This window comes from Ambystoma mexicanum, chromosome 1p, assembly GCF_040938575.1.
Source record: "Ambystoma mexicanum isolate Mex_15411 chromosome 1p, UKY_AmexF1_1, whole genome shotgun sequence".
NCBI classification, from domain to species: domain Eukaryota; kingdom Metazoa; phylum Chordata; class Amphibia; order Caudata; family Ambystomatidae; genus Ambystoma; species Ambystoma mexicanum.
The window spans coordinates 1393457258-1393529346 of NC_090921.1; positions in this window are offsets into that span (position 1 = coordinate 1393457258).

A 72089-nucleotide genomic window follows, 5' to 3' on the forward strand; every position below is an offset into this window, starting at 1 on the left:
CATCTGTTCTTATCTGATTCCAAGCCGGTTGGTCCATCCCAGGCCGCTGCATCGATGTGTCATTATTTTGTTTTTAAAAAAAAATGTTTTCCTGTTTTTGCAGTCAGTTCACCTCCACCCGCGCTCTGCAGAGTCTTTGTATGAAAGCCAGCACACTATTACCCTCCTTGGTCCATGTCTCTTGGTTTCTTCATGACAGCTTCTTATGGGTTTCCCTTCCTGCATTTGCCCTCCTCCGTTTCATCGTTTCCCAGCCTCTCGGTTTTCTCGTTTGTTCTCCCCTTGGTGTTGGGTCAACAGTTTCTTCTACATCTGCCTGGAGACCCATTATATTAAGGCCTTCTTCCCACATAGTCGCTCTACGCTGTTTCCCCTCCCATGTGAATAACAGCCCAAATGGGAAGGTCCATTTGTAGCAGATTTGTTTTGCCACTAATCCCTTGACTAGTGGGGCCATCGGTCTTCTCTTTTGCAGCGTGACCATAGCTAAATCCTGATATAATTGAATTTCTTGACCATTCATTCTAATGTGGTCCATTTCTCATGCCCTCTGCAGGATTTGTTCTTTTTGAGGGTATGAAGAGAGCACCACTAGGACATCCCGTGGTCTTTCTCCCGGTGCCCAGATCTCTTCGGTCCCACCCTATGTACTCTGTCCACCCCGATCTTTTCTGCCTCTTGAGCGTCCAGGACATCTCTGAATACTTCCTTCACCGCCATTTTCAGATCTTTATCGAGAACGGATTCCGCCATGTTTTTAATGCGTATATTGGAGCGTCTGGAGCGGTTCTCCAGGTCTTCGCATTGAATTTCCAGCTTATGTATGAGTCTCACCAAGTGTTCTTGTGTTTCGCAGACCTGTTGGGTTTCTTCTTTGACGTTTTGGATCGATCTCTCGATGCTGTCTGTTCTCTCTTCCAATTTAGCCAAATCCACTTTCAAATCTTGTACCGCCTCTTTCATGTCATTTTTTATAGTGGTAAGTTGTTCCTGCACTGTTGTCATGAATTTTTCTTGAAGGTCCTGAAACCAAGTTTGCATGTCCTCTCTTGGGGGTGGCTGTTTGTGGTGAACTGGGGTGGCCCCCTCACCTTGGGGATCTTCCTGGGGCCTTCCTCTTGATTGAGAAGAGTTATCGGTCGACCACATTTGCAGGATATTTGCGTTTTGTTTTGTGGTCTGAGGGGTCTGTAATGTGACGTTGCCTTTCCCTTTACCTCTTGACATGGTATAGAATCTGTCTTGGTGTGTCCTGAGCTCTATAGTGGTATCCTGTAGTCTGGGCATTGTCGGGTTGTTACTCCACCGCTTTGTTTTCTTGTGTTGCAGGTGGGATCTTAACCTGGTGTGGATCTGGGCTCATATGGTCCTATCTTTGCGTGCCCCTATAGGCTTGATTTTATCGGCCTGAACCGAGACTCCCTTTCCCACTGTAGCTTGGGTTGTGTCCCCCTGAAGGTGCGCCTCCTATTCTCCCTTTCCGCTGTTCCAGGATTCCTCTGAATGCACTTTGTAGTGTTGCAGGGGTTCCGCGTAATTATATGCCCCTTTAAGTTAGTGGATTGGTGGTGTAGGCGGTCGGCCGTTGAGGTATATTGGCGGGAAGGGGGGGTAGTCTCCTTATCTCCTATTGTCTTTTTATTGTTCTTCCATGCACCCCCTTGGTGCGGGGCTCTTTCCCCGTGCCTCGGCTGCTTATGGCCACTCGTGGGGAGGGGGGCTCACCCCCCCTCAGTGTTTTCCGGGATGATGTCTTCCCGCCTCCCCTCCCAGTGCGGCCTTCTCTCCGGGGTCCGTGTGGTGGGCGTTTGCCCCCAGGGGTGCCTTCCTCTGGAGGAGTGCACGGAGGTGCGCCGGCGGCCCTCTCGGGGTGTGCGCATCTCTCCCCTCACTTTTCCGCTGTCTCCGGATCCCGCTCCGGCCTTCACTCTCGGCTGGCCCCTCCTCCGTTGTTGTTTGTTGTGCCGTCGGTCGAAGCAGTTTCTCCGTGCCGCTGCTGTCCGAGCCTCTGTCTCCTCGTGGGTTCCCCTCTCGCCTAAAATGCTGGTGAGTGCGGGTACTGTGGCAGGCGGACCCCCGCTGTTGGCTCGGGTTCTCCTTCCGACCGCTTCTGCTCAGGGGCGGTCGCTCCCTCCGGCGGGCGCGAACTGGTTGCCACTTTTAGGGGAGGGGAGGCCCCCCTCCACCCGTGCTTCCGCCGCAAGAATTCCCGTTCCCCGACGTGGAGGGGTGAGGGGGGGCCGCCTGACTCCTCTGTGCCTTTCGCTGGTTTCTGTTTCCTCCGGCGGCCCCTCGGTCCCTCTTGGTGGGGGAGGGGCAGACTGCTCCGCTCCGCTCTGGTCTAGGTGCTCACGGGTACCCGGAGATGCCACCCTCTCACTGGGGGGGGGGCTTAGGCTGTGGGGTGGGCGTTCCGGCTGCTCAGGTCGATCCTGCTGCCGTGTTATGCTTATTGTTCGGCGGCCCGGGCGGAGAGCAGTTTAAACGTGTCTCCTCACCCGGGCGGCCATCTTGGAATCTTCTATGAATTGTTTTAGAGGTGGATGACTGTATGGTGTAGTTGTATTCTTATCTGCTCTATTTTCTCTTTCTTTTCCATAGAGTTGCTTTTTAGTAGGCATTTTGTTGTGTCTGTTGGGTATAGAGAAGGTTTGGGTTGGAAAGTTGTTCAATGTATATGCATGCATGGTGTTTGTGGGTGTGATTGTGAGGTGGTTAATTAGGTGTGGTTGGGAGGTTTGTGAGAGTAAGAGTCTTCAGAGGTGTGATGGTGTTGGGCTAGTGAATAAGGGAGTGGCGGTGTGATGGAATCTGTAGGGACATTGTGCTGTTTTGAAGAACAGAGTGGGTGTTGCAATGGTGGTATGTAGATGGGAATTGGAAGAGTGTGAATGGTGGAATATAACGGCTTAGAGTGAAGGAAATGTTGGTTTGAAAAGAGTAGTCTGGGGTAATATATATAGTGGAACAGTAGTGCTGTAATTACATTCATATATATGGTACATTAATGTACTTACTTTGTTGGATGTGAAGGGCATTCTTTTTCAGTTCTTGTCTTCGGTAATGTGCTTATTTCCTGTAATTGTAAAGGAAAGTTAGTGGGGATATGTGGTAATGGTGAAGTACTTTTAGTAAGCAAGGTTGTTGTTTATGAAGGAAGGAGGAGTGGTTGGGAAAACAGTTAATAAAATTGGTGGACAGTTAAATTTTTTTGCTTTTAGGAGCATTTTCATGAAAGTTAAGAAATCCGTATGTTCATTTATAGAAGCTCTGTAACATTTTGTAAAAGAGAATAAAAGTTGATGGAAAAGATTTGTAGTACACATTTAAATGGCAGTTAGTGTGTGGAAGCATACTTGCCAACATGATGCATTCTAATCTGTAGGTGTTTATATAGTCCTAGATTTTTTGTTTGCATTCTGGTACTTGTAGTTCCACTTTTCCCATTATAAAAGTTGGAGTACAAGTACCAGATTGTAGAGAAAAAATATGGACTGCATGAGCAGCTGAAGATTGGAATGGGTTATGTTAGGAAGCATACATTTACTGTTAATATATTAAACTTACACACAGTGAGTGCCAATTAAAAATTGTGTACAAATCTATTTTATCTGCTTTTACTTTCTTTCATGAAAAATTGGCACAATGCTGCCATAAATGCATATATGCATTTTTTTACTATCTTCAAAATGCTTTCAAAATATTTTGAAAAGCACAGCATTGTATACGTTTGTTTGATATACATGTCATAGTTTCTAATCTTGAAGTTCAGTTGTGTTTTTCTTTGCATTCTGGGACTTGTAGTTTGAGTTTTATGATGGGCGTAGTGGAATTGGAAGTGAGAGAATGCAAAGGAAAAAATAAAGACTTAATAAGCACCTATATATTACAATGGGTGATGTTGGGATGTATGCCTGTGCTGCCAACATATTAAACTGGCAGACACTAAGTGCCACTTAAAAATGGTCTACAGATCTATTTTATCTGTTTTTCCTTTCTTTTATGAAAAAGTGACACAGTGCTGCTGTACATGCACAAATGCATTTTTTTACTTTCATCACAATGCTTGTAAAAAACATTTTGAAACACAGAGCATTCTAATTGTTTGCAGCTTCATGTGAGCAGGTGATGAATGCTGCAATGCATGGCATTTGCTAGAGTGGGTAAAAAAGATAATTTGCTTATTGAGAATTTTATTACAGGGTAAGTAGCAGGAATCCTCTCTATATATATATTTGTGAAAGAGTTGAAGAACATAAGCATACTATGTTTTGTTAGTTGCAGATCTGTTGAATCTGAAAATAGAAATCTTGGACAGTTGCACAGTATTTTTTGATGCAGGTGCCTTTCATTTACAGGACATATGCACTCTCAGAGTTCAAGTGTACAACTGAAGTGTTGAAGTGAGATGACAGGGTTAGGTGGAGAGGTTTTGGATGTGATTGGTGGATGGATGTGTGACTCTTCGAAAGCAGCCAATGAGGGATTGTTGAGAACATGCAAGTGGAAAGGGCAGAAGGGCTGCCCCTGTGCTATGGGGTCCGCAGACACTGTGGTAGTCCGCAGACTGCACTTGCCACATCTGGGTCTTTTGTGGATGCCTGGCATGGAAAGGGGACTGTGGGGATTAGCAAATCAGGTTCACCGAGTGTGGTGTACAAGAAGAGAGGGTAGTAGGAGGTTTTTTTACAGACGTTGTGAGAGCACTGAAAATGGTTATGGCTATGTGTTTGAGAAGGCAAACTGTGTGGATTTTGGGGGACTCTTTAATTCAGTCATTGAAGGTGTATGCTGAAAATCATGGCATCTTTAGAAGTATTGGATTGGCATAAGTGGATGTTTTATGACATGTAGTTTGTGGCTTAAACTGGGCAAGCTTGTTTTGATTCTGTGAGAGTATGGCTCACTTAAATGTCCAGACATTGTAATTGTGCATTGTGGAGGGGACAGTTTGGGGTTTGTGACTCCAGCGTATTTGCAGGTTCCCCTGAAGGATTTCTTTAAAAGCCTAATGGAACTGTTTCCTGCTGCAACAATTTTTTTCCTGAAATAAATCAGAGGCAAATATGAAGATGTGCAAGAAACATGTTCAGTCCACAAATGGAAGAATCAATGTAGCTTGTCAATAAAGCTGTATCTGCTTTTTTATATGCTGCAGGAATGTCATATTTTGAGAATGACAATCTAAGTTCTGATGGTGTGAATTATTTATGTCAAGATGGAGTTCATTTCACAGATGTCGGAAGTGCAATTTTCCTTTACAATGTTGGGAATGCATGGAAAATATTCCTGTAAGAATATTGTTAGGGACTATGTACAGTGTACAGTACTAATGTACATAAAAGAAACAAAAAAGGAAAAAAAAGTGTTTGTTAACAACCCCCCCAAAAAAAGGTTATATTCAGAGCCACCACTAAAGATTAAACAACTTAAATTGTGTTTAATTTTCCCCCACCCCTTTGAGTGGCCATGACATCCGTACACAGCGCAGTAGTCCACAGATAGCACGTGCCACATCTGGGTCTTTTAAGGTTTCCAGGCATGGAAAGGGGACTGCGGGAACTGCTGACAGTCATGGATGTCTGCGGACATCAGGGGATCAGCCAATCAGGTTTTATGGGTGTTGTATACAGGAAGAGATGGTAGCAGGAGTTTTCTTAGTAGGAGTTGTGAGGGGATTGAAAATGGCCATGGAAATGTCTTTCAGCAGGCAGAGTGTTTGGATTCTGGGGGAAACTTGGGTTCATTGATTGAAGGTGTATGCTGAGCATTGTGGAATAGCCAAACATCTTGGATTCTCTGAATGGGAAGTGTTCTGGTATGGAGTACGAGGACTGAAGTTGGTGGACTTGCTCCAAATATGTGCAAATATGGTTGAATGGAAATATCAGGACATTATTATTGTTCATTGTGGAGGGAGCAGTTTGGGGAATGTGACTGGAATTTCATTGAAGTTTGCAATAAAAGAGACATTGGGAAAGTTGAAGGAAATGTTCCCGAATTTGAAAATAATTTTTTCACGCATTGCCCAAAGACAGATGTGCATGCGTTCAAGTTCATTTGGTCCGCAAATGGAAAAAGTGAGGTGCAACATCAATAAAGCTGTGTGTGCTTTTGTGCAAGATGTTGGGATAACATTGTTTGATAATGGGAACATTACATTTTATAGTGTCAACATTTTGCGGAGAGATGGAGCCCATCTAAATGATGTGGGTAATCTGATTTTTGTGGAAAACATTCAAAACGCTTTGAAGCAGTTTTTGCGAAAGTGAGAAGCAATTATTAAATTCAGTAAAATGTTTTATTTGTTCAGTTTGTAAAACCAAAAATGAAAAAAATGTATAAAATCCAAAAACACAAAAAAGGTTATTTTAAGAGCCACCATTTTTTAACGTGAAACAATTCAAAAGATTTTAATTCTTCCAAACCACGCCTGGAATTTTTCAGATGTCGGCAGACTACTGCACTGTCCACGGACTATGCATGCTTCACAGGGGCCCGTGACTTTTTTTCTCACTTCTATTTTTGAACTGTTAAAGGTGGCTCCTAAAGGAACCTTTTGGGTGTTTTTTTTTATTTAGTATATTTTTAGGCTTTTTTTCAGGACAGGCAAGGTAGGGGAGGGAAGGGGTACCAACCACAGGGAGGAAGGGGCAGGTAGAGAGAGGACCATGTTGGGTGGGCCTTAATCAGGTAGTTAGCAGTGTTTCTCATGCTCCTTGACTGCATCATCGGAAGCCCTCCAAAACTGCTCCCTCCCCTACATATCAGTGCTTCACAGTACAAATATAGCACTGTGACTCTCGAAAGGTAAAGGTCAACAGCGTTCTGTATGGCCGGTGAATCTGCCGTTGGGATCTTCTGCCCCAAAGGTGTATCCTTTGTGGTAACAGGAGCAGATGAATATGTTGGAGTGGAGGAAGTCAGCCTACACTTACCTGAGAAAGGTATCGCCTTTCTCAGAGCAGTCAGGTGGGTCGATTTGGTGTGGCACCTCATGGAAGTTGTCCTGTAAGAATACAAGCCAGGTTTCCCGCGACTGAGTACAACTCATTGCATCGAACCTTGCTTACACATGCCTTTGGGACATTTCCAACGCTTGTGAAAAATTGCCACACCAAGGACTCACTCTGAGTACTGGTGACAGGGACTTCCTCATCCTCTTCCTCTTCTTCCTCTTGATCCTCATCTTCTGTTTCACAGTGCCTGTTCTCCTCTCCAGGCCCTCCAGATGATGATGGTGGTAGTGGTGGTGGTGGAGGTGGTTGGGAAGCAGAGAGGTCAGTAGTAGATGTCATTGCAGCAGGTTTTCAAAAATTTGCAGAGCAGGTGTTTCCCAAGTGCTCTCTCCTAGACAGCGAGATTGGGAATGAGGACGAATCGGTGGGTCCCTCCAGAGGAACTGTATGTGGACAGTCCTGGTGTCCGTGGACTACCAAGTCAAAAAAAGGCTTTGAAAATTTGTGATAAGTTGCCAGATCAATGAAGAATGGGATTGGGAGCTGTGGAAGGATAACGTTTCTGCTTGAAACACCCTTGATTGGTTGGGAAAGCACTTTTAAACTGTCCGCGGCCACCCAGTACGTTCATGGCCACCCCATCATGCCACACGGGTGCGGTCACATGATGATGTCCGCGGTCTTGACGGCCGTCTGCAGACACCCATTGGGCGGGAATCGTAGTGTGCACGTGCTGGGTGTCCATAGAACAGGTGCAGTGTCCGCAGACTAATTAAAAGTGCATCATGTAAAACCACACATGTCCAGACATCTCGCCGGTCCGGGTGCGCCTCCATTTTGAGTGCGGACAGCACGGACAGTCGTAGTGTCTGCAGACTCATAATTGTAGTTTGAAAAATAAAATATCACACAACTGTATACAAAATATTTTTAGTATATAAAATATATTTATTCAAGAAAGGGATGGGGTATCGGAATGGGAAACATAAATGGGATAATTATAAATATTTGTACACTAATCATGAGGGGAGGAAGGAAGTGAGGTTTCATCAACGCGTCTTTGATTAAAATGTTCAGAATATGAAAGAGATGATTGCTGGGGACAAGGGGGACATGTGCTAGAAGGACAGAGATAGGGAAAATATTTAATGACATGACTTTTGACATACTGTAAAAGTTCCTAAAATCATTACCTAGTTCATCCGATTTTTTAGACAAGTTCATGATTTGATTATTTACAGTTGGGGATAAGACTTCTCTTAGATATTCATGGGATTGTGTATAATTAAACTGGGGTGTGGTTTCTTTATGAAACCTATGTACTGTAAGAAAAACTGAAATTATTATGTTAATAATGTGTGTACAAATTACATTATTTGTTTACATTTAAATATGTATTGCATACCATAAGAGATGTTATCGTCACTCATTTTTTTCTTTTGGGAATTGCTCCACTAACCACTCAAGTGTGCTTGCCATTTCTGTGAGAAAAAAAAGTGCTTCTGTCTTATAACACATGTTTATATAATGAAAGCTAATAATAGAGAAATAAATACAATGCACTTACTATTTAGTGAGAATTTATTGTCCAATAAGCACCTGGTGTTTCTCAATCTGTATGAAGATTTGTAGTGAGGAAATCATATGAAGTGTACATTTATGGTTTGTGATTGGTGAATTTTATTGTAATGTGTACTAAATATTTAAAAAATAGTATTTTTTAAGTGTTTGTACAAAAAGGTATATTTGCGTGTTGTAAATATTATTTTTCATTTTTTGTACATCTGTTTATTGTTTGATGGGTAGATCTCTTTTGGGTCTCTTCTATGATTGTGAGCCTTCTGAATTCTGTCCAATGTTCGTGGACTACCACACTGTCCACAGACTCCATAGCTGCCACATTGGGTGGGGGGGTATGATATAAGGAACTTGTAGCAGGTTAAAAGTGCACTAGTAAAAACAACTTTGTTAAAGGGACGTTATGTTTAAGTTGCACTAAACAAAAACCCATGAAATGCATCAGGATGTACACAGGGACCAACCTCAAGACAACAGGAAAATGGGTAAACTACATTCAGATGGTACCAGTAATTGTTACATCTCACAAGAATATCGACAAAATCAATATGGAGTTCTCCCGAAATGGCCCAGAGGGCCTAGGCAAAACTCCCCTCACTCTACCTCATGGTGTTTCCAGGATTGAACTCCCTACAAACTATGCAGTTCCTACAAATCTGCCGAACTGTTCCTGGAGGTTTGGTCTGAACCATTGTCACTGGAGCTTCCCCTATCTCTCTCCTACTACTCATTATGGTCATGCGATTACCACGGTACATTCTTAGTCTCCATGGTGTACTCTCTGTCACTGCTACTGGAGAGGGATGTGGAGCTGCTACACCCTGCTCTCCCTGCTCAGCATCTGATTACTATTCACCTTGATCTCCTACTCCTATTATCACTTTGCCTTGCCTGATGCTTCTACAGGCACGGAAGCATACTCAGCCCTACCATAGGATGCAGGCCTGTTCTTCCTGCTCAAATCCTTTACCCAAAGTCCTAATACTAATACTTCTGTCTTAGAGGTCCACATTTACCTTTTTGATAACTGATTTGTCTAACCTAACAAGAGTTTGTCCATGCCTCCACCTTCCTTCCTCTGTGTCCTTTGCCAAACAGCAGTACCTCTTCTTCCGCTAGTCTCAGCACTTCTCCCAATTTTTTCAGGTCCTGTATATATACTTGCATTCACAGCGTACCTCTATCCTAGAGGTAGAAGGCGCAGTCTTGAGCATTTTGCCCTTAGTTTCCCGCAGCCATTCCCTATGATACTTTAAAATCTTCACCTTATAGCCAGGAAGTACCTGAGTCTCCATACTCCTACCCAATTTACCCAAAATCATTTAACAAAAAATAACACTGAAGCCGAACTTGTAGAACAACATTTCCACCCAAAGAACCCCCTTCTGTCCCCTTTCTGGTTTCCTAGTCTTCCCCCAATCACTCACCTTACTCGCTTTCACTGCAATCACCACGCTTAGCTATTTACTTTAATTATACTTCTCACTCTAACACAGAATAAAGCATCTGTATCCAAAAAACGCACACCAGCCAATATCTCGGAGGTATCTCCTTCAGTCGAGCAAGAAGGAGCGCATTGCGCTTCACTACACCACTGTTGCTCTCGCTCTCACTAGTATGGTATTTTCAAGGAAGATACCCTTCACTACTACTTTGACTAACCAAGAGAAGCAAGGTGAGGGCTCCGTCTGCACAGTCAAAACAAAATGAAGGGTGACAAGGGTATACTTCAGGAAGGTATCTACAGGTGGATTTACCATAAGATGCCACCTCACCCCTATGTGAGGGCTCCAGCCAACCAGACAAGCAAACTGCAGGGTATCAGGTCAAACCTCACAGTGGACGTGCTGGTGGGGATACCACCTCACACCTCACACCCCTAAAATAACAAACAAGGTATAAATATATACAAATGACAACACAAAACAGTTCACTCACTCCTTTCGAAGCATTCATCCTTTCAATCTCCGTAATCTCATCTAACTCCACACACACACTCCAATTCTACCATTATCAAACCACTTAAATCAAAAAACGACCATATTTTTCCCCTCTTTCCCCTCTTGCTTTACACTCCAAAAGTGCACTCACATGAACCCAAAGTTATCCAAAGTGGTGTTTCCTTCCTTCAATTTTCCCTGTACAGCTGGACCACGGTACCACACCTCTGGGTAACAGACAGGCCTTTAACAAATATGAAACCCGTAAACATCTCTTATTCACTGTGCATGCGAGACTGGTCCCCACAGAGAGGCGCCCTCAGCTGAGTTCTTCTGTGGACAGGAGACTCCAACATCTCTGAAATCCTGGGTTCCCTTTGCAGTTGCCAAATGTGCAGATAGGCCTTTAATCACCTTAACCCAAAGCAGACCCACCACTTAAGAAGCGAGTGCACATTTGTACATAAAGTAAGTTTATTGTACAATACTCCGAGGGGCTAGATGGCACTGTAGAGTCAAACTAACCCAAGTCCCCCCAAACCACACAAGTGACACATTATATACATTTTTGCAACAGTTTAATAATCCCATATATTTTATTACACGCCACCCCCACATGCGATTGGTCAAGACCTATACCAAAAAAAAGCAGTCTTTCTCCAATTCCCACGTTCTCAATGGGCACATATATCTTACCTACCATCTTCAAATCATGAGTACAATACACCCTCTTTTAGGATTATTTGTCTGTGGTAGGTCATGACATCATCACATAGTTTCACATTCACATACAAACATAATTTATTACAAGTCCCAGCTAGCCTGAGTCCCCATAACGCTTAACGTAATTGCACATTTTTTGCATGTATACTTCAACAACATGAGGAGGGAAAGAATAAACAGGTGCCTTTGAACTGGCGATAACCTTCTCCCCTCCCGACTTACTGTCGTCTCCTGAACCCTCTAAACTAATTGACTACCAATTCAACATGCATGGCCTCTGATCACTTCTTGAGAAAACAATTGAAATCCAGGAAGTATTGATCACTGTGGCCTTGAGCATCACTTCACCCCCAATTTACTGCTGGTCAAAAACAAACGGCTGGATCTCTCAGAACAATAAATAACAAGCTCTGTCCTGCGATATTGCCAAGCCATTAAAACCGTGGGACGCCCTGTTGTCTCACTATCTGCTTACTGTTGTGGATAATTATTACCTTTCCTTCAGCCTTGAGAACACTGCAAAACCAGTTTTCGCCAGCCACTCAGAATTCACCATGCAACCTGACTGCAGAGTTGAACCAATTTATGAAAAGATCACAGTGCATATAGATTTGTAAATGTGCATGTACATATGTCAGTGTGCATGAATGTAGAAAAATCTGTTGTGTCTTCTTTACAGTGGTTTCTTCAAAACAAATGTCCTTCATCGCTCCTAGGCACTTTGTAGCACACCATATCCAGATTGTGTTTATATTTAATGGACGATGTTGACATTTATCTTGCTGCGTGCGGGTAAACCTGAAATGTATCAACTTAAACACAAAGTACCACTCAAAGTAACACATCCCATTCACATTAACTATGGTGGATACATAAAAAATTGCAACATTGCACCAACTTCACAACAACTCCAGTCACAAATATGGTGCACACAACGTGAACCCCTCTTCCTCATTGGGACCTTTCCTGATCACCCCAACAGGGCCTTCCTCCAATATGTCCATAGGCAACCTTTCACAGCAATGGATCACAGCTGTACATCTCGGTTAACAATTTTCAGAAAGGCTACAAGCAATCCCAATATATGTATCTTTAATTATGCCCTGCAGCGATAATGAACGATAGATATATGGAGTTACTGATGTTTACATGCAAAGTTGCAGCCGCTGCATGGACTTGTGAGATGTCCCAGACACACACAAATCCAACAGGGGATCAAGACCAGAGGATTCGCAACATCATAATCCAAATGCAAGTGTTGAAGCTCAAGTACTAGCACTCATGGTACCACCATGCAGTACAGGAGCACACTCACCAACACTGGCACAGCAGCGTCACTGGCAACTTCAGATATGTTTTTGAAAAGACCAAAAAACCAGTAAGAAGATTAGGGCAGGTGGGATAACATTCTTAAGATTGAATATGGCGTTAGCAGGGACATTTATTAGGTACTGTGAAAGGAAGTGAGGCCAAGAGGTAATCAGAGATTTCTTGCAAAAATTGCAAGAATAGTGTATGTTTCTTCAAAGATTTCACATCACGTCGTTTTCCTGAGAAATTATATTTGCATCTTATTCAGAAATGAGTACTCAGTTTTTCATGGAGCCCACACGAAATATCAATGATAACCTGATTCTAATTAACACATTTGACACACAGGAGTTTTAAGCACTCTAGTCTCATTACTTCAAAGTGGTTTCTGGTAGAATCCTCATTAAGGAAATTTCAGAACATAATTTTGTAGCCGTAGCTTTGCTTGTCTGTGCTCATTATATATAATACTTGTTAAAGTCTCTTCGCTGCATATATGACATGATATGAAATCTGAAAATATGGCAGAGGAATTTAACATAGAGAACTCCTGTGTCTTGCATGCAGCATTATCTTTTTTTATTTTATTTTGTAAAACAGCTCATTTTTTTCTATTAAAAATGGGGTAATGATTTTAGCCAAACACATAAAATTACACTCTCATAATCCGGCATTAATATGTAGTTAGCAGTGCATTCACCTCCTGCTACCTCTTTGGTTACAACACAAACATTTTAGATCTTGCAGTAATGTTATGTTATGTTACTTTGCATTTATATAGCTAGCACCTTATGTACCATTGGTATGAGCTCAAGGCACTGGTAGGTTGAACGCCCTCGGGAACAGTAGTTCAAGTCAATAGAGAGAGAGAGAGAGTCATAAGGTGCGTGTGCACCGGATATGTGTGCAGCAGGTGTGGCATTCGTATGATAGCTGCTTCTTAGCGGTAGGTGTGGTGGTTGGGAGATCATGAGTATGTGTTTGTTCTGGCAGGTTGTTATCGAGACCGATTCTGGCTGTGTTAGGCCTGAGGAGAATGCCCAGGCTGGTGGGTGTGTAGCCAGCTGTGTTTAATTAGCATGAAGGGGAGTATGAGGCAGGTGATGGTCTGAGAACAGATATACCGAATGTGTCATAGTATCGCTGTGTTCTAGTTGAGTGGTGGTGTATAGAAGAGAGTAAGCGTGGAGATGTGATATGGTGGTTTACATTAGGTGCTTGTGATCGAGCGCACTCCAACCATTCCATACACTCCAAATGTTCCATGCACTCCAACGATTCCATGCACTCCAACTGTTCCATGCATTCCAACCATTCCATGCACTCAAGCCATTCCATGCACTCTAACCATTTTTGTACAGTGTCCATTCTGTGCCCTCTATCTGTTTCGTGCATTAGCAGTAAGCAAAGAGCAGCTCTGCCTTTCAATATTTCTGCATCAAATAGCCATGGAAGTACGATCTGAGATCACTGCTAATAACTAATAATAAAAACAGTGCATAAGACTGATGGAAAGGTTCGGTTGAGATAACACATTTGAGGTGTAAGAAAATTCAAAGATACTTTCACTACAATTGCTGTGTCGGTTGATGTATATTATCCTGAGAGTGTCTTAGTGGGAGTGGAAAATGTCCAGGATGTGGTTGGTGGCTGGTGGTTGCTGGCTCATCCTAGGATATTGCTCGTTGGTTTGAATGGATCTCTGAGAAGTGATGCAGGGAAGCAGTCATTTGGGTTACTGGTGGTGCAGAGAATTCACCCTCCGGCCACATACAGGGATCCAGATGATGAGTTGAATACTGGCCTAAAGAATTAACGCAGATGACCTATCAGATTGAACCTGGCAGGCAGAGATTGTATTTCTGACTGGCAAAAATGAGGATCCAGCCCTGACAATAATGTTGTTGTCTCCCAGATCAGATGAACGCAGCATCCCTCAGATGCAAGAAACATCCTCATCTGGTCTTCATCACTGAAACCTGTGTACAGTGCTTAATTTGCATAAAAATAAGTGCCAGGGCCCAAATATATTCTAGCAAGTCTTTTACACATTGGGTTGGGCAACTCTCCACCCACTGTTGACACTACTCACAACTGCTCCGTACTGTATCAACATATTTGTGGTTAAAACTGCAACTCCCACCAGTTAATTCAGGAGGATGACGGATCCACTGTGCAATTTCTCCGATATCAATTGACACAACATATTTGTTGTGTCTTGAAATAACCAAAATATTTAAGTGTTTCTTTGAAATCACATCATCGTTGAAATGTTGCTCTGATCTTATTGGTGGCAACTGGAACATGTTAACCATTTAACCCCAGAAAAGAAGAGCACGCAGGCTTTCCTCCTACAATAAATTCTTGGACAAATGCAGGCACAATCATTACTTAACCGATGAACTTGCCTATCAAAAACTGCAGCAAGTATTTCTTATGTAGGTTGTCACTCATGACGGGAACTCCTCTTCAATATTGGCTTTTTCACCAACTGTGTCTCTCTGATGGGGCTGCTGGCTGGTCACTGTCCTATTGTCAACCCACCCTGATGGTTAATACAGAAGAAAATTGACAGCAATTTCATGCAGTCTGAGCAGAGCAGTGTGCAGACATGGCCAGCATCAGTGCCCAGGTTTGTCACTGTCCAACTCATTGTTATTCATGAAAATGCATACATAGCTCTGCTAACCTGAGTCATCGGATTCATGAATAACAATGAGCTAGCCCATGCAGAGCTCTGGCCAGTTCACACTGCAGGGCTCGCAACTAAGTTTCAATGAGCAGGAGCTAAAACCAGTTCCTGGGTGTCAGGCATCACCCAGTAAGAAGGAGCTAGGGCTAGGGAACTAGGAGCGGGTACACAGCGTACTACAAATCTAATTTGTACATGAAATGCACAGTAACACTTTGGTTATTATGTGTAATCCATTATGTTTAAATATGTCCTAGATGTGTCCTAGTTCTTGTTTATTAACATTTTAAAACACTCAAAGTAAATGTCACATATGCTTGTTTGTAAGGCACCACTTGGACTGGTAGTTTCAAGGTAACGTAGGGTAGAGGTAAGAGCTAAATAGCTCCCAACAATTTCAAACCTGTTGTTGTTATATTACTATGACTGACTGACAGTGAAAATAATGAAGTTGTCAAAACACCACAACATAATCATACTGCAATCAGCACAGACTAAAGTGTCAGGGCTGAGCCCCCCCCACAAATTAGCAATACTTTTAAAAGGTAGTACAATTGTTCTATTCTATAATTTAAATAAAATGGGTTCTTAATATAAATAACTTCAATTTAAAATCCATAAGACTTTGTTCCAGACATAACAACCAGCCACTGTGATAACCGTAGATTCTGATAAATATAATTTATTCCAGAATTGATCTTCCCCAATTGATTAAATTTGACCAACACATTTTCCATAACCTTTCACATATAGAGAATGCAATAATGTACACAATATTAATACATGTCGATCAGATTCAGTCTCCTTCTGGCAAAAACGCCATAGTCTGGACTCAACAGCAATGTTCCTCCAAGCACCAACATATTCCAGTATAGGTAGGATGTTCAGGCTTAGATTAGATTATAAATCTCTTAATACCGACAGATGAAAGCTTGGTGATATATGCACAAGGGGCACTGGGTAAAAAGTTTTGGGTTGAATACGAATTGTATCTCTTTTTTTGGACTAATTTAACCAGATTACAGATTCTGTCCCACTCCTTGGCCTTTTGTTTAAGAACACAGTCTCTATTAGGTATATTTAGTAGGGAAACTAATGTCATTCTCAAATTAGTCAAAAGATACAGAGTCAATTGTTCTAGCTCACATAAAAATGTGTTATTACTTTTTCGCCCCATATTCAAACTCATCAGTATACGCATACATTTTCTGTGAGATGTTCTAGAGTTTGCCAATCTGAAAAATAAGGTTGAACGCTGCACCAACCAAGAGAGAACAGAGACCAAATTCCATTCTTAAGGCCTCTACCCAGTCGGAGCTCGGTAAATTCAGTACTGATCGCAGTATTCTAGCTTCTAATCTGTCTAACTACTTAATTCGGTTTCTAGAGATAACTTGCAGACCGTAAAGTATGGCAGGTACCACACTTGTGCAAAATATAATCAGCATGGCTTCCAAATTATTGCCACCTTTTTACACCATGTATCTCTTTATGACAAGCCATTTTTTCCAAATCTTAGAAGTTACCATGTCCCCATAGAACATTTCTGTCGGTTTTGATTTAAGTTTTGACTTAAGTGGGAAACCTAAGTAGATATACTCATCTACTATGTCCAATTCATCCAAACCCATTTTCCAAACAAAAGGTTACCAGCTATGCACATGTTTTTGTAGTGTTAATTATCATGTCATTGGCCTGAGCGTAGTTTGCTAGTGCCTCTAGTGAGTGTTGTAGAACCAGAGGGGGTCTTATCAAATATAACTGTGCCATCTGGGTAACCTAACCATAACAGCAACACCCCAATAATCTAAGGCACAACGTTGCTGGCTTTTTCCAGTCCATTAGACATATCTGAAACATAAAGGTCAAATAATAATGGTGCCAACACGCATCCTTGCTTCGAACCGAAGTTAGTTGGAATGTTGCGTGTTATCTCTCCCTTTTGGGTCAGGTGTACCACTACGGTAGTGCCGGTGTACAGCAATTTTATAAAATATAACAAATGACACTCAATGCCCCAGGCAGTACGTTTTTCTCATAGTCATTGGCGCAAGACCAGATCAAATGCTTTGCTGTAGTCAACAAAGCAGCAGAATAGATTAGAGGTGGCATGACGTCTTGCATCAGCAATACGGTAGATGGTACTTATGTTATCCAAAGTGCTTTGGCCCTTCCTAAAGCTGATTTGAAAAGGCTTTAGCAATTCTTTTTCTTGTACCCACGCACTTAATGTTGGCAGAAGTATAGTGGCAAAGATGTTTGGCTTGTGTCAAGCATTCCCAACAATCTATAATTCGATGGATCATAAAAGTCACCCTTTTTATGCACCGGGATGAGATTGGATTTAAACCAACTGAATAGCGCTTGTAGTACATTTCCCCAAAATTCTGGATTATATTGCATAGTGAAGTTTGCAATACCATCCGGGCCTGTTGCCAAAGAGGATTTGAGTTGCTTGATTCTAATGATGATGTCTTGTATATCAAAATTAGGACTAAAAAACAAGAGGAGGAAATGTATTTCTTCGAGGCAAGTTCATTTTTAGAGGGTTGAAAGTACAGTTCAGTGATATAGTTTGGCCGTTGAGGCTCAACTACTGCGTGTAATTCTATACGGACCTTACATCTAGTTGTTTTCTAAATTTAGCCCAATATATGTCCTGCTATCATTACTCTTTATAACTTCAAACAACCAAAGCCAGATAGCATTATTCAATGTGCCTTTGTGGGATTTCTGCCAATTCGTATGACACGTGGCTAAAAGAGTCAACTGTCCTCTTTCCTTGCCAGGGAAAATATCCTGGCATCACCTAACCCTTGCTCTCACTCTACAATATAGTGTCTTCTTTTTAAGAATAATTGTGTCAAAAATTGCCACTTTGGGCTTAGTGACCTTATTTTAAACATGAGGTTTTGCAGAAGGAATAACCTTTTCTTTCACTATGGTGGCACAAAGTACCACTGAAGCCTAAATGCTAGGGGTTATTGCATTAATTTTAGACGTTAAATGTACAATTGAGTTGGTCAGTGTACCTCGATGGGCTATAGAAGGTGCTTGTTCACTATATGAATCTCTGGTAAATGAATCAGATGATGGTGAGGAAATTAATTTAACAAGGTCAGGTGAGGCAGAAATGCTAGAGATTATTGCATTAATTTTAGACGTTAAATGTACAATTGAGCTGGTCAGTGTACCTGGATGGGCTATAGAAGGTGCTTGTTCACTATATGAATCGCTGGTAAATGAATCCGATGATGGTGAGGAGATTAATTTAACAAGGTTAGGTGAGGCAGATAAATTAAACCCAATGAGATTTTACTGCCCTCCGTTAATTTAAAAGGGTGCTGCGAATTCCCCAAAGAGTCACGTTGTAAACTGATACACATTGATCAGGGAATTATTGTTGATTATTGGCGCTACTTTGGACGTTATACTGGCCTCTGGCATGGTTTTCCAAGTTGGATCTAACACTGTGGGTAATGTCTCCCCTATTAACGTTTGCCATACACGTAAATCATGTAACAATTCCATTGTGGAATGTGGGAAGGTGATTATTCTTACCGGTATTGACAGGTTTGGAATTCACCAAATAACTATCGGCTCTGAATTATGTAGTATTACACAAAGATAAGTTAAAAGTTATGCGGCAACTAAGGAGCATGCCATTGATGCGATTAATATCTAACATTTGTTATTGAAGACCCCAGATTAATCACTAAACAAAAAGCAGCGAAGGCCGGATCAGGTTGCGTGCACGACTTCCCCTGATCACAACATCACAGGAATTGAACTACACATGGCGAATGGACAGCATTATAAATGTATTGATTTTAGGATTGTAATTCAAGTTGTACTGGATCATATGCCACATCTTCTTACCAAACGGGTCAATATGAGTGATAATGTAACACTGAGGATGTATTGTAATAGGACTAACCTGAGTGTACCGACATAATGAAATATAACGCTATGGTGAACCTGCAGGGCAATAGGCTTCTCTGGTCTACTATTAATATTAACAGCTTTAATTGCTCATTGAAAATAGGAGGCCTCACTGAGGGGGAGATTTTAGGGAAATGCCATTGGGAATTGAACAACAAGATGGATACATTTTACCCAAATGGGCTTAGACGATACATTAGCAGTAATAACACAGCTAAGGCAGGGGCTCCTTAGGATATGGGCATAGAAAGCAAGAAGAGTGCAGTGAATCCTGAGTTCTGTCAATTAAAGCGTAGTCGTATTCTGAAACCTGTAATTATTAAGGAAAGAGTCAATACATTGAAAAATCAATATAAGCATTGGCTGAGGGCATATAGGTGCAACCATCCCTCGGCTAGATGGCAGTTTTTTAATGCATGGATCAGAACACCAGATATGAAAGAAAATCTGGTATAGGTTAAGATTGTATAGAGCAGGTCCTGAAGTGAGGAGATCGGTGGCATCTTAGAAGCAGAATGGGTATCCTTCATACAAGAGCGTTATTGGTATCAAGATGAAGTTACCAATGTGCCTGTGGTTATCTCTAATACTAAGTCCTCTGTTTGGCAATATGTATATGAGTCATATTTGTTGGATATTATTGCCAAGATTAGACCGTCGCATGCAGTTGGTCCAGATGGTCTATGCAATGCCGTTCTCAAAAAAGATCCTGTTTTCCAGCAGGGTTCTCGTCTCCAACTGGGATGCTATAGATTGCTTGATATGTTGGATTGTAGCACCAAGGTTTTTGCTAACCTACTCCTGGAAATGTTACATTCTTGAGTTTTGTCACATCATTTACTGCGCAACTATCAGTCAGGATTGAGAAAGGGTTTTAGTACATCATATTACATACGGGTACTTTTGACTCTAATCTCAGACACTTACCGCTGTCCTGGTGCCTCTCTGAATCTTTGTTTTGTTGATTATAGTTTTGCATTCAACAGGGTTATTCGTACTGGATTGTGGAGCAAACTTGAAGAATGGGGAATTGAGCCCTCATTGCTATATTTTATAAAGCTCCCGTATGGTGATACGCAGGTTGAATTCGGTTAGCTCAAGATGGTGCCCTTTCCCAAGCCTATTCTATGAATGTAGGACTTAAGCAGTGTTGCGTGTTAGCACTCCTGCTTTTTAACCTTTATGTTGCTAATCTGGACTTGGCATTACAATCTGTGCGTAATTATCCTCCTCAATATGGCAATCACAAGGTTGTATGCCTTACATATGCAAATGATACAGTTATTATGGACAGGACTGCTACAGGACTCCAGCATTCATTTGAGGCACTTCATAATTACTCTACAATCAATGGCCTGAAAATTAACATCACCAAAACTAAGATCATGACTTTTGGTAAGAAGGCGCACAGCGGTAAATCCATCTCCTGGTACTTGGATCAACAATGTTTAGAACTAGTGCATGGTATAAGGGATTCATGGTGGCAACAGTAAAGACAGACACAAGTGATCACAGTTCAAGGGTGTTTATTATACTGTAAATGCAGGGTGTAAAAACGCCTAAACTAAACCTAAATCTAAGATGGGTGCAAGCATCGACCATCAAATGAAAATAAGGGAATCCTGGTGGCCTTGTGTCAAAATAAAAGGGCATATACTAAGAAAAATCTATTACCAATCCTTACGCTAAATACAAAAGACGTGTGGGATAGGGTTGCGATAAAGAAAGAAGTGTTCACAAATAATGTCAAGGTGGATTTCCTGAACACAGCAGACACTCGAGCTTTCTCAGCACGGGAGAACAGTTCTGTATCCCCTTTTAGGCTCTTCGATGATTAAGTCTCTTTCAAGAAAAGTCTCTTGCCTTTGAGGCCTGATACTCTCAACAAACAAACACAAAGTTCTGCTCCACAAATACTTGTGTACTTTACTGGTCGGAGGAGGCCAGTACAGAGCTGAGTATCGGAGCGTGTCATTACGCAACTCAGAGCTGGTGAGGCTTGATGACCAGACGTTGTAGACGTTGTTGAGTCCTTTCATCTGAAGCTGCGGAGGTTCGGAACTCTGACGGAGAGAGCGCTCACTTTGGCCTTGGAGCCGTGTGGAGCGAGGGCGCGCTTGGAGGAGCGATTATGCGGCGGTGCTGCTGTAGGCGGCTCTCAGGCCGGGCTGTGAGGCCTCTGAGCCCGGTGGCTCCATGACCCCCGAGTGCTGCTGGTGAGGCTGGGACGCCTCTGCGACACACGATAACCGGGGCGAGCGGGCAGACCGCACACGCCTAAGGAGAGAGACCATCTCATGTGAGGAAGGTACGAGTGGAGGCCTGGGGTTCTATAAATAACAAAACTGGTGAATAGCTGACAGCACACCCACCCGTGTCAGCCGTGTCAGCCGACTGCCTCTCCTGCTCCACCATTTAGTGGCTCAGTTACGTGTTGCTATGGAAGCACTAGAGTGAGCCCCTTTAATGCTCAGAATAGAGCTAGCAAATAGTAATTGCCCATCACTGACCTTTTGGCTATTCCAGAGATATTTAGCTGAAGTAGAGCTGAAGTAAGCAGAAGCAAGCTCTTATTGGTGTACTAAGCACCAGCCAGGTGGATTTACATTGGTGGAGCTAAGGAAATATTTGGGACATTGTTTGGGAGACTGTGGGCTAGATGCCTTTGATCCCATCGTTGCGACCCATTGTTTTCCTTACTATCTAATCGGAGATAACTACTTGGGGTGGCTGATGCTTCTCTACACTTTATTCCCCTACTAACACCTAACTTGGGATAGCAACTGGAGCAGTGGTGAGCGGCGGTTGCTACTATACGTATCGATGGAAAGCAAAATTCTAGACCTGACCCAGCCCCTCTGGCGGCAGCTGGGATTGAAATGCCACCGGAAGAGGGCCTTCTAAGAACCGATATAGCCTCCGCAACCCAAGAACACAAGTTGTTAAGGAGAGCGTGGAAGAGACAAGCATGGTAAATAAGCCCAAGATTAAAAAGAAAAATAGGAATCCTGTGGTTGCAGGCCAAGGCACAATGACAGGTTTTTTTTCCACCTAATCCTCCAGTGCATATCAACTTAACAATAATTGAGGAAGGCGAGGTGCCTGAATCAAGAAGCAGCATGCTAATGAGTTCATCTAACTATGAGGATATTGACAATAACTCCTTAGTGGAGCTGTGTTTAAGCATACAAAAGGAGATGTCCTCACAAACTCGTTTGACAGCAGTAAATTGAGGTTTACATCAGGCAGTAAGTTCCATGTGCGTGTCGCCAGGTCTACTTATACTCACAGAGAGCTCTGGGAGATTATCTGCTTCCCCGAATCTTGTGATGACGTTCATGGAGGATGCACCAGATAAAGAAACAGAAGATCTAGACTGCCATGTAAATATGACAAATGAAATTGCCGAGCTTCAGTCCTCAGTAGCGGCACTGCAATTTGCACTCAAGATTCTTTTACAAATGTCTGGACGCATTCTAGCCAATACTAACACTCTGACTGCGACACAAGAGCTTAATGTAAAAGAAAGAGAAGAGACCGAAGCCAACCTTGAGGAAGCAATATATATTGCCAAAGAATACGAGTAACAACCAGACAAAGAGATGAAGATAAGAATTCCTGAAGAGCTGGAGGAACATCTAGATAAAGAGATGGAGACACACCTTGATCACAGCCCGCATGTCTTTTTTTCGCGGAAACAGCGGAGAATGGCAAAGAAAGCCCAAAAGCTTATTAAACGGAATAACCAACCTGTATTGGTAGAAGATTCACCTACTTCCGAGATGCGCGCTAAAAAAGCTAGGAAAAGAGTGGCTAAACCAGGAATAAGAATCTACCAGCTAAGGGTCAATTAACTAGTTGGCTACTTAAAGAACAAGAAATGACGAAAGTGGTGGATGTAGAAGAGGAAGCCTTGGAGATTGTTGATCAGGAAGAAGAAATAGGGGAAATAGAGTCGCCTGAACAACCCGTGAAATTTCCGCACGAGAATGGAAAAGTAATGAGAACAGCATCAAAGTCGGCTGAAGATCGGGAAGATCCTTCAGACAACAGGGTGTGCCTGATAAAGAACTTATACCAAAGTGGTGAAAATAAATGGCTAACACGCTAGGAACTACTAACAAGGCTTAATCATGTCCCTCAACTTCGAGTGTTTACATCTGAAGACTTCCTGTTCGTCGAGCCGTTAAATGGCCCCAATCCCAATGTCTCTGCGCTACACTGTAAATTTTTAGCAACAGCAAAGCTTATTAGAAAATACAAAGAAGATTTGAGAACAGTGGACATCGATATTGATGTGAACTTGAATGAGAGAGACCCGAATGCTGTTCAAGAAAAATATATTATAACAGAAAGTGAAACAAGTAGCACCAAGGACATGGAAGGGAAAGAACTTGAGCTTGCCGATGCACAGCAAGTCCTAAAATGGCTGTTGGAGTCACTACCGGGGATTTTAGCGAACCATTGAGATTTTACTGTTTTTTCTTGGAATTGTCATGGCTTTACGCATTTATTAAGACCTGAGGGATCCACTGCTATACGGGCAAACTATAGTTGTTTTTGCCTACAAGAGACATGGGCAGTTGCCCCCTTGTTATTAGATGGTTTTGTTGTTTATCAAGCCTTTGCAAAAAGGGGCATAAGAGGTCGTCCCTATGGGGGTCTACTTATAGGGGTGGCAAACTCATTGGTATCCAAACGGCTTTATGGGCACTTAGATGATCACCTTATTGCGGTTGAAGTGGAGTTGGGGATAGAGAGTAACCTTGAAAGATTTCTACTCATAAGTCTTTATAACGCTCCGGGTGCTGCATTGAGGGATCAAATACAGGATGCGCTCCATGAGGTAATGACAACCTGGACGTTAAAAGCAGGGAACACAGCGGTAATTGTCTTGGGGGATTTTAATTGCCATATGAAGGGTGAGGGAGGTGTAAGGCAGTATCCCAAATTAAAGGAGAAATGTACTATGACACAAATGCGAAAAAGAGTGTTGAGGGACCGTGTGGGTCTCGCCTGTTTGACTGTTGGGAACTAGAAATGATTAATGGTCGTACGGTTAGCGACTCTCCAGATAAACACACTTGGTCCAATGGTGTTTCGAAGAGCACGTTGGACTATATTTTTATGAGCCCAATACTATTACAACAGGTGATGGATATGGAAGTGATCAACAACAATTGGAGCGATCACGCAATCCTCTGGTGCGTACTCAATATACCTAGGGATACTATTACACAATCCAATATGGGAAAAATTAAGGTAAACAATGCTGGAACACGTATAATCTGGTCAGATAAGAACATAAGACTAGCAACTAAATCCCTAATCCACCTTGACACCCTGAATTCCTTGGACTTCGAGGATATTTCCATTAATGCTATCGAAAATTGGATCTTGGCCTTTTCCGGCACATATGCCACTAGTCCTATGGGAGTATTGTTAAGAACAGAAGGCAACACGCAACCCTTTAATAAAGAAATAAGGGACGCTAAGAGGGATCTTAGATCTGAGCTTCGAAGAACTTAGGCCATGAAATTACCTATGCCACAATATGGTGAACTGACTAAGAAAATAAAAACAGATACAGGATAACTATTAAGAATATTAAAAAGGCTGAGAACATCTGCTCATACCAACGATTGATCCAGACGATTGTGTCCAGACACTCGCATAGCATCTGGGCGCTTTTAAGCGAGACTAAGGCGAAGAGTAAAGGCCAACTAGTCAATCCTATAAGTGCAGCAGTATGGGTAAAATTTTTGGAAACCCCTAATTCAAAAAGACAGGAAGACGAAGGTATGCCAGTAAGATGGACTCCATCGGAGCCTCCTTTTCAGGTATCGCATGAGACGATACTTAGTAAAATAAAAGAGCTGAAAACCTCTAGAGCCCCTGGCCCTAACGGTTTGTCAAATGCCGTAATTAAGAACCATCCTGACTTTTCGGCTAGCCTGTTTACTATTTTGTTTAAGAAGATCTTGGCTCTAGGGAAAATACTTCATACTTGGCAAACAGCGATCTTGATCCCTATTTTCAAAAAGGGAAATTGACTAGACCCTTGCAACTATAGGTTACTGTCTATGCTAGATATTACTGGTAAACTGTTTGCTTCATTACTACTTAGCAAGATCCAGAAGTGGGTAGATGAAGCTAACATTTAATGTAAATTCCAGAGTGGATTCCGACGGGGCTATTCCATCACCCACAATTTGTTAGTTAAGGACATTCTACACACTAGAGCAAGTATTAATGGGCAGCCGCCACTTTATGGATTATACATCGACTTTAAGGCAGCGTTTGACTCTATCCCTAGAGATCGATTATGGGCAAAACTGGAAGCCATGGGCTGCCCTAAATGTCCACTTTATTACCTTAGACTTTTGCACCTAAACATCTCAGTCCGACTTAAATTAGATCAGAAAGGACATCTGACCAATAGGGTGATGCAGAATAGGGGGGTGAAGCAGGGGTGCGTCACGGCACCATTAGTTTATAATCTGTACGTCTATGACATACCAATGGTATTAGCGACTGTGGAAAACTGTCCCCATAAAGTTGGAGAATCCCCTTGTGTGGTCCTAGCCTATGCAGACGACCTGGTTATATTAGACAACACCATAGGCGGACTACGAAGGTCGGCCATGGCATTATGGGAATATGTCAGCAACAACGGCTTGATCATTAATCTAGAGAAAACTAAAGTACTGAGATATACCCATAAAAGAGCCACCCAGATCAATTTTGTGGTGGGCAATACCACCATTCTGTATGCTCCTTCGTACTGTTATCTAGGGGTAGAATTTGAACCACACGGGAATTACAAAACCTGTAGGCAAACACGTATCATCAGAGCTGTCCAAGTCACGGCTCTTATAGCCTATTTCACTTATAAGCAGGGTGGCTTTACGCTGTGGTCAACACGACAATTATATGTTCAAGTGTTCATGCCCATGATTACCTATGGGCTGGAGGCCCTGTTAACCTTCGATTTGACTTGGTTACAAGTCATTGAAGGTAAATTCTGGCGATGGATGTTGGGATTGCCTCCCGGAGTGCTGATGGCTCTTATTTGTTTTGTAAATTTGCTTTTATTAATTTTACAGATACAAGTCATGCAAAGAAAGGATACATTTAAGTACATAATTAACTATCTCGTAATGGAGAAGCAAACCCTTAAAATTCGGCGTATTTAGTGTCTATCCTGCAAACACCTTCTTCATACATAGGATTTGTGCAAAAAAATGACCTTGACCCCCTCCCCTTTCATGCCCCCCTCGCCCCTGGTCAGAACCTGTATTGCAGGTCGAGCAGCGTTCATCGTGTGGCGAGCAGCGTCAGTGTTCAATGCCGAAATTGCGTCGGTTATGAGAGTGTCTGTTGGAGAGCTCAACTCATACGTTGCCTAGGTCAATTCTTGTGCCTCCATCATCGTGGTAGGGGCATTGTTATGAGATAAACCGGTAGGCAAGTATATACTTTTATATTCCATCCATAAGATTTCAGTCTGAGGTAGTTTTCCATGTAGCGATGCTGTTATATGTTCCATTATGCATATATTATTGGAAACATGGATCCATTTATTTTTCGTGGGAGTTGTAGGCGCTTTCCATCTCATTACTAATGTTGCCCTAGCGGCTAATAGCAATTGTGGTGCTAGATCCTTGATCTTGACCCAGTCATCCTCATCTTTCTCGAGGCCAAACAATATGAGGTAGGGAGTAGGTGTTCTGTCGATACCGTTGACTTCTTTGATCCAGCCCAGGACCTCCAACCAGAACACTTGTATTCTGGAACATCCCCACCACATGTGCCAGTAGTCTGCTCTGTTTCCGCATCCTCACCAGCAATCCGGGCTCGTAGTCAGAAACATTTTAGATAATCTGACTGGATCATATTGCCATCTATGTAATAATTTGATTGCATGAAGTTTGTATTGATTTGAAATGGATATCCGTGTGGCTGCCTGGCATATGGTATCCCATAGGTCTGGAGTGAACTGTTCGGAAAAATCTGTTTCCCATATGGTTTTCAATGAGTCCGTGTTCACCCCCTCCCCTCCTATCAGTGTTTTGTACATATCAGAGATTAGGCCTTTCATTACCAGTTCTTGAGTTCAGTATTTTCCCAAAAGGGGTGAGTTTTCTCATTAATTTGAGTTTCCACATGGCTCTTGTCAAAAGCCCTTTTATCTGCAAGCATTGAAAGGTGGATAATGGGCCTATTCCAAGGGCTTCGGTTAGTTCAGGGAGAGAGATGAAGGAGTCTTTCCATTGCAGTTGCCCTACTCTCTCTAATCCAGCCTCATACCATGATTGGAACCGTCCGACTTCTGGAATGTGGTCGTTGATTCCTGGGGACCATAAGTGGCTGAGGGGAGCTGGCCAGGTAGTAAGGTTTTGCATGTTTTTGCCATGTGTCCAGATGTCCCAGATGGTCATTAGTATCGGGTGGTCTTTGAGTTTTCTACAGATTCTTTTTTTAGGTGCCCATAACCATTCAGATACTGTGGCTGGTGTAAAGGAATGGTTGTTAATATTGACCCACTGTGTGTCTGTTTGGTTACGGGGGTGTGGAATCAATACCCTAAATTGGGCGGCTTTGTAATATTTTTGAAAATTGGGAAGCCCAACTCCACCTTTATTTTTTGGGAGCGTTAGGGTCTTGTATGGAATTCTTGCTTTTTTTCCCTTGCCATAGAAATTGGAGCATGGCCCTCAGTAAAAAAGGTTTTTGGAATCCTAATGGGTATCGCTTGAAAAGGATATAGGAACCGGGGCAGGGATATCATGTTAATTGCATTAAGCCGGCCTAGCCAGGATATTGTGAGCTTGTCCCATCTTGTCAAGTCTAACCTAAATTGTTTCAATAGGGGAGGAAAGTTTGCTTCAAATAAGTCACTTAGATTCTTTGTTAATTGTATCCCCAGGTATTGTAGTTGTGAGTGTTCAATATTGAGACCGAATGGGGAGAATCTGATGGTATTCTCGTCTTTTTGACCCTGGAGGGGAAAGAGTGTGAACTTTGTTTTATTTATTTTGAACCCAGAGAGTTTACCATATTCTTCTATCATGCAGAGGGCCCGGGGGATGGAGGCGGAGGGGTTCGTGATGTGGAGGAGGATGTCATCTGCGTAGAGGGCAACTTTGTATTCTGTTGTTCCCAGTCGAATACCTTCTAGTGTAGGGTCTGCCCTCATTGTGATTGCCAGGGGTTCTAAGGAGAGGGCAAAGAGAATCGCTGAGAGGGGGCATCCTTGTCGGGTTCCACGCTGCAGGTTGAACCACCGTGAGTATTCCCCGTTCACGAATATAGGTGCCTTGGGGTCTGTATAAACTGCGTGTATCGCCCTCCTAAATCTAGTGCCCATTCCCACCTTTCGGAGTACCGCCTCAAGGAACCCCTATTCCACTTTATCAAAGGCCTTTTCTGCATCGATGGAAAGGAGGGCGGGTCATTCTCCATGGTCTGGGATGCGTGGATCAGGTGTAAGGTTTTGCGGATTGTGTCTGCCTCTTGTGTACCCAGTATGAACCCAACCTGATCGGAGTGTATAAGTTGAGGGATGAGGGTTTTGAGTCTCACTGCCAAGATTCTGGTGTATATCTTTGCGTCAAGGTTGAGTAGAGAGATGGGGCGGTATGAGGAACATTTCATAGGATCCCTCCCAGCCTTGGGGATAACAGTGATCAATGCCTTGGTAAAAGAGTCTGGGGGTTTCCCTGTGTCCATTATTTCATTGAAGAGGAGTGTTAGGAAGGGGATCAGCGCAGTGATGAAAGTTCTGGGATGGTGGTGTGGGCATGTGAGGGCATGTGATGTGGGGGAGGTATTGCCTTTAATTTCTAATACTCTTCGCTCCGCTCTTTGTTCTCGCAGCCTGGCAGCGAGAAGTGTGTCGGCCTTCTCGTAGAATTTTTGTTTTAAACATCTTAGTTTACGCACGACCTGTTCATGCTCCAGTAGTTTCAGTTTGTTTCTTTTCTCTCTGGCTTCGTTCATCTTCTGAGGATCCACTTCTTCGCCTATTTTGGGTGTGCGTTCTAATTGGAAAATTTCAGTTTGAAGCCTTTGTTCAATAAGATTACGTTCTCTCTTCTTTGATGAGCCTTCCCTTATCAAGATCCCTCTCCAGGTGGCCTTCCCGGCCTCCCACACTGTTTGTTTGGGTACCTCTCCATTGTCGTTTGTTTTGAAGAATTCAGAGATTTCTGTCTCCATTTCAGTTCTGAAAACAACATCCCTCCAGAGGCTCTCGTTGCAGCGCCATTTCCCACTATTTTTAGGTTGGTCTGCCCACTGAATGTCTGTGAGGACCATGTCATGGTCGGACCAAGTGATCGGGGTTATCTTTGCCTGTGATGTCACTTCAGAGAGCTCTCTGGAGAGATACATGTAATCTATGCGGGTGTATGTATTATGGGGAGAAGAATAGAAAGTGTAACCTTGTTCTTCCGGATGAAGAGCTCTCCATGCATCTACCATTTTATACAGTTCCATCATATGAGCTAGCTCAGTCGGTTCAGGTCTATTCTGATGAGTCGTGGTAGGGTTCCCAGGATTTCGGTCTGTGGCCAGATTCGCCCATTGATTAAAATCCCCCCCAAGATGATGTTTCCGGTGGCTTCAAGTAGTATCTTAGGGATTGTTCTGGAGAGAAATCTAGACTGGCCTGTGTTTGGGGTGTACAAGGTGGCAATTGTGACGTTCAGATTACCTAGTTGTCCATTTAATAACATTGCTCATCCTTCAACGTCTGACTATGCCTTGGTCATCACAAAATCTATGCCTTTTCTAATGAGGATTCTCACCCCTCCCTTTCTGAGTGGGCCAGCGCCCCAGAATTCAGTTCCCACTCGTTTCCCAAGAATCCGACGTTCATCTCCTTTTATGTATTTTGTTTCCTGGAGTAGAAGAATATCTAATCCATTTCTACGAAATCCTCTGGCTACAAGGGACCGTTTCGTCGGTGAGTTGAGTCCTTTAACATTGAGTGTTCCAACTCTTAAGGAGACTGGTTCCCTTACGCTAATGTTTGTAGCCATAGTTCTTTCTCGCTGGGAGTTGTCTCTTTGTATACACTCGGCGATGCTCTATGCTCACGAGCTGCACGCTGATTTGGCTGTTGTGGTTCATTATGTTTGCTGCTCTGACCTTCTTTGTTTCCTTAACTTTTCCCTCCCGCTCCTCCCTCTCCTTCCTCCTTCCTAATTGATGGCGTCCGGTCGAGCCCGGTCGGTTGTCCCAGGTCGACATTGGACCACTTCCGGGGGTCGTTACTTCACGCCCCTTGACCAAAATAAGTCATCGTAGTCCACAGTGAGCCCCCTGGTCGTTCCCCCCTAATTATCGTCATTAGAGTTCAGGGAATGTGTGTGCGTTCGTGCATCCATATCACACCATTTATATACTTCGATTGGAATTGTCTTACCGGTATCATCTGGTGTCAGTTGTCCGTTTCTGGGGAGAGATTGCCCCTCCTGAATTTTCGCGACCCCTTCACTCTCCTTCTCCAGGGGCCTTGGAGTCGCCATTCTCTTCCTTCCTTATTTGTCTCTTCTTGACTAGCCTCTTCTCCTTGTGTTCCTAAGAGGTCAGATATGCACGATTTTATCTCATTCTCCGATCACAGTCCGAAACTGGTCCCGTCGTATTGGATAGTGAGAGAGAAGGGATAACCCTAACTGTATTGAACGTTCTTTTCCTTGAGCATCTTCGTTAGAGGTCCGCACATTTTTCTGAGGGCTAGGGTCAGGGAGGAGAGATCTTGGTAAATGGAGATTTGTGCTCCGCATAGCGTAATCGTCTCGCTCATTCTGGCTTTCTCAAGAATTCTAGCTTTGTCCCTGAATCGGTGAAATCGGGCGAGGACTGAGCGTGGTCCACCCACTGGACCTCCTGCTCTATGAATTAGTTTGGTTACCGGTTCATCCACCTCATCATCCGTTGTCAAAAGTTTAATGATGTTGTGAAGCGTCTCCTTAAGGTATGCTTCCGTTTCCCCCTCTCTCTCAGGAATACCAAAAATGTGTATATTATTCCTCCTTTCTCTGTTTTCCAAATCATTGAGTTTAAGTTTAATATCGTATTCACGTCGTTCCAGTTCCGTCATTCTTTGGTCGAGTTGTCCTTCCAGTGTGTCAGTGGAGGCCTGATTGTTTTCAACTCCCTCGAGTCTGTCCTCCATGCTATCAAGCCGCTGAGTGATCCTATCTATTTTGCCACCTATATTTGTTCCCAGGTTCTTAATCTCCCCCAGTAGAGCAGCTATGTCTCCTTTCGAAGATGCAGCCAGGTCGTCTCCTGTAGTGGCGCAGTTTGCCATCTTGGCGCCAGCGGTTGTAAGCAAGGTGCGGGTGTAGGCGAAGTGAGCCAGTTTGTGCTTAGTACTTATACAGATCACCGATGGTGGGCCTGGGTAGAAGCAGCTTGCGCTGTGATAATCCATGTCTCACTCGCTCTAGGTGGATGATGATGGCCTATTCCCTTGAGTTGCGCTGCGGGTAGTTTGCGGACGGGGCGGCATAAGTTCTTGTGTGGGCCTGGGGTGTTGCCGTGGGCAGACGGGGAGTCGTGCTGGGTAGTCGGCTCTGAGGGGTGGTAGGCACTGTCCCCTGTCGATTCCGATTATGAATTCCGTCTCTGGTGGGGTTCGTGGACCTTTTTGGGCCTAGACAACTCCGCCGTTGGGTTCAGCCGAGAAGTCGCAGATCTGTAAGGGCTCCACTCGGCGGTTTTCCCCAATGTCACTCCGTCACAATTTGGTATGTTCGCAATCTGCAGTTCACTCCTTCGTGCAGCACCTATTCGCGCTCACCGGGTCTGTTGGCTGATCTCACGTCCTCGTGTGAGGGTGTTTCACTCCAGGAGCCGAACACACACCTTCCGGGCTTTCTAACGGTGAGACACACGCAGTTAGTTTCGATTTCCACGTGCCTCGGAGGCCCCGATTTTATCTTGCGTTTTCATGGGCTATGGAGGGCCGATTTACATCGGGATTTTTCTTCGGGGTGGGGGGAACGTTCACACGGCAAAATCCTGTATTTGTTCAGCGGGGGTTTCCAAAAGACGGGGGCTCATTCTATCTTCCGGGGTGCTGGTTACAGAGCTCACAGAGAGAGCATGCTGATCTCTGCGCCCCCTGGTGGCCGTCTCTCGCCGATGGCTCTTATAAGATTAGAATTAGGACTCCCCTCCTTAAAAGCAGTGGTGTTAAAAAAGCGTGCTGTGTTCTTCCTAAGAATGATGAGTGCTACCTCCAATTCCCTACTAATTGCAGTCCATCAGGAATTAAATAAAAGCTATATCATTGGTAAATTATTTGAACCCATGATGAAATTCTTAGCGGAGATAGGTTGGAACCACAGAGGAGCCATTTTTTCAAAGCCTGTTATTAATGCTCTTGGAAAGAGAATTGCCCTGTGGGATTGGCTTGAGAATTTTGCCCATTTAAGTTGATTGAAGAGTTACCAATTTGTCCGAAATAGAAACTATACTTATATGCAACCACAGACCTATTTGAATCTTTGCCCAGCTAAAAGACTTAGACGATTCATCATTCTTCTTAGAATGGAACAGTTACCAACCATGATGAATTTGGGAAGTAGATTTAAGATCCCTACTGAGGATCGTTTTTGTCGCCTCTACAAACAAATGGACAAATTGGAGACAGCTAGACATTTACTAACTGACTGCCAAGAAATGGTTAATACTTTTCATTTGTTACTTGGTAAATATGTCCATAACCTGGAAACCTTGAAAGATCTGTCCTTCTGGTGTTATTGTACAAACTCACGGAATATGAGCCTATTAATGGCCCTTTATAATGTATGGCTAAAGGTGGAACTTAAGGTAGAAATGCTAAACGAGGTACTGAAAAGAAGGAGTTAAACCTGGCTACTGAAAAGAAGGAGACTTATTTGATTAGTTTAGGGGAAGTGAGCTGGAATTGTGATGATGTGTGAGCTGCTTTGTGTATATAGGCAGATGGCAGAGTGTGAAGCTAAACGGCCACTTAGTAGATGTAGGATATTATTCTTTTGTTTAAGTATTATTTGAATTACTGATTTATTGTATTTGTTTTAAGTATTATGTGAACTATTGTCTTATTATATTTGCTTATGTAATTGTAAAATATATTGAATAACCTTTTTTATCTCTTTGTATAATATGTGTAATGTTTGAGTTTTCTCAGACTAAATCACATTAAATAAATAAATAAATAAATAAATAAATAAATAAATAAATAAATAAATAAATACTTTGAGGGATGGCTTCACCCCTCTGTCCCCCTCTTATTGGTGCAGACCTCTCACAAGTTGCTTTCAACAAAGCAACCAAACAGTTCCTTTCTCAATGAACTTTTGACTGATGACTTTTCATCCCTGGGTTTCCCTCAGCCGGGCTGGGACCCCAAATAACAAGTAGGACAGATCACTCCACCTTGTCTTCCAATACTTCTTACATTCACAAATCTCAATGTCTTTTTAAACATTTCTTTGGTCTTCGCCCCTTTGGTCGGTTTCCCTCTACAGAGTTCACTCTCGCCAACTTTTACCACACAGTTGACTATGGGACTTTAGACGTCGTCCCTTCTTGTTAGAATCTCTCTGACGGGTTCACTCTTGCCAACCTTCAGGAAATACAGTGCATGCACTCATTTCCTCAAGCAGGATTCATTTCCATTAACTCTGCAATCATCTGTTTATCAAAGAATTTCAACAGCACAGAGGATTTTACAAGAGCCCTCTATGGCCAATTTTACCTCGTCTTGCCTTTTCCCCAAGGCCTTATGGTTACGGTAGTATTCTACCATCAGGTAATCACCCAGAGTTTCCTGCATGAGCACCCGCGTGGTGCTGTACTCCTCTGTTGTTGGTTTTCCTCTTCACAGTTCAACAATAGCATATTTTGTCTTTCAAAGTTCAGATTATCTGCTGGCTACTTTAGTTTCACACAGTTCAGTTTCTTATCGATACTCTCCCCGACTCACCGGCTGTGATTAACTGCTTTGCTTTCTTCTCCTTCGAGTCAAGGTTGGTACCACAGAGACCTGCGTCTCTCCATGGTTTGCTTATCAGTAGAGGAGGGTCTCATGTACCATAGACACCTGCTGCAACACATGCTGGCTATTGTTCGCAATCTTAGGTTCCCATCTGCCGAAGTTTCACGGGCCTTGGTCAGAAAGGGCAAGGTTGCTTCTCTCCTTTTCACCCCCTTGGTATGCACCGTCTTTTGCCTCCTTTTGAACTGCCATGCTGAGTTAAATCTCATGTTGTGCAGTCTGCCTTGCTCTTCCTGTGCTCGTGTGCTCCACCTTTTATCCCGGTGGCAAAGGGTTGTCATGTGTGTGTGATTCCGGTCAATTGCTTGACTTTGCCTGACCCTTGTATTTGGACATGCCAGGTAAATGGCTCTGGTGTTAGTCCGTTGTCTTTCATGTTGTGTGAAAGTGTTCGAGTGGGAAAAGGGGGGGGGCGGCAGTGTTTTGGAATACACTACATGGTAGAATGGTGAAAAGGTTTTGAAAGAAGGGGGATACCGTGTCTCACCCATCAGTGTCCCACTCTCACTCCCCAAGCACCCCCCATCCAGGTGATCTTCCCTCACTGGTCCACCCCCAGGAACTGGATCCAATAGCGATAGTCCATGTCATGGCCATCTGGATGACTGATCCCCAGGGACTAGCTAGGGAGACACCTTCAGGTTTCTCACATACCCTTCCTCCATGCAATGTAGCTACATTTGTTTCACGGGGAAACCAGGAAACAAAATCTACATTTCCCTTGTCTTTTCCTTTCCGTTGTTCCACAGTGAAACAATAGGGTTGTAGGTCTAGAAACCATCGCATGACCCTAGGGTTGGAGTCTTTGCCTTAGCTAATCCAAACTAGGGGTGAATGGTCAGTAACGAGCGTGAACTTTCATCCCAATAGGTAATACCTAAAATGGATAATGGCCCACTTGATGGCGGGGGCCTCCAGTTCCAACAGAGAGTAATTTTTTTCATGTGGGAACAGGTTGCGGCTCGTGAATAATATGGGATGTTCTAATCCATCGCAAGCCTGGGACAGGATGGCTCCTAACCCTGTAAGCGAGACATATGTCTGTAGGGCAAACTCTTTAGAGAAGTCGACTGCCTTTAGGATTGGGTTCTGACACAGCGTCTGCTTCAAGGTGTTTTAACATATCTCGTCTTCGTCATTCCAATGAAGTTCCTGAGGTTCGGCATTCTTAAGTTTATTGGTCAGCCGGGCCGTTTTGGCTGAAAAGTTGGGGATAAACCTTTGGTAGTAGCCTCTTAACCTGAGAAAAGCTCTAAGATCTCTTTTGGTCTTGGAGTTGGTGTATTTAAGATGAATTTTACAATCTCATGTTGTGGTTGTACATTCCCATTCCCTATGAAGAAGCCAAGATATCTTATGACTGACTGGGCCAAACTGCACTTAGCAGGATTAACAGTAAAACCAGCGTTTCTGAGGACTTTCATGCTGGAATAAAGATGGAAGAGATGGTCCTCCCAAGTCTTAGTATAAGTGACAATATCGTCAATATAAGCTCCACCGAAATCAGAATAGGGTTGGAGGATTCGATCAATGAGGCGTTGGAAAGTGGCTGGCACACTGTGTAGACCGAAAGTTAGGACTTTAAATTGGAATAGTCCCAGCAGCCTTGAAAACACAGTCTTTTCCTTATCGGGTCCGTACACGGGAACTTGCCAGTACCCATTGGTTAAATCTTGGGTAGATAAAAAGGTGGCTGCTCTGAGTTTATCAATTAGGTTGTCGATGCATGGCATGGGATAGGCATCAAAGTCTGATATAGCATTAACTTGATGGAAGTCAATACAGAATCTCCAGGAACAGTCAGGTTTAGAGATTAGCAAGATAGGAGAGGACCATGGACTTGAGCATGGCTCATTGATGTTAGCTTGCAACATTTTGTTGACTTCCTCGATCACTATCTGCTTACGGGCTTCTGGGGGTCGATGTGGTTTTAAGTGTACTACTTTACCTTTAGGTGTTCTGATATAGTGGTAGGTACCCTTTACTCTTATTGGTTTTTCTGAGACTACATTGGGAGATTACATTTTTACATCCTTTATGTCTTGTGGGTGTTGAGTAGATAGCTCTGAAGGAATTAAATCAAAGTTATCTATGTCTTCGGAAACCAGACAGGCTAGTACTTTGGCATGGGTGGCTGACAGGTTCTCTTTCCACTCTTTCAAGAGATTTACGTGATATAATTAGATTTTCTGTTTTCTATCTGGTTGGGCTACCCTATAAGTGCAGGTTCACGTTCTTTCTACTATTTCATAACGTCTATGCCATTTGGGTTGGTAAGAGGACCAGTACTTTCTGTCCTATGGAGAATGATCTTAAATTCACTTTCTTGTCATAAGTGGCCTTTTGTTGGCTTTGAGCTTTTTCCATATTAGTACAAACTAAGTCTCGGACCAAATTAATATGTTCTGCATTCGGGTGGCAGTTTGCGAGATGGGGATAGGGGCCTCCTCTCGTTCTTCCAAGGTTTCCCAGAGCATGTGCAGGACATCTCTCGGCTCTCTTACATAGAGCAATTCAAAGGGAGAGAAACCTGTGAAAGCTTGGGGGATTTTCTTCACTGCAAATAGTGCCCATGGGATCATTCAGGTCGCAGTCTTTCCTATCCTTGTCTACCAGTTTACTGAGAATTGTATTGAATCTTTCTATCAGGACGTTGGTTTGGGGATGGTACACAGACGTTCGTAGGGTGGTAATGTGGAGTAGCTCTTTGACTTCGGCAATATGCTTACTCATGAAATTCAAGCCCTGGTCCATTAGTATTTCCTTGGGAAAACCGACCCTGGAAAAACACAGTAGAAGATGTTTGAGGATCTGCTAGGTGGCATTATTTTGCATTGGGAATGCTTTGGGATAGCGGGTTGCATAATCCACGATCACAAGGACATATTTATTGCCTAATCGGGAGGTTTCAAGCTGTCCAATTATGTCCATACCAATTCATGAAAAGGGATTTTTATAATCTGCAAGGGATTCAGACGGGTAGATGATGGGATATGCGTACTGGCCTTTTGATATATTTTTCATGTCTGTAAAGATTTTTACATCAGTGTGGAAACCTGGCCAGTAAAGTTTTCCCCCCAATATGCACCTGGGTTTTAGATTGTCCTAAATGCCTCCTGGTAAAATGGGATTGCGCGATTTGCAGTAAAATGTTTAGGTGGCTTTTGTGTATTACCAATTGTGTTTTTACCATTTCCTCTGGTGAGGTTTCTTTTCTGTAAAGCAATCCTTGTTCTAGAAGGAAAAAGGGGCTCCCCTTCTCTAAGCCCTCTTCTTACAGAATAGCCTGTAAAAATGCTTCAGGAAGGACTGGATCATTTCGCTGGGCGAAGGATAGGTCTGGATAGATGGTGGGTTCTTTTCGATTCTTTTCTTCAATGCTACTTAATTAATCAGCTTCCCCAAAGCCTAAGTTACTGCTTTGTGTTTTATCTGGTTCATTTTCTTTGAACTGAGGAAATAGAGCTCTTTCCAAAATCCCCCGGGCAATTTAATCTCTGCGATGTACCTCAAAAGGGATCTTGCCATGGTTTTGTAAGAAAACCTTCACATCTCCCTTAAGGTCGGGATCAATAACGTCTGCCAAGACGTCTATCCCGAACTTCCATGCTAGGCCAGATTTTGTGGCCAATCGGATATAATACCCCAGAGGGGGTATGAAAACCAAGTCTGTAGGAACCATTCTTCTTTTCGTAGGGAGAATGGTAGCTTCCCTGCTGCTACAGATATCAAAGTTTCTGAAATTTTAGGGTTTTCAATAAGTTTCAATTGAGTCACATCCCACTGTGACACCCCATGTAGGGACTCATGGTGGCAACGGTAAAGACAGACACAAGTGATCACAGTTCAAGGGTGTTTATTAAACTGTAAATGCAGGGTGGAAAAAACGCCTAAACTAAACCTAAATCTAAATCTAAGATGGGAGCAAGTGTCGACAATCACATGAAAATAATGCAGTCCTAGTGGCGTTGTGCCAAAATAAAAAGGCCTATTCTAAGAAAAACCTATTGCCAGTCCTTACGCTAAATACAAAAGAAGTGTGGGATAGGGTTTCAATAAAGAGTGTTCACAAAGAATAAGTGTGCATGTGATTGCCAGGTTTCTCCATTCCCCATGTTTTGAGCACGGGACAAGGTGGATTTCCTGAGCACAGCACACACTCGAGCTTTGTCAGCACGAGATAACAGTTCTGTATCAGCTATCAGGCTCTTTGATGGATAAGTCTCTTTCGATCAATGTCTCTTGCCTTCGAGGCCTGATACTCTCAACAAACAAACACAAAGTTCTGCTCCACCAATACTTTGGGTGATGGCTTCACCCCTTGGTCCCCCTCTTCCGGGCGCAGACCTCTCACAAGTTGCTTTCAACAATACAACCAAACAGTTCCTTTCTCAATTAACTTTTGGGTGATGACTTTTCACCCCTGGGTCTCCCTCGGGCAGGCTGGGACCCCAAATCACAAGAGGGACAGTTCACTTCTCCTTGTCTTCCAATACTTCTGGCATTCACAAATCTCAATATTTTTTAAAATAATTCTTCAGGCTTTGCACCTTTGGTCGGCTTCCCTCTACCAGGTTCACTCTCACCAACTTTTACCATACAGTCCACTATGGGGCTTTAGACGTTGTCCCTTCTCGTTACAATCCCTCTGACGGGTTCACTCTTGCCAACCTTCACGAAATACAGTGCATGCACTCATTTCCTCAAGCGGGATTCATTTCTCTTAACTGTTCAATCATCTGTTGGTCAAAGAATTTCAACGATACAGAGTATTTTATAAGACCCCTGTATGACCACTTTGACCTCTTCTCGCCTTTTTCCCATGGGCTTCTGGTTACAGTAGTTTTCTACCATCGGGTAGTCGCCCACAGTTTCCTTCATGAGCACCCAAGTGGTGCTGTACTCTTCTGTTGTTAGTTTTACTCCTCACAGTTCAACAATAGTATTTTTGTGTTTCAAAGTTCAGATTAGATGCTGGCTTTTCATTTAACACAGTTTGGTTTCTTATCAATTCTCTCCTCGACTCACTGGCTGTGATGAACTGCTTTGCTTTCTTCTCCTTCGAGTCAAGGTTGGTACCACAGAGACCTGCATCTCTCCCTGGCTTGCTTATCAGCAGAGGAGGGTCTCATATACTGTAGACACCTTCTGCAACACATGCTGGCTATTGTTCATGGTCTTAGGTTCCCATATGCAGAGGTTTCATGGGCCTTGGTCGGGAAGGGCAAGGTCGCTTCTCTCCTTGTCACCCCCTCGGTATGCGCAGTCTTTCACCTACTTTTGAACTGCCATGCTGAGTTAGCTCCCACGTGGTGCGGTCTGCCTTGCTCTTCCTCTGGTCCTGTGCTCATCCTTTTATTCCTGTGGGGAAGGGAAAGGCCGTCTGGTGTGTGTGATTGTGGTCAGTTGTCTGACTTTGCCTGACCCTTGTATTGGGACATGTTAGGGAAACGGCTCTGGTGTTAGTCTGTTGTCTTTCATGTTGTGCGAAAGTGTTCGTGTGGGAAAGGGCGTGTCAGTGTTTTGGAATATCCTATATGGTAAAATGGGGAAAAGGTGTTGAAAGAAGGGGATACCGCATCTTACCCGTTGGTGTCCCACTCCCACTCCCCAAGGACCCACCATCTAGGTGATCCTCCCTCACTGGTCCACCCCCAGGAGCTGGATCCAATAGTAATGGCTGTGTCAGGCAACCTGGATGACAGATCCCCAGGGACTCGCGAGGGAGACACCTTCAGTTTTCTCACAATAGTTACAAGTATCTAGGCATCTATATTCAAGCTTCTGCATCTTTTACTTATCTGCTAGAGTCAATTACCACAAAAATATGGGGACAAAGGCTGGCGATAGGAAAGGTTATTAACAACAGTGGTTGCCAGTCCATTGAAGCCCTTGTAATTGCATATAAGGTGTCTATAGTGCCAGGGATTATGTATACCCTAGAAGTATTTCCTAGTGAAGCCGTATTGTGGTTGCCTAAATTAGAAGCCAGAATCTTGAGATTATTGTTGCGTTTACCCTGTTCAGTCCCAGTGGAGGCATTGCGGCTGGAAATGGGACTACAATCGCTAATAGCCTGATGGATAATTGCCATTTCTAAGTTCTGGCTAAATATATAGTATAATGGGAGTATGAAAGAATCATTGCTGCACAGTACAGTGTATATGCCATAGAGACCTGGAATTGATGGCAAGGAAACTTTCCTGCAATAGTGAACCTGAGGTGCCATTATTCCTGAGTAAACTGGGCATTAAAACACGTGAACAGGACCGTGTGATCTCTTTGGCTAAATTGGCAGAAAAGAGAATATACGCTGTCTAAGCACAACAGGGGTTGTTTAGTGACGGCCCACGAACATATCCAGTTACCCTTCCACTCCCTGCATTAATACGGTTTATTCTTTATGTTATACTTCCTGTGTTAGCTAACACGGAGCATGGAAGAGCGCACGTGCCGGATCTGTGGGCACAGGGTGGAAGCTGCAGGTCATGTGCTGACGGACTGTTCTGTCCTCCTCAGGCCCCAATATGAAAAAGGGTCTGCTAAATTTGTAGCATATGGGTCAGATCAGTTCTGGAGTGCTTGCTATGAGGCCGTGCTTGTGTCATTTCTGCTGCTGCATACCACATTTGGCGTAAGGTATGCATTATTTAAGTGAGATAAGCACATATACTTTGTTTTATATATATCGGAGGTGATTCCATGGGATTAAAAAGCTATTTTAAATGGACATATATTTATGATATATGAAAAATCGAAGTTAATACGGGTGATATTGGGTGTTATGATTCTGTATTATTGATTATATGCTTCGCTGTTTCAAAAAGGTACACTTTTTTCTTGAATTATTGCAATAAGATGTATTTTAAAATTGTGTTGCAATTAGAGTGAAAGGTTGACAGACATGGGCCACCATGTTTGTCTAGACAGTCTTGCTCTGCAGGCGGGAATAAACAGAAATAGTTCCTCTTCACAAAAAAGACAGCCTGAAAGAAACTCATTGCTTTATAATATTCCAATGAACCCAGATGTCAACAAGTTCACCAGACAGTGCTGGCGCGCTCTCAATGGAGGTATATTGTAAAAGGGAAATCTACACGGTTATGAAATCTCAATGAGGGTTGACGTATGAATGCATCATCAGTAGAACTCCTCTACATGCGGCTGAGCTTGAATTGTCAAACTATTGCAGTTGCTCTAACCGAGGAGTGGCGCAGTGAAGTTCCTGTGGCTTTTCAATCCCTCTCTCTGTTCTAGCATTAAGGTAGTGTTTACTCAAAACATGTAGCACTGTAAATCCTGCACGTGCCTCACATTAATTGCTGACATGAATTGGGCTACTTGGACCCCAGAACTACAGGGGCGGTCCCTGTTCAATTGAAAAGCGCCTGATTCGATGTGTCTGAGCAGGGGTTCTAACTCGGTACATATCACGTTGGAACTGTCCGCCACGTTTAATATCCTTGGCAATGGTACGTTTGTGCCCACAGATCTAGTGGTGACTGGGGAACCCGTGTTGAATGGAAATCCTGGCCTCCTGCAGGGCAGTACACAGAAGGTGTGCATAGAACCCAAAATCTCTTTGGTGGGATCTGACTCCTATGGGGCCACTTTGTGATATCAGGTGTAGGTGTGGTAAGCGATTGATCACTTGGTCTCCTCCCATGGTCCACGCCACAGCACTGGGGAGTAGCGTCAGGGAGTCGTCACATGGGTTCCACTTTCTTTCCTTCCTTACTGGCCCTCTAAATAGTAGTCTGAATCCAGTAGCAGATCCAAGCACTGTGGTCCGTGGAACTCATGCATCAATATGGAGAAGTGGTGGTTCATCCATATGAGTTTTAGTGCACGTGCATGAGGCAGAAGGTTTCAAAGCTGTGCCACAAAGTGCCCAATGATGGAAGAATTAATTACACCTGATGCTTCATCACATAACCATTTCCAAAACAGAAACAATCACTAAGTCCACCTGCAGGTTATAGACAAAGGCTCGACACAGAGGGAGGAAATGAGGCCTATACAAACCCAGGCAGAGATACCAAGGGTGTGGGTGTCCAGAGAAGTGGATCACAAGAGAAGTTGCAGGGAAAATAGACCAGGAAGGAAGAGAGAATACAGAAACGTCTGAAGGAGAACACCAAGAGAGAGGAGAGAGAAATCAACATAGTATGGACGTGGCTAATAAGGTGGACGAAAGAGAGAGATTCAAAACACCTGGTGGAAGGATAGAGGAGATTGATAAAGAGGAGAAGCGGCTAGTTGGAGAAGTAGAAAAGGTGTAAGAGGATGGTGGGATGTTCCCTTGAGGTGCATGACCAGCGACAGTGAGATTATTAGACAATGATAATCTAGAGTTTGTCTTGGAGAAATAGGAGGAACACTAATGGAGGATCAGCGAGGAGGTTATCTGCCAGTAATTATTATGAATATTATTATGTATTCTTGGAATGGAACGTGCAGCTCTCCCGTAGGCCTCAGTGCGCACAGAAAAGAAAACAGGGAAAAACAAGACAGAACGAGGTGCCAGGCAAGTGAAACAAATCAAAATGAAATTATATCTCACAGTAAGCCAGCGGGTTGGAATGCAGACTTAGAGAGAGGTTCTCAGAAACAAGTGAGCATCAGTTTGGGATGCCAGTGAGATGGGTGTGGGCAGTAGGATCCGTCCCTTGGCTCAGTGAAGTCTAATAGGACCTGGTCAGGCATCTGGAGACTTTCCTAGCCTAACTCACATCTGGGAGACACTGTGGACCTATCTGTAAGAAAGCTTAGAACTTCAACAGGAATGTTTACCACAACAGATATGCATCAGTCTAGCCAGGGCCCGCAGGCAGTGGCCATCTGGAACCAAAGGAGTCTCTTGCATTTATTGTTTAATAATTCAAATTGCTTGTAGCACAAACCTAGCTGTGGAGCGCTTTACAACAGGAGGGTGCCAGGGTTGGTTTGGCATTTTATACAGTAGCACAGACATCTTGGTGGCGTTCAGATGGATTTTTTCATTCGGCACATATTGTTGAAAGAGCCACGTTTTTTGTGTTTTGCATAACTGGAAGATGGTAGGGGAATGTTGAGCCTCTGATAGATTTCAGTTTAGGGCAAGGCAGGAGAAGGACTTTTTGTGGGTCATCTCTTTAGGGGCTACTTTGGACTTCAACCTTTGATAGATTTGCTATGTGAGAGCATCCCGTGGTGTGGAGTTCTGCTGCCAAGTTTGCTGGTGTTCTGTTCGAGACTGTTTTGAATATGTTCCTGGCAGGGAGGGGGAGTCACTGGAGTTTGTGAAGTGTTGGAGAGATAAAGTCAACTTTGTGGCTGCTACTTGTAATGAGGAGCGATGCGGCCTGGTGGGATGCCATAAAGGCCAGGTGCTGAACTGGAAGACCGGTAAGGATGGCCCTTCTAACCGTCGATATATGAGATAACGAGGGCTTGGACAACCATGTGGAAGTCATGTGGTGAGATGAAAGGTTTGATTTTCTAGAATGTGGAGATCTGTAGAAACACAGTTTGCCCCTTTTTGGCTATGTGGTTTTAGAAGGAAAGGCTGTAGTTAACAATGAAGGCAGGGATTTAGCTAAGTTTGACAGCTGAGGAGTGAATCCTAGTAGGAACCTTCTGTCTATGCATCGTTGCACCAGTTGTTGTTTGGTGAGGGGGCCCTGAGGATAAATTCAGACTTAGTGGGGTTTGGTTTGAGGTAGGCATTTCATATGTTGGGTTGTAGCCAGACATTCACAGACGTGATTGATGTCGTGGGGGTCACTGAACCTAAAGTACTGCTGTGTGTCATCAGCATAATGATGGTGTCATTTTCGACAGTTCACAAGGATTCCATATCTAGATTGAAAGCGTTTGGGGATGATGGAAACTTGGGGGACCCCACATGTTACTGGGAGTCGGTTGGATCTGAATTAGCCCATCTAAACAGTCTGGTGTCTACAGGATAGCTAGAATTCAAGCCATTTTCCAATGTTCTGGAGAAGCCCATATGGTCGGCGAGGAAGTAGAGGAGTGTTAGGTGGTCAACTGTGTCAAAGGCTAAGAGAATTAGGAGCAATGAGTCAGCTGTGTCGATGATTGGCAGTGCATCGTCCACCACTTGGATGTTTGCAGTGTGGGTGCTGCATATGGGGTGAAAGCTGGACTAGTAAACACAGAGGATGAAGTTGATTGATGCTGGTTAATTTTGGCCAGTAGTTGGGTCATAACTTCTTTCTTAATAAGCTTGCAGATGAACTGGAGGATCATGATGAATCTGTAGCTGGCTAGGCTCTCTAGGTCAAGCAAGGCTTTTTTGAGAATAAGCCACATGAGCCCTGATCTCAACAAATCTAGAAATCTACCTTTTCTGAGGTAGGCGTTCGCAATACTAAGAAGTATATTGATCACTGGGCCACTGACTTGTTTAATGAGGGAGGCCAGGAGGAATTCATCTTTGTAAGAGATAGATTTAAAGTAATCAAGTGTACTTGAAAGATAGCGATGGACAATCTGATTCTGAGCATCAATGAGAACTCTGAACTTATCCATTTTGTTAATGAAGAAGATATTGATGCTGTCACATTTCTCTTGTGAAGCTTGCACCTCAGGGGCAGTTGTGGGTTTGGCACAGTGCTTCACTACTTTGAATAAGGCTTTGCTCCTGTTAGAGGCTGCCACATTGGTCGAGTAAACCAACTTAGCTTTGGATATTATGTGTATGTGTCTGTGTTGGGTACGCAAGGGTTTGAGGGGTGAGAGATCCTCTAGGCTCTGAATTGTGTTGCACTGTTTTTCAAGAGATATAATCAAGCATTTGTAGGTAGATCTCTCCATTGTCTACCAGGTGCAGGTGGTTTGATTCAGGAGTGAATAGACTTCAGGGGCATTTGGACATCAACTAGTTATTTGCGGAAGAGGTTGTCACAGGTTTCCCCCTTTCTCACCTGTTTTCGTTGTCTGATGACTTCTTTAGGAGGAGTCTTCTTTCGTATGGTTCGGTCTTATACAAGCCCGCTCGGCTGTCCTCGGCTTCCAGTGTTCATTCAGCTTCGATGTCCGGGATCAAGGGAAAACTCCAGGAAATTCAGAAAAGGATATGGAGCACGTGGAGGCGGTGCAGGGATTCTGGGAAGGGCTGGATAAGAAGGAGGGAAGGTGGATTGGAAGAAGAAGTTCCAGGAACCAGGAAACAACAGAATAATACAAGGGAGAGTACGGAGCCCACGTCCGGTCACAGCTAACAGCAGTGTTGAGACGCGCGGGGCCGCGGGGGTGTGGCCTCTTTATAGAGTACGCTGCGTAGAACGTGAAGACTGGTGAGCAGCGTTCTGAGCTTGCAGCCATGTTGGTAGTATTATGGAGTGTAATCCCCGACGTGTCAGGGACCAGGAGGCCCCGAAAGGGCGAATTCGATGGTTCATGACAGCATGCCTCCTCCCAAAACCCGTCCCGCCGGGTTTGTCCAGGTGTATGAGATGGAACCTTCTGAGTAACCTGGGGGTATTTAAATTTGAGATAGGTTCCCAAGTGCGTTCACTGGGGGGATATCCTTTCCATTCCACCAGGTACTGGAGTTGGCCATGTCTATATCTGGAATCACAAATTCTGGAGACCTCATACTCCAGTTGGTCATTGACGAGCACTGGGTTAGGCCGGAGGTTATTTCCAGAGGTCTGGACGTATGGCTTTATTAAGGATGTATGAAAGACTGGGTGGATTTTCTTCCAGGAGTCTGGTAATTTGAGTCGAAAGGCCACTGGGTTGATGATTTCCTTTATGGGGAAAGGCCCATAATACCGGGGAGGCAATTTATTTGGTCGTAGATGCCGTGGCAGTAGCTGCGAGGATAGCCATACTTTATCCCTTATTGTGTAGGAAGGGCTCGGTCTTCCTTTGGAGTCCGCATACAGCTTGATCTGGGTCCTGGCCTTCTCTAATTGTTCTTTGGCCTCTCTTTGTACATTAATGAGAGTTTCAATCCAGGAGTCGACTGTGGGAACTGGTGTAGGATGTGGAAGGACAGAAGGTAGAACCGAAGGGTGGAATCCTTGGCTACAGAAAAAAGGGCTGGTCTTAACGGCCGAGTGATCCGAATTATTATAAGCGAATTCAGCCACTGGTATTAATAGAGACCAATCGTCCTGGACCTTGGTAGTGAAGCAACGGAGATATTGTTCCAAGGTTTGGTTAACACGCTCGGTAGCTCCGTTGGTTTGCGGATGATAACCTGAGGAAAGGGCACGTTGAATTCCTAGTATCCGGCAAAGGTGTTTCCAGAACTGAGAAATGTATTGAGTCCCTCTGTACGATATGATCTTGGAAGGGAGTCCATGTAGTCGGAATATGTGTTCCAGGAAAATTCCAGCAAGTTCTGACGAGGATGGCAGTTTATACAGGGGTGTAAAATGAGCCATATGAGTGAACAAGTCAATGGTGACCATGATATTTGTGTATCCCCTGGAAAGTGGCAATTCCACAATGAAGTCTGTAGCTATGAATTCCGAAGGCCTTGTTGGTAGTGGAAGTTGCTGTAGCAGACCCGCCGGTCTTTTGTTGTTGTGTTTGTTTTGATTACAGACAGAGCATGCCTGAACGTACTGTTGTACGTCAGCTTTCATTCCGGGCCACCAAAATTGCCTTTGTATTAGTCGAAGGGTATTGGTAATACCACGATGTCCGGAGTAAAGGGTATCGTGACAGAGGTTTATTATCCTTTGTTGTAGTTTTTGTGTTGGAATGACCAAGGCGTTATCTTCGAACAAGTATCCATGTTTAGTCTTCAAATTCCACTGGTTCTTGCTCGAGATGTCTTTCCAGAGCTCAGAGGATTGAGTTTGCATGCAAACTTCATCTAGGAGACTGATTGCCGGAGCTACAAATATTGTATGGGGAAACATCTTAGGAAATGTTCGGTCTTCAGGGGGTTCATAGTCAGGACGCCGAGACAGGGCGTCAGCGATTATATTTTGTGTTCCAGGAACATGGTGAATCTGGAACTGGTATTGGGCAAAGAAGAAGGCCCAACGGGCCTGACGGCTGTTCCTGCATTCCAGGGCCTGTAATACATGGAGATTTCGATGGTCCGTGCAAACCTGAACAGGATGTTTAGCTCCTAGAAGTAAATGATGCTACTCGGTGAAGGCTTGGCGGATGGCTAGCAGTTCCTTTTCTAAAACCGAGTAATGAGTTTCACTGGGGGTCAATGTCCCTGAAAGATAGGCAATAGGATGTTCCAGTCCGTCATCGAGTTCCTCTTTCGAAACTGCTCCGATGGCATAATTAGAGGCGTCTGTTTCCACTAGCAAGGCTCAATTTATATCAGGTTGAGCCAGGATGGGGGCTTCTGTAAACTCTGTGTCAAGCATTGGAAGGCCTTCTCCTGGACTGATGTCCAATGAAAGGGAGTATCTTTCTTCAACAAGGCAATAATCGGTTGAACAATCTCAGAGAAGGATGGTATGAACTTCCGATAGAAATTAGCTAGGCCCAGGAAAGACTGGATCTGTTTTAGGTGGTCGGAGTTGGCCAGGATAGTATGGCCTTAACCTTGGATTGATCCATTCCTATGCCGTCTGGGCTAAGGACAAATCCTAGATAGTGAACACTTGAAACATGAAAAAGGCACATCTCGGGTTTTGCTAGGAGCTTGTGTTCACGAAGCCGTTGTAATACTGCCTTTACATGTCCTTCATGCTTGAGAGGATCCTTAGAGAATATCAAAATATCGTCCAGGTAGACGATGACGAAAAGAAACAGCATATCCGAAAACACCCCGATCCATAAAGCGTTGGAAGATCGCCGGAGCATTAGCGAGTCCAAAGGGCATGACCAAGTATTCATAATGACCAATGGGAGTTCTGAAGGCTGTCTTCCATTCGTCTCCTTCCCTAATACGGATCAGATGGTAGGCACCCCTGAGATCCAATTTGGTGAATATTATGGCTCCTCTTACGACTTCCAGGATATCTGAGATCAAGGGTAATGGATAACGATCTTTAAGGGTGCACTGATTTAGACCTCGATAATCAAGACAAGGTCTGGCTGGAGACTTGGATGGGCGTATGGTGCCGTTTTCTAGGTTAGTATCTAGGTATTCAGGAAGGGCCTTTTTCTCGGGTTCAGACAGAATAAACATCCTTCCAGGGAATCACAGCTGAAGGTTTGGTTTGAATAGCACAGTCTTGCGGCCTATGGGGTGGTAAGGCTTGGACAATAGCAGAAGAGAACACATCGACATATTCCTGGTAGGCTTTAGGAACCTGGACGATGTTGGAGACCGTAAGAGGACCTTGCTGGGTTGTTGAACGTTCTTCGGATGGTGTCGGAGAAAGATCCAGGAGTAGACAATGAGACATGCAAAATTCGGATACTAGGAACAGGGAACCTGCTGTCCAATTGATGGATGGATTGTGTTTTTGTAGCCAGGACATTCCCAATACCATTGGGTAATGGGCAGATTTTATGATGTCAAACTTTATCTTCTCTCGGTGATGGTTTATTGCAAGCTCAATTTCCTTGGTGTGAAGGGTTATAGGTCCAGAAGAGAAGGGTCTCCCATCAATTGCTATTATGGGTTGCAAGGTGTTCCGGGATTCGTAGGGAATACGATGTTTAAGGACCCATTCTTGATCTATGAATATTCCCATGGCCCCACAGTCCACTAATGCCAGAATGGGGTAGGTTTCCTTCTTGGATGGTGATAGAAAGGCCTGTAAAATTACCAGAGAGTTTTGTCCAGGAGAGTTCAAGGATGGTGTAGATGTGGAGCCTACATCTCTCTCCCGCAACTGAGCTCCATCTAGGATCGCGAGCTTGCGTTTCCCGAATGCAGCAGAGGTGCTATTGGACATTCTCTGACTAAATGCTTGTCCGAGGCACCGTACATGCATAAGCCATTATGTATCCTTCGCAACCTTTCTTGGGGGGATATGGGTCCACGGAAAGCCCCTAGTTGCATGGGTTCAGGTTCGTTTGTAGTAACAGAAGTATCTTCGGATTTCGAGGAGGTCTCTAAGGGGTTCTTCTGGAGGTTTGACTTGGTCTTCCTTTTCTCTGCCTTCCTTTCCTGGATGTGAAAATCAATCTGTAGAGCAAGATCCATAAGTGCCTGGTAAGAACTTGGACGTGCCACCCTGGCGAATTCATCCTTGATATCTTCCTTTAGCCCTCTTCGAAAGAGAGTGAAGCAAGCTTCAGGAGGCCAACCCGCTTCTTTAGCCAGTTGCTTGAATCGAGTCACATAAGTGAGAATGTCCTGAGAGCCTTGCTGGAAATCAAGTAAACGTTCTTGAGCACCAAAGACCTGTTCTGGGTGGTCAAACATGGTTTTAAGTGCTTGAATGAATCCGTCATAATCATCCAAGAGGGCATCTCCGGAATTAACTAATGGTGTGGCCCAGGCTAACGCATTCCCGGAAAGGTGTGAAATAATAAAGCCCTCTTTAGCCTTGGGGGTGGAGAAATAATAATGTTTAAAGGAAAAGTGGACCAAACAAGAATCCAGGAATCCACAGAGGGTTTTTGCAGAGCCATAACATATCTCAACAATGCCGCCCAATAGCACACTGTCTTTTGTGGCAGAGTCACGGGATAGCACCAATTGCTTTAACGCGGCGTTCTCAGCTTTCAGGTTCTGCACTTCAGTCGTTAGTTCCTGCATGCCGCGCATAAGATCCTGGATGGCCGCCTCCATGTCTGTATCGACTTCGGTCAGGTGGCATCTCAATCTGTCACAGGTTTCCCCCTTTCTCACCTGTTTTCGTTGTCTGATGACTTCTTTAGGAGGAGTCTTCTTTCGTATGGTTCGGGTCTTATACAAGCCCGCTCGGCCGTCCTCGGCTTCCAGTGTTCGTTCAGCTTCGATGTCCGGGATCAAGGGAAAACTCCAGGAAATTCAGAAAAAGGATATGGAGCACGCAGAGGCGGTGTAGGGATTCCGGGAAGGGCTGGATAAGAAGGAGGGAAGGTAGATTGGAAGAAGGGGTTCCAGGAACGAGGAAACAACAGAATAATACAAGGGAGAGTACGGCGCACACGTCCGGTCACAGCTAACAGCAGCGTTGAGACACACAGGGCCGCGGGGGTGTGGCCTCTTTATAGAGTACGCTGCGTAGAACGTGAAGACTGGTGAGCAGCCTTCTGAGCTTGCAGCCATGTTGGTAGTATTAAGGAGTGTAATCCCCGACGTGTCAGGGACCAGGAGGCCCAGAAAGGGCGAGTTTGATGGTTCATGACAGTGGTTAAACATATCCAGATGAGCTGAGGCATATTCCCTGTGGTGGGAAATGTTGTAAAGGGTACCGTTAGTGTGTAGCGCGAAAGTCAGCAGCGGTGCTCAATTACATGACGTTTAGCTGGCCTTTGTGGGGCAACTTTTTGTTTGATATGAGGAGAAGGATAGCAGCGTGGTCGATGCAGTCGAGGGGAAGTGGGTTTGAGCGTGACAGGAAGAGGGAGATGGTGAAGACGATACAGTTGAGCCTCAAGGGAGTGAGAGGCACTGGAGATCGACCCAGAGATACTTTAGGGGAAAACTTTCAGAAGCAAGAAGACGTTTTCTTTACCATGGGTACATAGCCCAAATAAAACCGTTTTGGAGCAGATTCATGATTTGCGTCATCTTTGGAGTTCACTAAGCTTTGTGACAGGTCTCACCTGGTGTAGTCCTCTGACCATTTAGGCTCAATGTGCATGTCAGGCTGATGGGCCGTCCTATCGGAGACATGGCCTGCAGTGCAACCACGTGGGCATCTCCCATAAAATATGCTTGATTGAAGACCCTTTATTGATTAATCAAATTGGCTTAGGTTGAACCAGGCTTAAAAACAACGTATACAAATCTAGAAGACTTCCACAGACGATCTTACAAACTTTCACATAAACTAATGGTGTAATGTAGTGAACTCTTAGTTATTACGTGTTAGAGAGAAAAAAAGCTGAGGAAAATAGACTACTTCACACTAAGCCTCTCAAGCATTTGCGATTAGCCATGCAGTTAAAATGAATGGGCATTACTGTGGCCAGATGATTAGTAAACAATTGTTCATGTTTAAAAATAAATGAAACATTTCACATCAACAAAACGTATTGTAAACTGGAAGAGACATCACACACCAACTCTTGAGAACACCCGCCAAAGTGGGGGGATTTCTCATGTGATAATGTCTACCTTGCCATAGAAAAGCAACATTTGTTTGCATGAAAACATAAAATGGGAAAATAGATTTAAATGTAAGAATGTAATTGCTATTAAAATAATGTGATCAGTCACTCATATGTCTGTGAATGCTTTGGCTCATCTGCCAACTTTTTGCAGTTTTTTTCTGATCCAGAAAACTGTAACCTCTATTTAAGGATACGGTCGTGGTTGCACAACAGCAACATAAGGCTCCACAAAAAGTACTCGATACATTAGTGTTTGCTATCCCAAACGGCCTTAACGAAAGAGAAACACCTCTAATCTCGTTTCCTTGTTCATTTGTAAATTCTGTGTCAAGAAGGTACCAATATCGGTGTACACCTTAACTGTCACAGTAAAGCACATTTAGTGCTTTAAAATGGAAATTAAGCCTCGTCTGCTTATTGCCATGAGTAAAGATGGCATCGTAGGTGTCTGTAAGCGCCCATGGGATCAGTGGCATCTTCACTGAAAATCACCTGGGCGCTGCTCATCCATTGTTTTGACAATGGCTGCCAGGGTTGCCTGTGGACCTATTGGACCCAGGCCACTGTTTATAACGTCACATCCATCAGCGGAAATGACAGATGAGATATTGAGTGCGTGACAGAATATCGTTGATGGAAGACATGTAAGATTTCTTTTAACACAAATCTATCACTCACCTGCAGATTTTTTGACATTTCGTGAGTACGACGACACGACTTCCATTGTCAGATCATAAACAAAATGGCTGGAGGAAATACTGCGCTTCTGCTATGCCTGCAACCCCTAGAGAGAGACTCTTGTCAGATGATGTGTGTATCTACTGATTGATGATGGGTCCATTCTAAAGCTGAAGGCGCATTCATATCTGATAGTTCAACAGGCGGGACCTTCTTTTTCACATTGCTCAGACCACGTCCCTCTCCTGGAACCTACTTTGTGCAGTTTGTTCTTTCCGCTTTCAGTTCTATCTGAGGGTTTCATATTAAACGGAACACTTCGGATTATTCTGCCTGAATGTGTAATCAATCGCCTGGATGCCTTTTCTTTCTCGCTCTCTACTATCCATGGTCAGAGAATGCGGTACTCCCACCACTGCACTGTAATTACTTTCACAACACATGTGGTGATCCTTTACTTTCTGTTTGTTTTTTTGTGGGCCATGGTTTGTACTGGTGAGAGAGAACCTTCACTACCCTCACCTCTCCCTAGAGACGTCTGTTCTCAAAAATGCCTGGGGTAGCGGAAGTGACATTACGGGCCTGATGATATTGCAAGAAGTGGTATTTTATTACTTTTGACCCCCATCCCCTCAAATGAAGGGATGTCGCATGCCCATTGATGCTGAAGGTATCACCGGAAGTGGTACTGAAAAAAGCACAATATTGATAAAATAACAAATAATTATCAAAGCAGACACAAATATATGTAAGTTACCAACCATATATACCCTAGGGTACTGCCTTGATTTGTCTTGAACAGCCATCTTATAGCAGCTCAAGCGTCACATGACAGGTGTAGTCATCAAATAAAATGTCCAATCTGCCGTGATCAAGTACGTCCAACACATAGCAAGATCAACCTCAAGCACACAAGTATTGTTATTGTATGAAAAGCCTCATATGAGAAGTATATTGGCATCCTTTTGTAGGTCATCATATGAACCAGAATATCATATATATTGGTATATTTGTTTCGTTTTCATGTGAACTCATACATAGATCGTAATAAATGAATAGATGGTGCTAGCTGAAATGTTAATTAAACGATAAAACACAATAATGCCTGATAAATGCATCACATCAAATATTACTTTAAACCTGTTTTGAGAAGAGCTGAAGCCTTTGACCTGGTCAACCACAAAATCCTTTGCCATCACTTCACAGCATTTGCCAACTTCTCCTCCGAAGCCACAGCTTGGATTGCCTCCTTTCTAGAGGGGAGATTTAAGAGAGTATTCACCAACAATGCCTGTGCCCCGGAGCACCAATCCCCTGCGGAGTAGCACAAGGCTCCTGCATATCCCCAAACCTCTACAATATCTTCAGTGGACCCCTCTTCAACATTCTTGATTCCCCTGGCATAGCCTATATCAAATATGCCGATGACACACAAATACTCCTCCCCCTGTATGGCAACTGTGAAGATGACGTCAATACTCTTGACGCTGCCTCCACAACCAGCCAGGCCTGGATGGCCACCAACCACCTCTGCCTCAACTGGGTCAAAACTGAACTCTTGCTGGTAGGGCCCCCTAAAACACTTAAGAAACTCAGCTCGCTATACACAGCATTCAAAATGGCAGACAGCCTAATACCCATCTCCACCTCAGTGAAGACATTACGCGTCCACATTGACCCCTCTCTCTCACTGATACGCCATGTTAACGTTATCGCTTTGTCTGCCATCTACACAATCAAATTGATTAATGCCTACAGACCCTTTTAACCCAGGACAGTTGCCTGGCTATAGCGCGGATAGTCATTGGCTCCAGGCTTGACTACTGCATTGTCCTATTTACAGGCAGCTCCTTCCTAAACATACAAAAGCTCCAAACTATCCAGAATAATGCCCTCTGAGCAGTGCTCAGCATCCGCAAACGGGATAACATCTCCCCCGCTAGAAGAGCAGTACACTGGCTGTCCATCTGCGAGAGAATCACCTTCAAAACCCTGTCCATCACCGATAGGTGCTTGTCCAACACAGCAGCACCCTACCGCCCCAATCTCCAAAGCGCACTGTTCAAGACCCACTAGACCCCCTACGCACATTGACTCTGTCCACCTAAAGTGAAACGCATTGAAGCCAGAGGTTCTAGTTTCCCAGCCATCGCTGCCAAACAGTGGCACTCCCTTCAACCCTCCTTCAGAACAGAGCCCTCCTACTGGGTCTTCCGGAGAGCCCTCAAAACATGGCTGTTTGCCTTGATCGGAACCCTCTCTCGAAATGTATCTTGATACTTCTTTGTGTGTTCCCAGAGCCTCCTGACTAGTAACTGGTTGTAACAGCACCAAGATGCCTAAGGGTCGCAGGGCGCTTTATAAATGAAATAATAAACAAATATATAAATCATAAACATATAACCTGCCAATCAATATAGCCAGCTAGGACCTCAACCTTTTCTGAATCACAGATACCTCGTGATGGCCTGTAATGCAATCCAATGTAAATCGGATGTTTCTCACCTTTAGCATTTATGGGGTTAAGATGGTGATTGTGGTAATATTTCTAATAGAACACATTTTAATTGACAAATAAACATGCAAAAAGGGCACAAACTGGAACTTTGTAGGAGCATCATGTGTTAGCAGAAGAGCACTGCAACAAAAAGGATTACTTTTGAATATGGGAAAATAAAAGATTCTGTTTGAGATTACATGTACAAGGATGATCCAGTATCCTTTAGGTGTAGGTCCCCCAGTCCTTATATTTACTTTGAATTCTAGGTCGTGTATTTACATAGTTTGTGCCATTGTTGCATGTTTATTTAAAATTGATGATTTGTAATTTATTTATAATTGAAACTACACAACTACAAAGGCCAGAATGCAAAGAAATAAACTGAAACGGATATGCCACTCTTGCTCATGTCTAAGTACTTGAGAGGTCTGGTAAAACCAATTAACGTGAAGAATTTTGTGTAAAAATAAAGGGCAGCTCACAGAGCCTTAAACCTTAAAAACGTCTCCAATCTTTGACAAACAAGACAATATCCTATGTATGGACACAACATTGTGAAATTTTCCCTAAGCCCCACAATATCCTCTAAACTAAACGTTTGCGATATATATATATATATATATATATATATATATATATATATATATATATATATTTGTGAAAGTGTGCAAGTGTGTTTGTATGTTCGGGGTTGGCTCCAGCCCCATAACTGTAGAAAGGCTGATATTTTGCCCCACGGTCGGCATATATGTCTGGGGTGTACTGGCTATAGTGGAATTTGACCAACCGCACCCATTTGCACTGCACATGGCGGGGTCCGGCATGTGCTATAAGTATAGGCATTTTCAGGAGAATGCCGATTTTGCGATTGTTGGCTCCAGCCCCACAACAATTGGTGTGCTTAAATTTTGGCCCGAGGTTGGCTGGGGTGTACTGGTGATGTTTAAATCCGACCTACCTCACCCATTCACCGTGCACAGGGTGGGGTCTGACCCTGTGCTATCAGTATAGGCGATTTTATGACTTTTCCAATAATAGGAAGTTAAGACACAAGGGGCCTCATTACGACCCTGGCGGTATGGGGTTAACAGCCCTGGTAGAGTTGCGGCGCTGTTAACCCTATACTGCCTCATTATGAGGTCCGCTTGTGGGACCAGCACAGGGTGCCTGGTTTTACCAGACGTCCTTAGCGGGTCCCGCGAGCGACCCAGCATGCTAACAACGGGCCTGTCATTAACGGGTCTGTTGTTAGCATGTTCCCCATTCCCATTGAGCCCTATAGGGGCTCAATGGGAATGGGGATGTACCAGGTCCGAGTTCCTTGAATGGGGAATTACCGTGCCCTCCTAGGTTGGAATGGCCCGGTATTTCCCCATTCAGGGAACCTGGACCCCAGTTTGGGGGTAGCCATGCCCTTATTAAGGGCATGGCTACCTCCAAACTCGTAAGGAGGCCCAAGGTCTGCATATTAATCTGGTGTGTACTGGCGATAGTGAAATTCGACCAACTCCACCCATTCGCCCTGCACAGGGATGGAGTGGGGTTTAGTCCTAAACTATCAGTATAGGTGATTTTGGTGAGATTGCCAATATTGCGATTTTTCAAAAATAGGAAGTTATGACACAATAAAACATACACAAGGCAATAGCAGGCCCCCCCATGCATGTCAGCAACAGACCTGTGCAATGCCGGCTGGTACTGGTAGTGTTTTCCAAAGAAGACATTCATCTATGAATGCAATATCCTTTCACATGTGTGCGCAAGTGCACTAACTTCCCTGAGGCTGATAATTCCATATGACAGACACATATGAACTAACACATTCTCCTCCAGCACATTACTGAATCCGCACCATCTTCCCATCTCAGCCTTGTGTAGCAATGTAAAAAAATATAATTCTGCAAAGCAGCTGCAACCCCTTGAAATCCCCAACATCCCTCCATACCTCCCTCCTCTTGATCCAGTCCTTTTTAATCTGAAGTCAATCCCAAGTCTAACAAGAAGAGTCCCTTTTGCTATGGCCAAAATTAATACTTCACTATTCCTTTAATGAGGGATCCAAATAACATTTTGAGGTGGGAATATTTTACTCCTTCTTTTTTGTCCTTAGTATTAAAATGAATGAAACTAATTTTAGGGAGTAAAAAAAGTAATGTTCATACCTGATGTAGGCATTTTAGGTCACTCAAACTATTATTAAATTCTACAGTGGATAGTAATTAATGGAAGTTAAATGATGATTTTAGACCTGGAGGTCCCCTTTGAGATCTGGCAATAATAATGGCATAGATCCCTCCTGTGGCAATGCTCTGCTGGTACCAGCAGGAATGTCAATTCTGCAAAATGCCAAAGGTAGCAGAAGTGACATTGGGTGCCTGGTGACCTTTGTAGATGAATGTAGAGCATGGCGCGTTGGGAGAATGATGCTATGAAGCTGGTCATTCTAATTAGTAACAGTTGGCTGAGGAAGGGCCCTCAGCTGGTTGTGTTGGGGGCTGTAAGGACCTGTCTTCATGACAATAAAAATTGTCACATAAAGCGTTACCGTGTCTTGGTGACTTTATTTCAGTTGTTAACCAGCTTTAACTTTTCCCTACTACATATACTATAAACACATACTCAAAGTTCCAAATATTCCATGTAAGTCGAGGCTGTAACCAACATAATAGAACGACAATGAATGACATCAGGAGTTGTGAATGTACCCTTAATATACATCAGAGAGTGTACAACATAGCCTTAATGTTAAGATGTCCTCCGAATTACAAACCGTAAACGATGTGGACTTCTATGTGTTAACATATTTTGGGCTCCTTGTAACATAACAAAAATGTAGATTTCTTATCTTTTGTGCGAGTGGCAAAAATCTCAGGCCCTGGCGTATCACCCAGCCCTGATGAATTCCAGCTGAACGCTGGTAAAATCACATGATTTAAAGTAGTGTACTGTTCATGAAAGTAAAGGAGTACAAACTCTCTGGTTATCCATTCACCTGCGTGCATCGACATCATCTCTAAGCACTGCTCATCACAAATATCACCAGTTCCACATCATCATGTTTCACAACATATAGCTACTAATCCACATTTACATGTGTTGGGTATACAAAGTTACACATGATCTTAACATTCTATGGAATTCTATGGACTTAAAAATATTTGTAACAAAGTTACATTAAACTACTGAGCATGTTGTACTTAATGCCACATTAAAGGCATACTGGCTTGTTTTCATACAGTCAGCGAAGGCTGGCCCCTCAAAAAAGGCCATCAACTAAGAATACTGTCCCGAGCCTGCCGGAGCCGGGACGAACGTGATTAACGCTCTAAACCTCCACACCCACTATATTCTTTTACAGTTGCTCCCCCATTACAACCCTTGTTGTGCTGCCTTTGCCTCACTGGCTTCCCTGGTCCCACAGCCATAATCCACTCTTGCTGTGTGTTTACTCCAGCGACTACAGTGGCCACGGCCTACCACAGCCACTCTCTCCGGAAAACCCCAATCACTTTCTCCTGTTTCGCCGTGAGTTGTGTCTCCGCCCCTAACCAGTATTAAAGACTTAACGGGCTCCACGACTGCTGATGCACCTACTGACTACTTGCCTTCGTCCAGCTCTAAGGTACTTCATGCTTGTGCTCATACCGCCCCGTTAAGGCCCTACAAGCTCATCATGGCGGGCTTGCTGCCGCAGCCACCTACTTCCCGATCACACAAATGTCATGATTCCTGCTCCACAGTAGCTATTTACCCCTTACTTAAGTAATGCCTCCTGGCCTAGCAAAGCCTGTGCTACTATTTTTATGTTTGTTTGATTAGTGTTTCTAGTGCCTACTGTTCCATGCTCTATTTGTCTATCAATCTGTTCACTGTTATGGCGATTAACTAATGACCCACCTAGATCCTTTACACAGCCATTCAAAGTTTTCGCTATTCCAGTCCACCCTTACCTGCCTGCCCATAGCAGTTCCCGAGCTGTCTACTAATCATAGTATCTCTGCTACCAATACAATCTGTATACTGTCTTAGCCTAGCCTTAACTGCCTACTGCCGCTGCTGTGTGCATTGCGCCTCATGTTTTCCTTGCCACTGCTTAATTGTTTATTGCTATAGTCTGGCCTTTTTTTGCACATTGCTATCTCTGCCACTGTTTAACTGTTTATTGCTATTGTCTAGCCTTCGTTTGCCCTTTACTGCATTGCTGCCACAGCACTAATTGTACGGGGCCAGTCCTACACATTTCCTCATTGCTACAGTTCAGCATCCTGCCCTCTCTTGTATTCTTTGCTCTGTTTTTAACTATAGGCCGTCCTCCATATGTCTGCTTATTGCCTTAATTAAGCAGAGTGTAATTTACGTACACCCTCACTGCTCACTCACGGAATTTGGATCTTCACCTAAACTGCTCCCTCCACCAGACCTTGCCTGAGATGGCCACCTCTCTCCCTAATTCAAATGATATTCCCCCTACCCCTTTCATACCTTCCTTCTCCTGCCCAATATAAAATGCACCTACTGTGCATGCTATACCCGCAACCAGCCTTTCAGTCTACCTTGCTCATAGACCTCACATATTGAGATCCCGCACGAAACCCCTAAAACACCCAATTTGCCCCAGGGCAATGGTTCTGAGAAACCTCATGCTGGGCACTCGCTCACCATGCCACCATGCATCTATGCGCTCAGATGCCAAACTCCGCCTGCCCACTACCTCTGCCAAAGTGTTGACCAAAATACATCCCTTGGGGCCCTTACCAATCCTTAACAACATCTGAGGTCTTTCCCTCTCTCCCCTTGAACCACTCGACCACGCTCTGTCCCTTGGGAGTTCCTCCCCCTCCTCCTACTGCACCCACAGTTACCCCTCTAACTAAAAACAGCACCTTTCTCCCCCCTCTCAAATGCACCCTCATAAACAATAAACACACGCTCTCTCCCCACACATGCCACTGAGATCCACGACTTTCTCACCAATCTGGACCTTGACATCCTAGCCATCACAGAGTCTTGGCTTCATGAAGCAGCAGAGCCTGGTATCACATTAGCTCTCCCACCCAGCTACACCATTCACTGACAAGATAGACAGCACATGAAAAGGGGTGGAGTAGCTATTATAATCAAAGAAGCTCTAGCCATCAGAATAATCAATCCCCTATTGGAAGGCAACGCCGATACCATCTCTGCCAAACTATCCATCTCCCCCAACTGCACAATTACTATGCATATGTCTACTGGCCCACAGACCCGGGTTCAGACTTTCAGAATAACTTACTCCTTCTCCTAGGAGATAACCTTAAGACTTCCACTAAAACCATTCTACTTGGTGACCTTAACTTGGGCCTCAATGACCCCAAAGACAAAGCGGTCAAAGCACTCGCAAAAGAACTCAAGAACATGGGTTTTGTGCAAAGAATCACCAACCCCACACATTGCAAAGGTCGTACCCTAGACTTGGTGGCTGACCACAATGCTCTGTTAACGCCAGTTCCAACACCCCATGCCTTGGACTGACCACCACCTTATTCAATTTACCATTCCTAGAGCCACTGCTACTAAAACATTTACTGCTTCACCACCAGCATTGTCTAGAAGTCCACGAAAACTCTCCAAAGATAACGTCCTACCTTTTCTTGAAGCAATTGCATTCAAGCCTCCATTCGCCATTGACCCTGGCCTGCTAGCAGATCAGTACAATGACACTTTCAAAATTGCAATTGATGCCATCGCCTCACTAGAACCCAAAAAAGCTAAAAAAGCTATACAGGCTAATTTCTGGTACAAAGCAGAACTTCAGACCTTACGCGCCCTCAAACGCAATGCGTTGATAAAATGGCAAACCAATCCTTGTGACACTTCTAGTGAAGAATTCAAAAATCTGTTGCCCCAAAATAAAAAAAGCCATTATCCAAGCTAAGGCCAACTCCTTCAACACTAGAATAACTAATGCCAAGTCCCACTCCAAGGAAATGTTCGGCATATTCAGAGACTTAGTCACTCCTACTACGAGCGCTGATGACATCGTTAAAGATGAAGCCTGGTGTTCAAGTATTCAAACAGCCATGCTCATCAAAATAGACCTTCTGCAGAACAAAATCTGAGCTCACCACACAGCCCTGCCGAAGCACGACCCACCCCTCTCGCCCACCAACAACACCACTCTCCAAGACAAGTGCCTATGAAGTCCTAGAACTCCTCAAACACTTAAAACCATCCATCTTCGAAGGTGACATCAGTCCAGCCGATATCATTAAAGATTATGCTGACTCCCATGCCCTCTTTCTGATAGCATTCATTAAAGCCTCATTCACATCAGGCCTCGTCCGGCCTTGTCGCAAAGAAGTATGGGTACACCCTCTTCTAAAAAAAAATATCTCTAGACCCGACCTCCCCGAACAACAACCACACTATTACCACGGTCCAGTTTCTCTGACAAAATCTCGACAAGGCAGCATACAATCAAATCCAGCATTTCCTCAAGTCCAACCGCATCCTGGGCAAGAGGCAGTCAGGCTTCCGCCAAGATCATGGTAAGGAATCTGCGCTTCTCAAACTCAAAAATCAAATAACAGAAATCATGGACGAAGACAAACCAGCACTTCTCCTCCTCTTGGATCTTTCTGCTGCGTTTGATCTTGTGGACCACAACATCCTCAGTAGATATCTTACCAGTGCAGCCCAATTCTCCCCAGAAGCCACCACTTGGATCACCTCTTTCCTGGAAGGGAGAGCCATGCAGGTCTTCTCCAAACAGGCATGCACAGCACCAACCACCATCCACTGTAGAGTCTCTCAGGGCTCCTGCAAGGCACCAACCCTGTACAATCTATTTACTAAACCGCTCTTCGATAATTCTGATACCCTCAGCATAGCTTAAACTAACTATGCCGACGACACTCAGGTCCTCATTCCTCTCTCGGGCATCTATGACCAAGATGCCAAGTCTCTCCACAAGATATATGCCACCATTCAAGCATGGATGGCAGTAAATGGGCTCTGTTTTAAAGGAAACAAAACAGAGATTCTCATAGTCTGCCCTAAAGAAATTCTCAGCAAACTTAGTAAACAATATAGCAACTTCAACATTGATAATACAATTATCTCAGAGTCATCCTCAGTAAAGACTCTAGGTGTCTACTTGGACTCTACACTCTGTATGTCACGCCAGGTGAGCGCGATCGCCTGCCCTGTCTCATACTACCAAACTAATAAATGCAGTCAAAAGCTGCCTGTCCACGCAGAATTGCCTTTCAATAGCTAGAGCCACCATTAGGTCCAAACTCGACTATTGTAATGTCCTTCTAGCTGGCACTCCGGCAACAATTTTGAACAGACTTCAAGTCATTCAAAACAATGCCCTCAGAGCCGCATTAAACATCCCTAAAAAAGATCACATTTCACACGCCAGGCGCGCGGCCCACTGGTCAAAGAACAAATTACCTTCAAGACGCCAGCCCTCACTCACAAGTGTCTGTCACTCACAGCCCCCCTACCTGTCTGAGAAAATTGTCAGAGCCACCTCCTCCAGACCTAAGAGAGTTTGTTACACAAACCAGCTGTACATCCCCTCAATAAAAGGGGTCAAAGCAGGTGGCACCAGCTTCCCTCACATTTCTCCGAAACTATGGATCGCCTTATCAAACACCCTCAGGGCTGAAACCTCACACATGTCCTTCCGTATAACTCTAAAAACCTTGCTCTTTAACTAATCCCCTCCCTCCCACACCCAACTTCCACCTCTATTTTTCTTCACTGATTCTCCCCATCCAACCTTGTTACAACATCGGCACCTATGAGTCCCCCTCCCCTTTCGTTACACCTGTGTCAATAACATTGTGTTACCTTACTGTTAGCAGGTTCACTGTAACCATGAACCTCAGTCAAGTTGTCTCTGTGTATCTCCCCTGCTCCCTTCCCACTGTGTTTCTAATGTAACTAAGTAAGCCTGCTTGTAACAGCGCCATGATGCCCTTGGGCTGCTTGTGCACTATATACATGTATACACATGTAACAAACAAACAAATAAATAAATAAATACCTGCACTCTACCAAGTTTCTTTTCGACTACAACACATGGGTGTAAACTCTCAAACTGAAGTGCTTGTATGGTCCCAATTTCTTTTCCTTGATGATGGTCAATTGTTTTAATGATGAACACTACACAACATCTGAACAAGTCCATGAAGGGCATAAATTGTAGAAAATATCCAATTTTCGTCAAACCATTATAGAAAACAGCATACATTCCAATCATTGTTCATGCCAACAAGAAATATTATTTGTAGCTTATGGATCCAAAAAGCTTCTTTTTGCAGAAGTCTTTTTTCTCTGTCACCACTACATTGATATTCGGTTATGACATTAATGATCTGGAATTTGAGTTGTGGCATTTGATGGTTATTTTAAGTAAAGTGTCTAGCTAATTGTGATTTGGAGTTCCTGTTATGTATGTCTCTTTTGTGTTCACCTATTCATTCTTTAGTCGATCTGATGAGTTTCATTTTTTCAAATGGGCATTGCAATACACAGTAAATTTAGTGATGCATGTTGTACATTGTTTTAATGCGAGTTTCTGTCCTGTTAATGGATGATATAATGCGTCTCTTGGAATTACTTTGCTGCAAGACAAATAAAAGTACTGGTTTTGGATCTCCGTAAATAGGTTTATTTAAGGTCCTCATCACGAGTTTGGTGGTATCCCAGCAGTAATACTGCCAGGATACCGCCCAACGCTAATAGCGCTACCGCAACTCGGTCTGGTGCAATTTGCGCCAGATCACGAGTTGCGGGGGGGTAAATCCAGGGTGCTATTACCGCTGGCAGTAATAGCGCTGGCAGTAGTAGTGATGAAAACGGCAGAAAACAGCCCAAAAATTGTACTTTTTACCTTCAGCAAAAAGCTGGAGGTAAAAATGCCATTTTCGAGCCAAATCGTGATTTGGCGAGCACTTAAATGTGGCAGTAATACTGTTACCGCTGCATTTAAGGGCTGAGGCCAAAATCGTGATGAGCCCCTCTTTTGTATGTGATTTTCGGAAAGGTTTTCATCATTTCTTCAAATTGGGTTCAGTGAATAGTATTGGCCAATGTGTTTTTATTAATTTGATGACCTTTTTGGCCACTGGGCCAAAGGTAATGGTGAAAACAAATTCCGGTGTAGGAGTCTCAACTCTCTTGCATGGTAATAAATCATGTAATGATTTGTTTAGAGCTTTTACATGTGCTTGCTCTAATACTGGCTCGCTCTATGCTTGAGATGATTATTTTAATGTAATCAATACCAATTTCATTTGGAATTCTTCAACATCAGAACAAATTCGCCAAGCCCTTAGAAATTGAGTGTTGTAACCTTCTTAATAGAATTTTAGGATGAAATTAACCCCATTTCAGAAAACAGTTTATAAAGTTCTGTTTATCATGCACTTTAAGCACAAATGTCTTGCCTGAAATACTTACTGTGATGTCCTTTATAACATTGCTGTAAGTAGATGGCCCTAGTGGGACTCATTACATGTTTGGCAGTATTTCAGTAAATCCACCAAAATACCACCAAAAAGATTTACCATTACTTCCACTTGGTCCTGTAGAATTTACTGTGGGATTACAAGTGGTGGTAGATGCTGTAAATCCCCATGTGTTCGAGTTTGTAGGACTCCATGGGGATTTCAGCAGAATTACAGCTGGCCGTAATTCTGGCGAATTTGCTGATTTCTGGCAGTAAAGTGGAGAATTTCTTCCCAGTTTACCACTGTTCTTTACAGCACCATTATATGTGTAATAAGGCCCACTGGTTATGGTAGAATGTATTAAGTCCACATATATTACTGCAAACTTTCTTCACTAGCTGCCCTTAACACGAAAACCACTAAAGTTGTCCCCCAACCCATGGTTCACAGGGTTGGGGGCAACTTTAGGTTTAAGTTAAGCTCAGTGTTTCTGGTCAGACTCACAAAGGAAGGATCTGGTGGGAATTTTTAAGGCTCATTGAATAGAACAAGATAGACTTTCTGTAAACCAGCACATGTTGTCCTACGATGGGGTTTGAGAAATATATTTAAAGAGTTTTTGTGACTAATACTCAAAAGGAAAGGTCATGTATTCCTTTATTGCTATAAAATATTTCTCAGTATATTTATTTCTGATGTATACAGATTTTCAATACAATTTTCAATGCAGGGATACCCATGAATTTCATGCTTACATCAGATTGCTCTATTGCAAAAGAATGACAAGAAAACTGATGTCGGACTGAAATGGTCATGCTTGGATGCCACTCAAGAAACAAATGGATCTTCCGACTCCTTTGCAAAAATTAGTAACGCTTATTTACTGGTCACTTACAGCCCACCCCTGCCAGTAACATGACCAGAAAGGGAAATAATGGACATGCCATACAATTCTGGTCTGGCAGAGGTTACTTTGACCCTTTCTGCACTGATGCGAAGGAAGTAGAAGAAACACTGCAGAAATTAACCTAATTTAATTATTTAATAATTACCAAAATGATACAAAGGACAATTCTCATTCATTCCATCAGGTGCTACATTTGATCAATTATGAATCCAACATGTCTCTCCTTTTGATATGAACTTCTTCTTGTGTATGCTTCATCACTGTTCCAAAATTTGAAATTGTACTTGTGGGAGTGTATCTCTCAATTCATTCAAATGATTGTCAACTCTGGAGTTGATGTTGAAAGTGCTACTTCCACTTTTGTGTTCAATTGTGTGCCTTTAGTAGTTCCTACCACATATTTCTAACCAGCAGCATTTTTTAAGTTAAATACTGTAGAGTACTTGTCATTGACATTTGTAATATCAGTCGATGCAATTAACCTTTTGCCACAAATGAGATCCATTGCATTATCAAGTGACCTCTTGTTGATTACCTTTTTCCCTATCATCAATATGCCAAAAAGAAACTAACTGCACTTCTCTACTCTCCCCCCTATAGTGATATTAGATGACAAATGTGCTGCCCACGTAAAAGGTTTTCTAGTGTTGAGTACATGGTGAAATATGGGGATATGTAAATTCTCACCTACACTTCAGTTGGTTGTACATGGACATTGGATTGTGAATTGGATACTACAGGAGCCTTCAAATGAGGAATAGGTCTTTAGACCAATGCTTGTTTGAATTGTGTTTTTAATTATTACAGAACTACAGAATTAACATTAATGCACTTCTTAGATAAGATGTGCACTATACAGCGGCGTGGCTGGTGACCAAAAAAGATGGCCGCCTAATTGGTGTGCTCGCTAACAGAGCATTTTATATATGTGCTTACCGGGAACAACACTCACTTATTGCTGTGAATCCTGTTGCGGGTGTCTTGCTGAATGCTCCGGTCCCCTTCCCACTCTGAAACACGCACTCTTTCTCTGTTGCTTGGGTGTAGCAGGTGCCGTGGGACCTGGATGTTCTTCATTAACAATGCACCTGTTGAGCGCTCACACGACCATTGCTTCAGACATTTTGGTGGTCAACCCATCGTTGGCGATGGGCAGAGGTGTCTGTGTGGCTTGACCACGGTGCTCTATTTGATTGGCCCATGCAGTTTCTTCCTCTTGCCGCATACTGGAAAATCAAATGCACCACCTCCTCTGATTTAATGAAGCTGCATCATGCTTAACATGAGAACACAGCTTCTGGTTGTGCTGCAGGCCTCTCTTGCCTGACACTGTTAGGCTGAAGATGGTGATACATTATTTAAGCAACCTTTTTTGCTTTAACTCCTTACCGTGCACACATGTACAAGTCTTCTCTTCAAGAACAAAAGCCTCTCATAATAGATAATTACGATTTCTAACCTGAAGAGCACTAATGGCCATTCAAAATTCAGCCATTGCTTCTGGAGAATTATGTCATGATGCTTACCCCTGGGCATCAGGACCAAGCCCATCAGCTCCGGGAGCAGGCATCCAGACACTTATTAAAACCTCAACAGCCCCGGCTGGGGGCTGTTTGGGTTCAGTCCTGGCGCCTTGGGCGCCAGGCTCATCATAGGAATCAGTCCTGGCGCCCTAGGCGCCAGGCTCATAGACTTTACTTACCTGATGCAGACCATGCTGCAAGTGAGTCCAAGCCAACGTGAGGCCTGGATGGGACTATTTTATTACAGGGACTATTTTTTACTCGGGCGTGGTTCTGGGGAACTTCTTATCTGGAACTACTTTGGAGGCTATTTAAACCACCCCCGAACAGCAGCACACGCTTCGCGTTATTCTGCATCCAGCAGCGTAACGCTCACCGTGCCTGCAGCCAGCATCCAGTCTTCTGTCACGCCCGCCTCGAATCTGGAGCTCCTAAAAACAAGAGGAAAGAAAAGGAGAAGGTTAGAAAATGAACTATTTTCGAATTCCTCACCTGATTCCAGATCCATCTCGCCTCCGGACCTGGAAAGAACATCATTTCAGTATGCGTCACATCTCCAGCTGTAACGCCGCGCCATACTCACCAGTCCTCGCAGCATCTTCCGATTCGGCGCTGCCTCCATCATTTCTTCGCCGAACTCCAGCACCTGGGGGACAAAAGAAAACAACAAGGTGAGCCGAGAGAACCAACAAATATAACTCTTATCACCATAGACTTACCTGATTTACCACCAGAGGAATTATTCTATAACTCTCCACATCTTCATGTGCCGCACCTGCAAAGAGAGAGAAAAGAACACGTTAAACACGTGCAAGATTTACCGGACAGCGTTGGGTAATACAGACTCTTACCTGAGCGCCACCAGCTCCCACGAGAGCATCTTCTCACAAACTCAGCTGCAAGTCAAGGAAGGAAGGGGGGAACAAGAGTGAACATCGGACATATTGAACTCTATGAACTTGATACTTACTGGTCCTAGACAGGAACCTCAGAGTCAATACTCTTCGGAACTCTCCCACGCCTTCAAACCAGTGAAGTAACTGGTATCAACGCGCCCCTGCAATCCATGCAGGATGGAGAGCTCATCTTTCAAGAGTATAAGGTGAGATTGCTGAAAGGGCACTTCGGAGTGATAAGTGGGGAGGACTGTGGTGGGTGCCATCACTTGAATCCACGGGAGGCTGAATCCATCTCTCCACTTGCAGGAGAATACTTCTACAGGTCAAGTACACAAGATTCGGAGGGCCAGTCCAGTCAGTCATCTCTGCACTACGCATCACATTGGTGGAGACCGCAGCCGTCCGGGTCCGACCGACGCCCCTGTGGGAGCCAGGTGAGCATAACAACTTATCCTCCATCAATAAATGCATGACCAAAAATACAAGAACTCTCTTCCATCCAGTCATCCATCTCTGTCTTAGATTCAATGTTCTTGGGGATCCAGGATGATTTTTCCTCATTTGAAAATTACATGAAAACGATGAGCTCCAGCTTGACAAAAGTGGAGGAGCATGTTTCATTCACAGAAGACAGAGTGGAAGGTTTAGAACAAATGCACAATACAATCCATCATTTAGAAGTAGAAGTAGCCAATCTCGAAGACAGAAACAGGAGGGATAATATAAGAATCTCTGGTGTGCCAGAAATCATTGAACTAAATGACCCCATTAAATTCTGTACTGAATGGCTTTACTAAAATTTCAAATATGACCTTTTCACCTCCTTTCAACGTGCTCACAGGATTAGACCTCAATTTACCTTGCATTGCAACCCACCTAGGCCCCTCATTGCTTGCTTATTATACCAACAAGCTTGACAGATTCTTCTTACTGCAAAGAACATCTCATGTTGGAGCTTTCAAGGAAACACGTTATTTATCTCCTCAGACTTTTCCAAAGCTATGCAGGACCGAAGAAAAAGATTTTTAGATTTAAGGCCGGCACTTAAAATATTGGATATTAAATACGTTTTTGCTGGAGCCTGCAAGAATGTTTATAACTCTGCCAGGTGGCATTACCAAAGAATACTTGAACCCTGAAGACTCCCTACTTCGATCCATAAAGTAATTAGAATTGTCTTATTTTAACAATCCTAGTTAAGACCCTTTTAAATCCCTTCTTGCAAAACGCATTTAATTTGATAAATATAATGCAAACAAAGCTTGCTCTTATTTACTGAGATCTAAAGCTAGATTCTATGCTGGATCCAATAAATCGGGCAAATGAGTAGCTGCATATCTCAAAAGGAAAAAATAAAGAAAATATTATAACCTCTATTGTCAAGCAACAAAATGTCAGAGACTCACACTCGCAGTAAATTAACAATGCTTTTCTTGAATTTTACTCCCAACTTTATTTGGCAGATTAAACTATTCTTAATGACAATATTCTTAAGTATCTTCTCTCTAATAAAAAGATCAGTGAACATCCAATAGATGTTTCATTCTTGGATAACCCTATCTTGTGGCAAGAAATACAGAAAACCATCTTCTTGAGGCTCGGAGTATGCTTTCTTTTCAACTTTACTGATCTTCAGCAAAGAACATCACCAATAAAACATGTAACACAAAACTAGTAAAAACTACCAGAACCATGTTTTTAGAGTCTTTGTAGTTCATTTCTTATTGGTCCCCAAACTGAACATGTGATATCTTTAACCAATCAACAAGTCCTTAATGCTTAAAACCTCCTGTCCTCTTTCCATTCCTCCTCTTTCTTTGCTGCTCGGCAGCAATTTAAGTGCCTTTTTATTCTTTCTTACTATTGTGAGAGTGTTTGTGTAGAGAGTGTTTATATTTACATTATCACACGCACGCAAACATGCGTGCGCGTTTCATACAAGGTGGAGCATATCCGCATTAGTGTCCTTCGGTTCTTGGCAGTTGCGGCCGCGACGGGTGTGGTGCTCCGGCGACCGCAACTCCACAGACCCGACACAGAGGGCACTGCGTCCACGGAAGAGAGAGTGCGACAGGGCCGCGTAGTTCTGGCGCTCTCTCTCTCCCTTTCTATTTCATTGCTGAAATGTTACGGAGAGAGTGATACGCGCATTTTCAAGCAGCAGCTTTCTTATCAAATTGAAAGATCTATAATTATATAAATTTCGTTCCGCTTCAGAACGCAACGTTCGATCAGAGCGCAGCGTTCTGTCAGGAACACGACAGCACCCCTGCAGGCCATTCTAAGGTACCGCACCATAATACAGGCACAGTCCCAAGTAAAACCTGACAATTGAAATATATATTTATATATAATTACAAACCAGGTGATCAATACAAATATATATATACCTATTTATATATATTTATTATCTCTCTTTACAGAGGGAATACAAGAAAGATCTTAAACCCTGGTGTATATATATACATATACTATTGAATTCTCCAGTGTTTTTGTGTAAACATGAGCTCCTCCAGTGATGAGGGGAAGGCTAGTGTTAGCCTAAAGAGGAGCCATACGGAGATGACTCAGGTCCTCCAAAAAGCCCTGGGGGCCTTGCTGGGACATGGACCACAGCAGATAGCTCCGATGGAGGGCTGGCTCAAGTTCTCACAGGGCCTGGAGGAAATCAAAGGGCTTAAGGCAAAGGAAAAATTGATAGGGGGCAGAAAAGCTGCCCGCAGGGCAGAGGAAGCCCACCCCCCCCCCTTGGCACACCACCAAAAGAGAAGGGTGGCAAAAGGAGAAGGATAAGAGGAAAAGCGGGGCCTAGCAGGGGACAGGAAAGATCCTCAGATACCTCAGATGAGGGTGAGGACGACTGGGAGGAGGAATACTCAGAAGAGGAAGAAGTACTGTCTATATCCTCTTCTGAGGAAGAAGGCCACAAAGCGCCTAAGAAAAAGAAAAAGAGGAGACAGAGGAGGGTGGTGCAGGTGACGATGACTTCGATCCGGAGGCACTAATTCACCCTAGATCCTCAGAATAGGAGCCGCCGAAAAGAATAGCGGCCTATCTAAAGAAGCGCTTCAGAGCGCCACTAGCCAAAGAGGCTAGAAGTAAGATGAGTGTGGAATGCCCCAGACCTCACCTCCCAGAGGGTGCAGCGGATACACCCGAAATAGACGAAAAGGTGATTACATTCATGAGCAAATACACGAAATACGTGAGGAAGGGTCTGGGTAGATCTTGGCGGTCATGCCAAGACAAGATGCTGGTATGACAGGACCCCTCACAAAAATTCTCCAGATCGGAGAAGAGGCTAAAGTCAAAGGAGAGCCGATAGACCTGTCAATTCTAATCGGGTGGACCCAGAGGGCGATATGCATTTTGGGAAACGCCAACCATGCCATCAACACTGAAAGAAGGAAATCTTTGCTGGTGAAGATTGATCCTAAGCTGAGAGAGTTGGCATCCTTGGAATCAGCGTCAACCGCGAAGGGTAAACTATTTGGGGACTCCTTTATCAAGGAGCTAACCAAATTTGCGAATTCCTATGCGGCTTTGGACAAGGCGCAAGCCTCTCTCAAAAGAGTATACGGGAAGCACATTTTTGGATGGGCCAGCAGAGGCAGGGGTCGCTCAGCTGGCCGATTCCACTATAATCGATCCTATCAAGACAAAGCACAGTGGCGAGAACAGGAGGATCGTAGACAAACGCCTTTCTGTCCATCAAGGAGTAGAGGAAGAGGCAGAAACTGGCGACAAGGGAACGTCAGCAAAACAACCCAGGTGAGAACAGTCTACCCACACCTAAGTACCCCAGAAGTAGGGGGAGGACAGCTCAGTTTTTACAGAATTGGTTGGCTATATCAGGAGATGCCTGGGTAATACAAACCGCACAAGGGTTTTACATAGACTTTCTAGAGATACCACATCAGGGACACCCACCAAGGGGCCTAGAAATGAACAGAGAGGACAAATTATTACTGGAAAGGGAATTGCGAGGGCTAGTGAGCAAAAGAGCTATAAGACCCATAAAAGTACAATCAAGGGGATACATAAGCAATATGTTTATAGTGAGAGGGAAGCACAAGACAAGACCAATTATAAACCTGAGAGGTCTAAACGAATACGTGGTGTACAGACACTTCAAGATGGAGGGGATACACCTCTTAAGAGATACATTAATTCAGGGAGACTGGCTAGCCAGGATAGATTTAAAAGATGCATACCTGACGATTCCCATAGCAGAGGAACACTGCAGCTTTCTGAGATTCGTCTGGGAGGAAACAACATGGGAATTTCGATGCCTACCCTTCGGCCTAGCATCAGCACCATGGTGTTTCACCAAGATGATGAAACCAGTGGTAACATACCTCAGAGGTCAAGGGATAAGACTTATAATCTATCTAGACGACAAATGTCTGATGTGCCAAGATAGAGAAACACTGTTAGAACAGGTACAGACAAGAACAGAATTGTTAGAGAGCCTGGGGTTTCTAATAAATAGGGAGAAATCCAGTATAGTTCCAGAGAAGTCAATGGAATTCCTGGGGTTCATAGTGGACTCTATTCAAGGAACTCTCAGTCTACCCATTCCAATGTGAACGATATCAAAAAACAGCTAAGACATACACTAGCGAAAGGAGAGCTATCACTGAGGGACATTGCGAGATAAGTGGGCCGACTAGCGGCATCAATCCAAGCAATATTCCTAGGACCACTACATTACAGGGCACTCCAGAGGCTGAAGATCTATCACCTCACGGGGGGCGCTTCCTACAAATCAAAGGTGGCCAT